Source organism: Cydia fagiglandana, chromosome 17 (assembly GCF_963556715.1).
Source record: "Cydia fagiglandana chromosome 17, ilCydFagi1.1, whole genome shotgun sequence".
Taxonomy (NCBI): Eukaryota; Metazoa; Arthropoda; class Insecta; order Lepidoptera; family Tortricidae; genus Cydia; species Cydia fagiglandana.
In genome coordinates, this window is record NC_085948.1 from 507943 (window position 1) to 580031 (window position 72089).

Consider the following 72089-nt stretch of genomic DNA (forward strand, 5'->3'; position numbering starts at 1 on the left):
GGTGACCGTATTTTTTTTTGCTTTTTTTTTGTTTTTTTTTGCATTATGGTACGGAACCCTTCGTGCGTGAATCCGACTCGCACTTGCCCGGTTTTTACTTCGAGCAACGGCTAACAGCAATATATGCCATATTATAAGTTCTCATATCAGCTTCCGCATGACTGAAATTGGCGCCGTTTACATTTTCAAGTGTTCGAGTGACTTATAGTTACCTATGTGGTTTACCTATATATCTGTTAATAATTTGTTTTAAAGAATTATACTTAACTTACCAATAATAAACCTACATTTCTCGTGTTTAACTTTCCTCGTAGTCGAAATGAAAAGTAGAGTGTTTAACTCGGGTAAAAGTAACCATCTCACCCTCGAACTATTGGCGCTCTCTCTTCGTTCGAGCGCCAAAATATCTCGGATGAAATGGTTCACTTTCCACCCTTGGTTAACAATCTACTATTGCTACCATGGAATTTATATGTAACACTAGCATGTGACGTCACAATCAAATGACCTACTCTTCATAGTTTTATGCGGGTTTAAAAATTGAAATTTAGTATAAAATTAACTGCTGTCCACGTTTTACTATTAATCTTCTGATGCTTTATTTCATGCATGGTGTATAATAATTTATTATAAATACAGTCTAATATCCTATTGCTTGAATTCGGAGACCTATGCTCTTCGAAACATGTCGCGCGTGTGACTAAAAATACTTGATTTTAATACTTAGTTAATTAGCTTAATTATGAGTACCTCTTGTTCTTATGGTGTTTAATTTTTACTCCATTTTGCAAATCCCAAGTCGTACATATTTAATTATTAATTAAAAAGCACTTCCAAAACTGTTAACATTAAGATCGCACGCGTAAGCGAAATATGGGCGGTAAACACTCACCCCCTTATTCATAAACGTTTACTAAAGTTGACAAGCCGATAATAATCGTTTGTCCCTTTCTATCATACCAATACGTCGGAAAGGGACAAACGATTATTATCGGCTTCTCAACTTTAGTAAACGTTTATGAATAAGGGGGTCAGTAAACAGGCGGTAAACAGGGCAGTAAACATGTTTATGGTAAACAAGATCGGCATCTTATATTTGCGATTGGGAATAGGTAGCTGGAAGATGATATAGATATTTATAATATCTACATTACTGTTTGGAACTGTACCTACTGTAAGTTGTAGCCTGGAGTTCTAGGTTTCAACACAATGTCTTTTTCCTCAATTCAGGTCAATCATTTAGTGATCGTGCGTCTCACTCGCGCCAATACATGTACGGACAAGTACGTACATGAAAGGCGAAATGCATGAAAAATTAAATGCCATCACTTAGATATAATTTTGATGTCAGTGTCAGAGAGTGTATAAGGGAGAAGTAGAAGCGGGAGTTGGAAGAGATAGCCCTTGGCGGACTTTCTCTGATCAGATCGGGGAAATCCTGAGGAAAAGCCAGGTCAAGAGCACCCTAAACCGGCGAGCGTGTATGAGAAATGTTATAAAAGTGCAGGAAGCGAAAAAGGTATGTCAGGATCGTAGCAAGTGGGAATCTGTTGTCTCTGCCTACCCCTCAGGGGAATAGGCGTAATTATATGCATGTATATGTAGATGTATGTACGTAATGGCCTCATAAATTGTTACGTAAATGTATTGACATATACATATATGTAGTCCTGTAAACAATTTAAAATGAGAGCGAAACCTCGATTGTATGGCGGCGGCATCGGCAGCTAGGTTCGTCTGACGGAGGACCGGGCATTTATTTAATATTAGTATGACCCACGATATTTTATTTGTATTTGTATTCGATACTATAATTCGAATAGAAGAATTATTTATACAGCGTGGACTTGAATAACCCGACAATTACTAATGTAGAGCTGTGTATAATTTCTTTTTCCCTTTTACCTTTCGTCAGTAGGGTGGGAAACAGGGCACAAAGAAGCACGTGGGCCCTTGAGCCTCTGACCCTCTAAACCGATACAATGAAGGATTGTTTAGAGCCGGTAATCAACGGGGCACAAAGAAACAAGTTTTGTGTGAGTCCGATTGAGTAAGTCGAATTGTGATAGGGGTGTACTGAGCTGGTTAAATTTTCTTTTTTTACTTTTACACTGTTAGTTTTTATTTTTGAATTGTGCCAGTCAGACAGCCACAGGGAAGTATAGAGTTCGAGTAGTTAGACCAAAAAAAGACTGCAATGATTTTTATAGCATACGCAGTGCAAGTGTTACTAATATATACGTCATAATTTCATAGAAGTTTGACGATTAAAATAACACTTGCACTATGTGTGCCATTAAAATCATTGCAGACTTTTCTTGGTCTGATTTTATCTGCAGAAATTTTGATTTGCGTTGGTATTTGTTGGCATTCTATTTTTCTACAGAAATATCAGATAGGATAAGAAAGTTGAAAAAAAAAGAAAATTTGGATCAATTACTGAAAGTTAATAAATCTAGGTAATAGGTAACGTGACAAAACAATTAAGATGATTTAAATTTAAATTAACAAACTCTTTTGCGTATATTCTGTAAATTATTTGTTGTTTCTGTTACAGGCCCACCATGTATAATACACAGTGTACAGAACTCTAAAAATGGCGTCATCTACTTCTAAAGTGATTAGATAATTTCAAGTTTTGACAGCATTCCGTGGGAACACTATAATAAAAGTAATTCAAGTCGCAATTGTTTAAGACTTTTAAGGTAATTTCGTAGCTTTCTATAATCTAACTTTGACATTTTGACAGGTCATTGTGAGGTAGAGGTACATATTAATTACGATGACCGTTAGGATTCTACTTAAATATTATACGCAACATTTTTTTGACGATTTTAGTTTAGCTATAAAATTCATATACTTATATCTACTTTTTCCATAAAAAGTGGTATTTCTTTGTTTCTAGCTCTTAAACCATACATTTTTTGTACAAACAATGTTAAGGTGAATTATAATAAATTTAATAACCTTTCATTACATGTAACACATATTTATGTGTGACTCATAGTATAGCTATAATTTACATTTTACGAAATTCGGCAGTGATTATTTGTATGACGTCATTATTCGTGACTGGGGGACAATAAAGATGGTCTCCGGGCAGTTTTTGAACCCAGGTCATATTGCTAATAATATACGAGTACTAGCCAATGCCATGCCCAACACATACTAAAAGTTGGTAGCGGTTTCTAGATCTGAACTATATTCCCATAAGGCAGTGCACTAATCCATCCATTTCCACAGAACCAAATTTGACAGTGGGGTTCTTCGATTAAAAGTGAATACCCATGCTGATTTTATCTTTTTAAACGTATTTTTTCCTTCTAACCTAGATTTTAAGCACTAATTTCTGTCATCTCAGAGACTTACCTAATTAAAAGAAAGAGAGAAGAAATTATAGAATTGTTATACACTAATAAAACGATAACTTTATTTATTATGTCACCTGCCCTTTACTTGATGATTATTATTGTTATTCAATCCTAAACTAAAATAAACCTAAGAATATGTGTGAGTGATATGTCATAACTTATGTGTACAGTTCTAATAATCTATTACATTGTTAAAGAACATAAACAATTCATAATATACTCGTATTCATAAATTGTTACAATGTATACAAAGTTGTCTATTGCGTTACTTTACATAATTTATTTTATTTTATATTTCCTGAGGCAATTCTGTACCTACTAGAAAAGAAAGCTCGTGAAGCTGATGTTTCAATCTTAAAATCCTTCGCTTACTCAGCTTTCCTTTCCTTTTCGCATAACAGCACTCCTGCAACTAACTAACTCGTGCAAATAACTATGCAGACTTTACTACGTTATATATTAAATAATTTATAATTATATACTGTTGTAAATCTAAATAAATTAAGCTTTATATCTACAATTTATTACGAAAACTAATTAATAATAGTACCCTCACTAAATACACTCTTTAAATCACTACACCTTAGAAAACAAAGTCCCCCGCCGCTTCTGTCTGTTTGTATGTTCGTGATAAACTCAAAAACTACTGAACGAATTGTCGTGCCGTTTACCTATCAATAGAGTGATTCTTGAGAAAGGTTTAGGTGTATAATTTGTTAAGGTTTTGTGTAACTCGTGCGAATCTGGGAAAGGTCGCTAGTTCTCATATATATAAGCCAAAAATACAGATAAGATAATATCGCACTTCCAATGGTTTACCCTTTTAGAATTTCCAGAGATAATCCCAATAAAAAGCTCAGCCCCCAGTTCTCCGTCGCAAATACAAAGTGTCATAAAATCGACAAAATCTTATCGACTCTCCCTCCAATCAATTGTCATCGCTTATCTCATTTACAATATGGTTCTTATACCATTGATATAGAGTTTAAAATCATTTGTTCAACGCTAAATATAGTTTAGGGCTTGAATTTAGCAATTCAAAAAACCTTATCAAACGAAACTGTAATCAAACCACTATATTTCTGATCCTTGCACTTATACTGGCTTGAAAGACAGCGATTAAATTATATTGGACAAAGGCATTGACGGATAGGGCATTCTATTTGAATAGGTACGGTTATCTTCAACCCTCGGGCCTCGGCAATCATCGGCTATCGTCGGCTTTCGCCCTATCATAGAGATGCACTTCTGTTCTGACGAACAATTTATGTGACATTTACGGTGGCCGAATAGGTAGCAATGGTAGCATTTTACGACCCCCCTGTACAACAGCGAGCTAGTATATGGGGAATTCTGACGTTTTATTGACGATGTAAATTGCACTCCTTTGTTATTAGGATTAATGTTGTTAATCTGCTTTTACTGTGCGCTTTTATTAAAAATTCTTCACTGTAGTACTACGCTTTATTGATGATAAAAGTCAGAATGAAAGGAGAATGAGTTTCAACCGTTGACAATTACTTTATTCATCAATCGTAAAGAATAAACGGCCTTTTTGTGTTCTACAAACGGATTATGTAGACACGCCTTTAGACAGAAAAAACAAATTCAGTACCAGAAATGGCTCAGCGAGAAATGTGCTTAGCCAAGATGACAATCGTGCATCGACAAATGCCAAACGAAAAGAAAAAGAAGCTACGAAGTCACGTGATTATTTCCGTACATTATTTAAGTTTCAATGTACTCAGTGTTAATATTTATTTGCAACAATCCCGACACCTGTTCACATACTAAACCCCACTGCCAAAGCACCGTGCCTAGGGTTTGCAATCCGGATCCGAAGTGTATGAAATTATCCGGATCTGGATCCGGATCCGCGGATCTTCCAATATATTTCGGATCCGTCATGCAAACTCTAACCGTGCCTATAGCTCTTTCAAAAACAATTCAATGCACAAGTTGTTTCACTAGATGCTATATTAGTTTACAACTCGATGTAAAACTCAAAACGTGTACAAAATACCTCTCTAACAACGCTTTTTTTATCAGATCCACATCACTACACACCCGATATAAAACCAAGATAATATGCGTTTTTTTATCATCACGAAAATCCAACGGGTCAAACTATCAGGCCATAACATTTCACTTCACACTCACTTCACACAACTCCCACGCAGAACATCAGTTCCTCTCTTTCATTCCCTTAAAGAAAAAGCGGGACGGGTATATGAGGCTGTCTATTGTTTTAGATTCAAAAAAGCTGCGTAAGCGCACAGCGGCCATATTGTTCTAAAGACAATGGCGCATGTTTGTTAGATTTTTGTTTTTCCGCGCTGCTGGTTATTATAAATTTCTTTATTGTGTTTTTAATGTATAGTTCCATTGTTTTTTTTAGCGTAGCAACAGTACGGTAATGGGTATAATTAGTGTAGATATAAGTATTATAGTTGCCTCCAGAAACTCGCGAACTAAATTGACATGAGTTTGACAAATAAAATGATACCAGGAATAGCAAAGAAAAAATAGTCAGGGGTATATGTCGATAAAATGATATCGATAAGTAAGATGCACTTACTACCCATGTGATAATTATAAAGGGGTCACAAACGATTTCGATTTGTATGAATGTGACGCGGAAAGTGGTTGAATCAATTGTAAGATTGTGACGTTACCAATCAAATCAGGAGGTGCGGATGTGAAACTGACAAGTTTCAATGCTAAAACGAAACAGGATCTGAGTTTTAAATATTTTAGTTAAATATACCCATCTCGCTAACGGAAGCGGCTCCTAAAACTAATGCGATAAGGACAAGGCGAAAATTATCTGTGCCGGACCGTTTTGCTTTTTTGGCTAATTGATATCAGTTTTGAATACTACGCCTCTCATTGCGGCATAATCAATGAGGCCATTTTGGCCATTTTTGAAAGGCTCTAGCGCCTTAAAAAACAATTATATCAACAAAAGCAAAACGGTCCGACACAGATATTGACAATATAAATCTGTGTTGAAAAAATCATTGCTCTAGCATCAAAACCCACGGAGGAAACAGTCGAGTACGTTTGTATGGAGATATGACCACTCCTGTTGGCTCTTAAGAGGGCGTCGAGGAGGGTAAATTTTCAGATTCTGTCAAATTACCCCATTTCACACACAAACGCAGCTCACACACACTAGCTCAATTTACTGGGACAGGTCAGTGACCCCTAATGTTTTTTTAAAGGTGCTGTTTCGAGTTTAGTGTTAACTACGGACCTTCTTTGAGGAATTTAAACTGTCAAAGCTTTCCTTTGTGAGAAGACAGAGAAAAATCACTTTTTATATATAGCTTTCCTTGTTTGTTCATGTCATGTCATAGGTATGTGACGTATTAGGTATAATTATTTTCGTTGTTGACTTTTATTTGTATTAAGATAGGTACAAACGGCGATGCTCTTAACTGTCCATCGGTGGACCTTATGCCTTTTGTAATAAGGTTTACGAACTGTCAGTTAACAGTGTGGTCATGGGCGACGGTATGCGGTTTGTAAACATAGTCCGAATTTACTCGAAAAAAGTGGACTATATCTAAAATGATCCCCTCATTAGTTATAGGGCTTGTAATGTAAAAAAATATTACAAGCCCTATAACTAATACGCTTATTATATTTCACTTATAACTTAATTGATAATAAGGCTTTAAAAACCTCTAATAAAATTCAGGTACTACATATGTACTACATTTATACTTTTGTAAGTCAGTAAGTGATGCTTATCGGGAAATCAAAGAACTCATAATTACCTATATAAAAATAATTAAATTTACTATTTCATCTCACGTTCAATAAGGCCCGGGGCCGGGCCTTGTCACCCGCACAGACAGAGGGCCTTTTTAGCTCAAGTACAAGTTCAAGAATAACAGAGAATATAGTAAGTATAATTTAGTTTATTTATCTCAATTATACAATTTTCACACAGGTAAAATGTACATACATTTCAGCTTGTAGGTACTTATCATATAACGATCGTTTTTGTTATAAAAAAATATTTATTTATTACACTGTGCTAAACATGAGAACAATATGTTATAATCTAGTTCCTTTTTATCCTATTCAGTTCACATACATTGTTCGTGGGTAATAAGGCCTACAAAATTTCCCTTTAGGCCTTATTATCCTTTATCTGGAATTAATTACGCCTTAAATTTAAAATGGTATACAGGGTGGAAAGATAAGTCGGGCCCTGGAGGGAGCCTTAAATCCTTAAGCTGGCTCATTTTACTTAAAGGAGACATTCCTTTATTTTTAATAAGAAACAAAACTGCATTAAAAGTATTTTTCTTTTTTTATTCAATTTGGCTTGTCAAACGAAATCTTAAGTACTAAATATTAGATTTTATGGATATTTTGTACGACAGACGAGTGTAAGACCTAATGTTTCTTGGAGAAATGTTATCATTAACATTAACTGTATCGACTAGTAGAATAAACTTGCGAGTTTTTATTTTTTGGAATTTTTAGTCGGTTCGAGTCCCGGGCGAAGCAAACAAGTTTTAGAAAATCTTTGAATGCAGTTTTGTTTCTTTTTAAAAATAAGGTATAATTAAGGTAATTTCCCTCCAGGGCCCGACTTATCTTTCCACCCTGTATAGTAAATTAAGGCCTAGATTCATTTGATTGTTGGCATTTTGTTTTATAGTTTCATGTGATCCACGATGACGCGCTGATTTGGTAAATCTAACCTTTAATAACATGTCAATATAAGTCAAGGCACGCGTTTTCGTGAATGACACGATCTATACTTTGCATTTGTAATAGGTACAAGATTGTAATATAGAGTGTTTGTTACCTAACTTACTAAAACAATCGATTCCAGGTATAAGACAATTTATTCTCAGAAGAATATACATACCCATACAAACTTCACTTTTAGAATTGATTTAAATTGTACTACATTGCAAAAGCTTAGTTTGAGTTTCGTAACGATAATTGTGTTAATACCTTACCTACCTTACGATGCTCCGCAAACTCCTGCATCTTTTAATACCACTGCCTTTTGTTATCGTTGTAACTTTTGAAAATGTACAGTCTCCCACGAAAACGACCTGATAAACATTTTTAATGTTATAAACCTACAGAGTTGGGATGGCAGTAAGGCTGTCGTTCATACTACTTTATACGGGCCCGACACTATCATGAATGACAAGACTTATCATAACATTCCAACGTTTGGTCCAGTTCGGTCATGACATTACAAAATCTCCTCAGTGAGGAGGCCTCAAACACTTATCAGTATTTTACAGTACTGCTTACAGCTATTTAATTGTTATTTTAACTACTATTCTTGAATGCTGGGCCTTGTTACCCGTCGGGCCTTATATTCCTCACCTAACTTTAACCTTAAATTTCTCTGTTGCCTTTAATAGGAAAAATAGGAAAAGCCTGATTCGTTGTAGTCCAGTTATCTGGCTTTCGAAATCACTCGGTTTTATAGCTTGAGCATCGATTTTTTTATATAAATTTTACTAAACGCTGACACTCGTTCATCTCATTTTAGGTACAACTTTGCATAAGTGTATTTATTATATTGTAAAAGATTTCAGATTTTCAAGGGTGATTCGTTGTAAACACACTCTTTGGGATAATAATGACATTTATTATATTTTTTTTATCAAGAGATGTGAACGCTAGCGACTAAACGGTGACTGCCTTTTCCGCTGATTTTGCTCGACACAAACGATTTATAAACGGCAACTAAGCCACTAGTATTGGGTTGCCTATAATCATTTTTCCGTGAATGTACTCGTAAACCTCTATCCGTTAGTATGCGATTCATTAATGGACGCACCATCGGGACACGGTTCTTTAACACGTAATGTTAATAATCAGTGAACATCTTTAATTACGCTCAAATGCTTAAGTTTCAGTACAGGTAAAAGTACATATGAGCTGTAATTTTAATTGTTAGTACAATCGGCATCAAATAGATAGTGACGGCCAAAGTGACCAAATATAGCTATAGGATCTAAATGTGGACGAATAAGGTCAGGTGAAGCATATAAGGCCCACCTTTATTTTAACTGAAATAGTTCTATTAATCAGGTTATTATTAACAAATCAATTCAATATAGATTTCTCATTTGTTCATGTTTCTTCATATACCAAAATAGTTATATAAATATTCCAGCGCTTTTGAAAAATACACGTTTTATAAAAAAAACCGGGCAAGTGCGAGTCGGACTCGCGCACGAAGGGTTCCGTACCATAATGCAAAAAAAAAACAAAAAAAAACGGTCACCCATCCAAGTACTGACCACTCCCGAAGTTGCATAACTTTGGTCTAAAATCACGTTTGTTGTATGGGAGCCCCATTTAAATCTTTATTTTATTCTGTTTTTAGTATTTGTTGTTATAGCGGCAACAGAAATATATCATCTGTGAAAATTTCAACTGTCTAGCTATCACGGTTCGTGAGATACAGCCTGGTGACAGATAGACGGACGGACGGACGGACGGACAGCGAAGTCTTAGTAATAGGGTCCCGTTTTACCCTTTGGGTACGGAACCCTAAAAACCATACCATGTTGGTTCGGAACCGGGCCTTGTTACTTGCACTGACAGTTGAACACTGACTTGAACAGAAGTTCAAGAATAACAGAAAATATTACCTTATTAGCTTTTATCATGAATTAATTTCATCTTCAATTTAAAATGGTCTATAGTAAAATACGGCCTACATGAGTCATGGAAAAACAAATTGTATTTTATTTAGAAAGTACTTATATGTTGTTCATAATCTTCAGTAAGCTGACTTCTAAGAGTATATCTATTAATTATAATTAAAGCGGGTCACAGACCATCAGTTTTAACTGCACAGTTTTAACTGTTCAGTCAAACTGTTCAGTTAAAACTTTATCTAATGAAATTTCGATTCGATCGTCAGTTCAACTGCACAGTTCAAGATTTGCCTACACACGTACGTTTTAACTGAACAGTTTGACTGAACAGTTAAAACTGTGCAGTTAAAACTGATGGTCTGTGGCCCGCTTAATGTAGATTGACAGTTTACTTAGCAAATTGTACTTTTACCTTTAGGTTTTATGTCGGAAGTATTTCAGCCAATTTGTACTGAAACAAGCATTTGAGCGTAATTAATGATGTTTACTGATTGTTAATCTTAAATATACCTATTATGTAGGGCACTAAAATTATTTTATCGGACCGAGCGGATATGTATGTTTGTAGACCACTTATTTATTTAAATAATTAAATTGTAATTCATTCAAAAAAAGGTTATTAAATGAGGGATATAGATACCTCACCTACCTTATTACAAAGCATTACAAAAATGTCCAAAGGCCAAAGCCACGCTGATAAGACATAAGACCTCATAAATACCTATAAATAAAGGTTCACTGAAAAAACTTTAAGGCATTTCTGATAAGTAATTATTTTTCGTTACCGAGTTATCGTTTTGCACCGAATATCAATGAAATAAAAGCACGTTGTTATTTGATAGATACATTTATATAAACATCGTCACATGAAACCAATATAGGTACTCGTAAACCATACCACTGCGATGGAAATATCGTTCTTTCAACTGATAATATCGCCGTGTGCCTGCTACACTGCCACATCTCAAAAAACCGTTTTTTCGAGAAATCGCGGCTCAAAGTTGTGAGAGTATAGTTCAGGGTGTTTAATAGGATCTTACTCCTTTCGTTTTAGGTCTATGAACTTAAAATTTAGCTTTTTTTACTCGGAATGATATAACCCTCCTTATGACCATGTCACTTTTTAAAAGAAATGTATATTTCTTAAGACACAAGGCCCGAAAGACAGGTATTTAGAGTTGTGGCCGTATTGCAGAAACGTTTTTTAAAGATTTTGAGATGCGGCCAAATTTAAACACAAAATTATTGGATAAAGGTTACCATGCAAAAATAAATAAAAACACCAAAATAGTTAAAATCCCTTTATTTTTACCCGACTACGGCAACGCAAAAGGAGGGTTATGATTTTGACCGGTATGTATGTGGGTATGTATGTATGTTCATTTGTTCCCTCATAACTTCTAAAGTACACATTATAATTTGACAAACGATATGTCATTCGAATTATCTTAATCGTCCGCTGGTTATAGGCTATATGAAGTCACAAAAAAAATAAACAAGGCGTCCTCTAGAGGTCTTAAAGTCACGAACGAAAAAAATAAAAATAAGTAATGATTACGTGATGTATATCATTTGAAAGAGCTCAATTAGCACATTTCAAATATATTAATATTGTTAGCTTTTGCACCCGGCTTTGCTTGCATGCACCCGATGAAACATTAATTTATCGGGTAGGTAATTCGAACTACGAATCTACAAGCGCTCTGGATTCTATCCGCGTATTACGCGACTACGGCGATACAAGAAGGTATTTGCAAAATAAATTTGTTTGGCCGCTATAAACATAGTGTTTTTTTAATGACCTGCATTTTATAACGTGAATAGGTATAGAAGTCCAGATCAGCCAAAATGTATGAAACAGCCGTACAAGAGACGTACGAAGCTCGCTGTACGCGTTCCAAAGCCGGGCGCCTTCGGTGCCCTCATACTAGAAGAGTCGGGCGTAGCCCGACGTACGTGGCGCGCTGCAAGCAGTCCAAAGCCAGGCGACTTCGAGTTTCTCATACTAAAAGTGTCGACATACGTGACACGCTGGATGCTTACCAAATCCAGGCAAATGCATGAAACAGCCGTACAAAAGACGTACGGGCACGCTGTACGTGTTCCAAAGCCGGGCGCCTTCGGCGCCCCCATGCTCAACGCGTCGGGCGTAGCCCGTAGTCGTACGAGGCGCACTGTATGCGTTCAAAGCCTATACTTTATACTAAAAGAGTCGGGCATAGCCCGACGTACGAAGCTCGCTGTACGCGTTCCAAAGCCGGGCGCCGAAGGCGCCCTCATACTAAAAGAGTCGGGCGTAGCCCGACGTACGAAGCTCGCTCTACGCGTTCCAAAGCCGGGCGCCTTTGGCGCCCTCATACTAAAAGAGTCAGGCGTAGCCCGACGTACAAGACACGCTCTACGCGTTCTAAAGCAGGGCGCCTTCGGCGCTCTCATAGTAATAGAGTCGGGCGTAGCCCGACGTAGGAGGCGCACTGTACACGTTCCAAAGCTGGGCGCCGAAAGCGCCTCCATGCCAAAGGATGGCGCAGCCCGATATATGTGGCGCTCTGCGTGCATTTCTGTACTGGGGATGCCCTCGAAAAAGTAATATAAAGTGACTTCGAATAGTTAGTAACGAAGTCATGACCCCAAAATTAATTAAATAAAAAATAAGTTGAAAAATTAAAACCCGACTACTGCAAATCGCGCTCTAAAAGTATGAAATAAGAAATAAGATAGAATTCTTATCTGAAGTTATCAAACAGGAAATATTATAAATGTTATAATTTTTTTAATAAAAAAAATACAACGTAATATGTATAATTTACTACATTATTTATATTTTTACAGAGATTCAGAGGATAGCTGCTGTGGTCGTATGCCACTTTACCTTAAAGTTTATAATCGTGGCATACGACCGCACGCATGCACGGCGATCCTTTGAATATCTCTGTATAATTGAGTCATTCTATGTAATCAATGTATGGGAAAATGAAACAAATTAATATAGTTTTCAAACCTGTGTGACGTGATACATCTAGGTGTACTGTTTAAAATTCACCACTCTCCCCCCCCCTCCACCTGACGCTCGACCCCCCCTCACCTTGAAATGTGTCCCCGTTGGTAGTTTTTTGGCATTCTCACGAAAACTATAATAGATATCAAAAAAGTGTCAAGGACAGAATTAATCCTCATTAAATTTAGAACAAAAATGGTCTTATGTGTTTTATTATAAGTTGGACGGTATTCAAGCTATAAGTACTTGTATAACCTTAAAATAACAAAATAACCATACTAGTATGACGAAATGCAGAATATCTTCAAAACGGCTAGACCGATTTTAATAAAATATACCTAAAAAATCACCGCAGTGAAGCCAGCTATCAAACAAAAGAAACTACATCAAAATCGGTTCATCCGTTTCGGCGTTACGAAGTCACAGGTAAACACAGAAATACAAATTTTTTTCAACTGCACCCAATAATTTTGTAAACCGATTAATTTTGACCAATTATTTTAATGAGATCATGTCCCTTGAAGTTTTAGCTTTACGAAAAGTTAAAAAACATGGAAAACGGCCCAGTATTTTTAAATTATCGGCATTTTCCCAATTTGTGAGTGGTTTCGTGTTATCACGCGCACGAGTTGCCCTTGACCCCTATAAAACGGGGGGTAGGGGAGGGGTTGTTATCAGTCACTTATCAGAAGTTGACCGGTACACATATCCGCATATTTTCCCGTAAAGAAGACCTTTGAAAAATGGAAACCACTGAAGCTGAAGTCCGCCAAGTCGTCCAGCTCAGCTCCTGCAAGAGGGGCGTAGCCAACGTTCAGTAGCTGCCACGCTGAATTTAAGTCAATCTACAGTTTGCAGAGTTTACCAGAGGTTCCAACGGACTGGATCCTTTACTTCAAGACCAAGAAGCGGCCGCAAAAAGTGTACATCAGAGAGGGACGACCGCTTCATTGTCACAACATCTCTCCGAGATCGACACCTGACAAGCGTTGCCATCCAGCAGCGTCTGCGTGAGATACGAGGAGTGGCTGCCAGTGAGTGGACAATAAGAAGAAGACTTAAGAAAGCGAACTTGACATCCAGGAGGCCTGCAACGGGGCCCAGATTGCTGGCGCGACACCGTACAGCCCGAAGAGAGTTTGCAGAAAATCATATGAACTGGACCATTGAGCAATGGACCGCAGTTCTCTTCTCGGACGTGTGCAGAATATGCTTGAATGGATGTGACCGAAGAGGAAGAGTCTACAGAAGGCCAGAAGAACGGTTCGCCCAATGTTGCTACTCCGAAAGGGTCGCCTATGGCGGTGGATCCGTGATGTTCTGGGACGACGTTTCCTACGACGCGCGAACAGAGCTGGTTTTCGTGCCTGGCGTGGCGCGACTTTCGGAGAAGCAACATTGGGCGAACCGTTCTTCTGGCCTTCTGTAGACTCTTCCTCTTCGGTCACATCCATTCAAGCATATTCTGCACACGTCCGAGAAGAGAACTGCGGTCCATTGCTCAATGGTCCAGTCCATATGATTTTCTGCAAACTCTCTTCGGGCTGTACGGTGTCGCGCCAGCAATCTGGGCCCCGTTGCAGGCCTCCTGGATGTCAAGTTCGCTTTCTTAAGTCTTCTTCTTATTGTCCACTCACTGGCAGCCACTCCTCGTATCTCACGCAGACGCTGCTGGATGGCAACGCTTGTCAGGTGTCGATCTCGGAGAGATGTTGTGACAATGAAGCGGTCGTCCCTCTCTGATGTACACTTTTTGCGGCCGCTTCTTGGTCTTGAAGTAAAGGATCCAGTCCGTTGGAACCTCTGGTAAACTCTGCAAACTGTAGATTGACTTAAATTCAGCGTGGCAGCTACTGAACGTTGGCTACGCCCCTCTTGCAGGAGCTGAGCTGGACGACTTGGCGGACTTCAGCTTCAGTGGTTTCCATTTTTCACAGGTCTTCTTTACGGGAAAATATGCGGATATGTGTACCGGTCAACTTCTGATAAGTGACTGATAACAACCCCTCCCCTACCCCCCGTTTTATAGGGGTCAAGGGCAACTCGTGCGCGTGATAACACGAAACCACTCACAAATTGGGAAAATGCCGATAATTTAAAAATACTGGGCCGTTTTCCATGTTTTTTAACTTTTCGTAAAGCTAAAACTTCAAGGGACATGATCTCATTAAAATAATTGGTCAAAATTAATCGGTTTACAAAATTATTGGGTGCAGTTGAAAAAAATTTGTATTTCTGTGTTTACCTGTGACTTCGTAACGCCGAAACGGATAAACCGATTTTGATGTAGTTTCTTTTGTTTGATAGCTGGCTTCACTGCGGTGATTTTTTAGGTATATTTTATTAAAATCGGTCTAGCCGTTTTGAAGATATTCTGCATTTCGTCATACTAGTATGGTTATTTTGTTATTTTAAGGTTATACAAGTACTTATAGCTTGAATACCGTCCAACTTATAATAAAACACATAAGACCATTTTTGTTCTAAATTTAATGAGGATTAATTCTGTCTTTGACACTTTTTTGATATCTATTATAGTTCTCGTGAGAATGCCAAAAAACTACCAACGGGGACACATTTTAAGGTGGGGGGGGGGGGTCGAGCGTCAGGTGGAGGGGGGGGGAGAGTGGTGCATTTTAAACAGTACACCTAGACGTATCACGTCACACAGGTTTGAAAACTATATTAATTTGTTTGTCTCAAAACATATAATGACTGTATTAGTAAATATATCAAAAATGTAGTAAATTTTATTACGTTGTATTTTTTTATTAAAAAAATTATAACATTTATAATATTTCCTGTTTGATAAATTCAGATAAGAATTCTATCTTGTTTCATACTTTTTAGAGCGCGATTTGCAGTAGTCGGGTTTTAGTTTTTGAACTTATATCAACTTTGATAGGAACAAGATCACTGTACGCGATAATAGTAATATGTGTAACTCAGCTAATTATTATTTTCTAGGACGCAACTCAAAAGCGTCATTTAAAACGTGTGCTATATAGCCACAACTCAAAAGTGGCTGTATTGCAGGGAATTGTCTGACAATTTATGGTCAAATCCATAAGGCCACTTGTGAGAAAAAGGCTCTTAAAGACCTTTTTTGCTATGGCTCTCGAAATAAGGTCGTAAATTGAACAATTTTGAATACGAATCTGCAATAATCCAGAAAATCAAAAATTTTGAATTGTGGCCGTATAGCAGGCACACGGCGATATAGCCACAAAAACGCTGAGACTGCAGGTCGAGTCTTGGTTTCAATTTCTTGATGATATATCATTGAATTAACTTTCAAAGCACGTGATAGCTCTCAGAATAGCAACAAAACTGGTTGAAACTAAAAATTTTATTGCTGATATTATGTGAACAACATTGCTTCGTCTTCATAAATAAAATTTTAATAATTTATATTGTTTACGTTAAAATGTGAAGAAATTTGTTGATAAATTGTCTATCTAATATATTGACATTATGTCATATATGTTTTTAAAATGACGTAATATGAATGCCAGCACAATGAAAATTTATTCCAATAAGATAAAACAAATCTTCAAACTTTTTTAATTTTTAGTGAATTAGGAAGAAACTAATTACGCTGATTTGGTTGTGTTCGTATATATTTTAAATAATTTGTTATATTTTTAAAGTATTATGACTTATGAATAAAAACAAATCAAAATTTTAATGACTCTGGATCTCCGTGTGACATTATTCATTTACCCTATTTATTTTGAACACAGTTTTTCACTGGTATCATCATTCGTATACGGACATGAATTTCTGTCAATATATATGCCAAATTGAACTGTCAATTTGGAAAAATCATGTACGCGTCCGCTTCCAACGGCCCACAGCGGGCATCTGAGGAGAAGGAGAATTTGACAGATATGGCGGATGTATGGAAATTTTACGAAAGTTTACGTTTATGATTGAATTTCTCTGTAGCCTTTAAGAGGAAAAATAGGAAAAGCCTGATTCGTTGTAGTCTAGTTATCTGGCTTTCGAAATCACTCGATTTTGTAGCATGAGCATCGATTTTTTTATACAAATTTTACTAAACGCTGACACTCGTTCATCACGTTTTAGGTACAACTTTGCATGAGTGTATTTATTATACCGTAAAAGATATCAAATTTTCAAGGGTGATTCGTTGTAGACACACTCTTTGGGATAATAATGATATTTATTATAATTTTTTTTATCAAGCGATGTGGACGCTAGCGACTAAACGGTGACTGCCTTTTTCGCTGATTTTGCACGACGCAGTCTTAATATGCAGGTTTGGGGGCAAGTTGTTTATATCAAGAGCTCGCGGTTGTCGCCATAAATCTAAAATTAGTGATTTAATTTTATACAATGTGACCGGTAGATGAGATTGATCGATAATTAAAGTTAGACCAAGAAAAGTCTGCAGCGATTTTGATGGCCCACTCAGTGAACCTGTTATTTAATACGTCAAAATATGAAAAAATATGAATGTCCAGTTTACTGGTCTTCTTTACAATCGAAGCAAATAGGGATCACCGAGACGATTTAATTTTTACGTCCACACAACACAAAATAAATGAGAAATCTTATCTTATTTCCCTGTCTGGGTCGGCCTTATTTGTATTTAGAGCCAAAATCACTGTTTCTATGTTATCACCTACAACTAGCTGTAAGTTTTCCTAACAAATAAAATAAAATAAATATAAGAAAATATTTATTTAATTACCTACAATATGTTTATCCAATATTCTTGTATCTATTACTATAAAAATGCACAATTTTCGAAATACCAATTAACATTTGTAAAATAATTTAAATGACTTAAAGATACATTTTAACTGACCGCGCAACAGTAGCGCCGCTAGCGGTGAATTCTCGCGATATTCTCTAATTCAAACTTTTTAGAAAATATCGATATAAACAGCACTGGCCAAACTGTGGTATCATTTGTGCACATTGACCTGTCAATTTAGTTCGCGAAATTCTGGAGGCAACCTTAGTTATGCAAATCAAGTGAAATGACAAGCTGTGAATTTAAATTTGAATAGTGTACGTTACCTTTATATATAATAAGTGATAGTATCTTTTTAATGTGATATCCGGCACGAAAAATATCTACAGTAAGTACGTATATTTTATTTTTAACTAAGTAGGTACTTATATATCTCTAAATTCGAACAAATAATATTAACCGAGCGAAACGGAGTCTCCATTTTAGCTTGGACAAAAATAAGTGTTCGACCTAGGGGCTGTCCATAAATTACGTCATCGATTTTTGACCGCCCCCCCTAAAATCATCCAAAAATCACGCTTCGAATGACCCCGTTTCCTTCTACGTCATGCTACCATCATTCGATGTCCAGACCCCCCCCCCCCCTAATTTGAAATGACGTAATTTATGAATAGCACCTAAGTTTACGCCCAAAGGTTCGGTTTCGGCCGAATGTAAAACAAAATCGAATCTAGTTTAGATGGACACTAATAGCAAATCTTATTTCGTATGTCTGTCTGTCCAACTAGTTAGCTTTTTAGTTTTAACTTAGCGTATCCCATAATCTCTCAAAATCCTCCATATACTATACCTGAAGCAAAGCGCAACCATTACTACTTTAGCAATACTAAAAGTCCTAGGATCATTCTTAACTATATCCCATACGACATTTTAAATATGTAATTCTAAAAAATATTCTTTCTCATAAAAGCTTCTATGACACATACGTCCTTTTTGTATTACACAGTACGAGCTATAGGGGAGATCGAGAATCCTTAAAAAGGCATTTCATCATACAAGCCCCTACGACACATACGTCCTTTTTGCATTAAGTACAATTCTTAGGGGTGGCACACAACGAAACTAATTCGCGATATTGCATATCGCCGCTTTACGACTTAGGGTGAAATCTTGATAAAACGACATAAGTACTTGTTTATTCTATGGCGGATAGTCCGTTTTTATTGGAAACGTGTGTACGAAAACAACAGGATGTTTATATGTGTACTGAAATGGGTTTTGGCGTGAGTACTTAATGAAATTGAGTGCAACCGGCGTTTGGCGTCAACAAGCTTAACTCATAAATAAGATGGTTATATTGGTAACATAACCCTGAATGTGTATTGCTTATACTTAATTCTTTTACCTAGGTACTCCTACAAATATAGGTCCTATTCTTCTAGACCGTGATTCGATAAAATTTAAATGTACATATTTAGTCGAATTAAAACAGTTGTGAGACATACTAATATTATAACGCTGCTCGCAGTGTTAGTGCTTGAGAAAGGAGACGTAGGCTCTACGAAACATGACGCGCGAGTGACATAAAATAAGTGAGTCAAAACCGTTAAATTATTCAATTCAAAGTACATATTTAGGTATCCTAAATATATAACCTATCTACAATTATGTCTTTTTAACTTGGTATAGGTATTACCTAATTTGACCAACTTAAGCCACTGAACCTATTTATTTAAATGAGTATGAAGATAGTTTATGGGTCAATGGACAAAGGATGGTTGTTAACAATCATCATCATCCCACCCAGACCAAGTCGCTGCATGGCAGACTATAGTATCAAAATACGGACAAACAATCAAATCAATGAACTTATTTTTTATTCTTTACTAAAAACTGTTTATCTTCTATATCGTGTGTCCTTGAGTTAGTCGTTTTAAGAAATCAACAAAATATAAAGTACAGCCTGCAGAAAAAGACTGACCTCAGATGAAATAGATTACCTATGAATAAATAATAAATATTTTTATTGGGTACAATATCGCGAAAAATAATTAGGCTGGCAATGCATTTTGGCTAATCCATGTTCTGTGGGAGGGTAAATTTTTTTCGCGATTTGGGGTTGGTCCCATTGTAAAAGTTGCTTAGTATAAACCCAAAACTCCCTGGCAACGGGAATGCAGATGTTTTTTAGCCACCCTGTACTAGCGACCCGCCCTGGCTTCGCGCGGGTTAACAAATTATACACGTAAACCTTCCTCAAGAATCACTCTATTGATAGGTGAAAACCGCATAAAAATCCGTTCTGTAGTTTTTGAATTTATCGCGAACAAACACACAAACAGGCAGACGCGGCGGGGGACTTTGTTTTATAAGGTGTAGTGATAGTGAGAATTATGTACGAAGCATTGTTAATACCATAGTTAAAAAAAACATGGTCTGCTCTTCCCAGAGTGACACAAGCCTACGTCACAATAACATGGCCGCTATATATAGCGCTATCGCATATTATCATATAGCGCTGTCGCACGATGACGTAGGCTTGTGTCAGTCACGTGACCACGAAAAGACGGGAAGAGAGTACGTATATTATTATACCATGATTATTACGCTGCTCTGCCGACGGTACATATAATTTACAAATGGCGGCCTAGCAACAGTCACGTGTCTTGCCCATTGTTCGTGTAATTTGCATGTGTTCGCATTGCCGAAACGATCCACTGCTCCCTTTCATATGGAAACGGAGCGTAGTACATTCATAATATCTGACACTAGATTCTGCCTGCGACTTTACCTGCAGTTCGTAAGATAGGCCTACATTAAAAAAGTACGTATTAATTTGACTTTGACTTTGATAACTCGAAACTTGTAGATACAGTTTGACTTTGATAACTCGAAACTTGCAGATACAGTTTGACTTTGATAACTCGAAACTTGTAGATACAGTTGACCATAACACAAAATTTCGACTTTGTGCCAACCCCCCCTCCCCTTGTCACACTTTTTCATACGAAAAAGTCTTTAATACGTACTCTCACACTTGGCATGACCCCCAGCCCTTGCGACGTAATATGTGGATGAACCCTGAACCAATTAAATTATTATCTTCAAATATTTTGATTTGTGTTTTTAAAGTAGTCTCAACACTATATATTACATTTAGATTATTTGTTTTTAGATGTCCAATAAAGATCACGACTTGATTTATTCATTTTATTATAGTTAAATGTTAGTACTTTAAAATGCATTTCGACAAGACTATCAAGAATTGTAAAAAGATTTCAAAAATGATTTCACATGACAGTAACAAATTATTTGTTTATGTTCTTAGTAGTTATTTAAGTGGTTATAGTCATATTGAGTGATTTATTTTGGTAGTTTTATTATTATTTTGATCTTGGTGTAACCTACGTGTCGAGATTGTATATCTGCTCATTTATTACAAACCAGCGAATATGAATCATTAATAAATGTTCCAGAAGACATATTGCAACATTAATTTTCCTGTTACGTTTACTTTTCCGTTTGCGTGACATTAATTTATTGTTTTGCAACTAGAGAGCAAAATTGGTTTTTGATTTCTGAACAAGAGAAAGATTGAATAATGGAATCAAGAGCGTAGTAATTTCTACTGTTGTTTACCTCCGAGTTGCTGTATTTTCTGAGTTACCTATTTTCTTGTATCCATTGAGATTTTTTGTATGATATCGCAGGCAAACTAACATACGAAATAGCCCTGATGGTAACAACAGGGGTTGCAAGTGTGTTTCCGGTATTTAAGATAGGTGTAAAGTACAATTAAATCTTAAAGGTTTGAAGGTCGTATCGGTCCGGATATACCTACCATGACTACCGTAAGCGACAGTTCAACAGTTTATGGCTCCTCTACACGATGGGCCAGCGCCGGCCACTCCAAGGGACGCAGCCATGCGGTAGAATGAGATAGCAATATAACTTGCTCCCTCTAACGCATAAATGCGCCCGTTGGAGTGGCCGGCGCTGGGCCATCGTGTAGAGGAGCCATTAGATTTGTGCAGGAGGTTTCTTGAGAAACACACGGTTGAGTTCTGGCCAACCATCTAAGTGGTACTAATGAAGTATTGGAACAAAAAAAATATTTTCAGAAAATATTTTAATTTGTTTTTATCAAGTAGAAACACTACCATATAAATTATAAACTGAAATAAATGTCATATACTAAGAAAAAGTGACCAAGGCCTCCAGTCTCAGTCAGTCAGCCTGGGGCACTGGAGGCCTTGGTCACTTTTTCTTAGTATATGACATTTATTTCAGTTCATCTAAGTGGTATCTTCTTTTTCCTCGTGTTATCCAGGTATTTTGCCACGGCTCATGGGAGCTTGGGGTCCGCTTGACAACTAATCCCAATAAATGACGTAGGCACTAGTTTTTACGAAAGCGACGCCCATCTTTATCTGACCTACCCCTTTGGGTAAAGGGGAAATTAGGTCTTATTGGGATTAGTCTGGTTTCCTCACGATGTTATTCTTCACCAAAAAGCAACTGGTAAATATCAAATGATATTTCTTACATAAGTTCCGAAAAACTCATTGGTACGAGCCGGGGTTTTAACCCGCGACCTGTGGATTGAAAGTCGCACGCTCTCACCGCTAGGCCACTACAAGTGATATCTTCTATGGGCAATAGGTAGGTACATATATGTAATGACCATTCCATATATGGTAATTCGTATAAGTTGAAATATAAGTATTGAAACCCCTTCTGGACTGGCTCATCCAATTAGAGAGGGGCTTCGAGCCAAATGCACTCGTACCTTCAACGCTGACCGATCGTAAATCTTATTACAATAGACGTAAGGTCGAATAGTGGTGAGTTAATTGTGCTACGGCTAAGACATCATTAATTTACGTAAGGCTTGCATGACTTAGCAGCTTAAGACATTACATAGTTATAAAAGGTAGCAATTTATTGTCAGCGGAACACACTTCAGGCATTGAAGAAATCAACTGGATTTGAATCTACATCGATACGCCTCACAACCGTATTCGAACAATGAGATACGTCAAATACTAGATATGGATTAGATATGTCAGCGTCAAACAAGTGTCAAAATTGACATTTCTTCAAACAAAAACGTCACTTTTGACATAAGTATCTAATCTATATCGTTTCAATATCTAGTATTTGACGTACCTATCTCATAGTTCGAATATGGCTGTTATATAGATACCGTAAAATCAGGTCATTATAGTTCTTAAGTACAACTGTAACGACCTTGTGCATGAGCGTTTTATAATTAGGTGGGTCACAAACAGCGAGAAAATGCTGCCAGCATCTGCGGCACTATTCCGCAGGGGAATAGCTCGTAGTTATGTATGTATTTATTTTAAGATTATAGTTTTATTTATTTTTAGATTTAGTTTTTTAGTTTAGTTTATAGGTTAGTTATTTAATTATGTTTTATTTTATAGACATGCATTACATTATATGTTACTCTCGAAGGTCGCAAAAGTATGTGACACGCTCTTATGGCTCTACAAATAAGACCGCGTCAGATATTTTTACTGCCTGCATTCTGTAACATATTATTGCAGGTGACTGTACATACGTAATGATGCGTCACGTTATTTTGCTTATATGTATCATTTATTATTGCGGTCAAAGCAGCTATATTTACATGTATATAATAGTTATCAAATAACATGTTATTATGAATAATGTAGGATAACTCACTACTTACATAATTATTAACACGTTTATGTTATTTATATACCTATATGTACTTCCTTCCTTGGATGATTTTATTATTTAATCAAAGTGTAGGTATATCTGTATTTATCATGCTCTAATAGTTAGTTATAATAGTCAATATAATAGTTATACCTATACACACACTTTTGGACATCAGCTTTTAGGATGACTTGCGCTAGGCCGGTCCGGGCCCGGGCCGGAGCGTCCGACATGTCATTTTGTATGACGGCTGATCACGTGGTGCTTTCCATAGAAAACGAAGCCCTGGCCCGGTCTAGCGTGGAGTCATCCTTTAAGAGTCCGCAGCAAGCTCAATCTCCATACAAACGTAGTTACGCTCTCATTTTAAAACGACTAAAAGTGACATTCCATTTCCAACTGCAGCTGCAATACTGTTCATTTTCTATGGAAATTGACAATGACAGCGACGCGTTTCCATAGTAAAATGAACAGTATTGCAGCTGCAGTTGGAAATGAAATGTCACTCTAAGATAGATTGCTTTGAAACTTTGTACTTACAATGGGATAAGGTAAATCTAGTCCTGTAATTAGTTTGCTTCAGATACCATATATATAATTAAAAACATAAAGCGAATTTAAGTTTCTCATACAAAACTTATTTTGGCTCTATTTCATTTATTTTATAAACTGGAGCTGGAGCTATATAATATAATTACAGGACTAGATATACCTCATGTCATTGTATGTGCAAAGTTTCATTTCAATCCAACGCGTTGTTTTAAAATGAGAACGAACTCCGTTCGTATGGGAAGATGAAATCCGGCCGAGATTGCTGGGGACTCGCTTGACCCTCAAATACCTCGTTCTATAATAATTAAAAAAAAAAAACATTTTAACAAATATTACGTATAATTGTATAATTTCAACACACCACCATGCCTGGAAAAACTAGGCATTATGAATGAATAAGGTAACACCCATTCATAGAATTATACATTCAATAAGGATAACCGTTGGTTACTGAAGTTCCGTCATTTCGTCACGGAATTAAGGGTTTTATCATATTATTGTAATTTTATGACAAATGCTTTTATGCATCGCGATCTACAACAAATCTCCGGAAAGTGTCGCTAAGTATGAACATGAAAGAAATCTAGAGACCAGCAAATTGAAGCAATTTTGATCAATCTAATGAAAGACCTTCGCTTTGCTCGGTCTACACAAGTGACTAGGTAATAATTGTCTTAAATATTTAATACATTAATCACCTGACAAGTTAAAATATAGTACATTTCATCATCATCATACTGACGCAACCCCAACTTTCTCACCCGCTTCCATACAATATTGCATCAGTCATACATCCTTCAGAGTGAATCACTAATAAGTTAACTACAAAGTAATGCAGCAATAATATGTGAACAATGTACGAAGAATCCTACTTGATTGGTAAGAATGTTGGCTATTAAAGATATAATGACTTGCCTAGTTGGGAAATTCTCATTTTTTTAACCGTTTGAACACTACGCCATAGTGCGCGGCGCGTCATTGTGAACCTTGCTGGAATGGATTAAGGTTGATATTGGGATCTCGCCAAAGGTGATCAAAGGATTAGCATAAAATATAATTCATATTTTAGTCAACTTTTATCGATAAAATGCTATAAAATACTAACAACTCGTACTTTCCATGTTGATGATAAGAGGTCATATACTCATAAACTGGAACTGCTGAAAAACCCAATATTACTCAGGTAAAGTCGGCAATCGGCATTAAAAGTAGCGGATCACGAGTCAAAAGTATCTACTATTCTCTTACCAGAAAGAGATATGTCTGTATATGTCCGTTATTTCATCGTTATTTGGTGCGTTTTTTCATCCTTTACATACAGCAGTGCAGACTGTACCTATTTGGTTAATGATGAAAGGTATTTTTTTGCTTTTAGTTGAAAATGAAAGGACAAGAAGAAGAGGAGCGGAAGATATCAAAATAATCAAGAAAGATCTAAATATTTGAAATCGATAGCGCCGGTGTTCGATATGTGTAGGTATTTTACATATTACGTACCTTCAAGTATTACCGTGTTTTGCATGTTTTTAATTTTATTTTATACTTTACTTTTCTGTCTTATCTTAGTTGTCTAACTAAATAACAAAAAGTATAAGCAGTAAAGAAAGGCACCATATTGCCACTAATTATTGTCGAAATAGCAAAAAATACTAACTTATTTGACAGACGCAAAAAAAGTCCCACATTTTAACAAAACCTTTTTGACAACAAAGGACTCGAACCCGGGCCTCTCCATTCGGCTGACGCAACCCATCGCTCATCTGTCACGAGGACAGACAAACAGACACGTCCCATGGTTTGCATAGTGACGCTAATGATTTAAGGTGTTTGTGTTCGTAATTAAGACAAGAGATGATTTAGTTTGTGTATGAATCATTTACTAGAAAGTTCGATTACGAGTTATATCAACAGATCGAGCCCATTAATAAAGATTTTTGAGTGATTAATACTGTACTGTTCAGGAAAATTTAAAAAGGGAATTATTTCAACAGAATATCCATTTCAATGGTTTTCCATCTCCACAGTTTTCCGACTTACCATGCTCAGCTAAGGAAACTTTTGACTATAAAGAACTTTAATTATACTCAATTATGGATTAAAATTGTCGCATTGCCTAAATCCTTTATGAAGAAACTAACTTTATACCGAGAAAAAAACTATGTATAGTTAAAAAATCCTGATTACAAATTTACAATGTTATACTAACTACTTATTCAGACATTTTAGTTTTGTGGACTCTTGTGAACAAAATGCAAATTTCTCATCAGTTTTTCAGAATAAACAGAGCCTTTACCGTTTTTCATTTGTACAGCTTTCTGGACAGCTCTACTGTGTTTTGTGCTGCCGGACTTTCAAAACCGAATTTGGATTTGCAAGTCATGCTCGCGCCCATGCGCGTACTCGTAATAGTTAAGTAAACCCCTTTCAATAATAAGTAACGCTCGTAATAAATAAAAAAAAAACTTGTCAGGATGTCGCCGTCGACGGATACGTCCGGGAGGACATCATCATCTTTTGTATAAGTAAGTATATTTCATATATGTACATACATAACTGCAATATTATGCCTTTATAATTATAAATTAACTGTATAAACATATTTTGGGCAAACATATCTATTTCAGTATGTTATCCTTACCCAAAATATTTGGCATTGAGAATGTGAAAAACAAGTTTTCAATAAGTTTGTTTATTTTGATCTGCCCGAGCCAGACATGTGTCAAAACAGAACACAGTTCTTTAATCTCAAAATAATCCAACTATAGTCGGTAGTATTATGTAGTATTTAGATATCTTTGATTTATTTAATTTTAGTTTGGAACTGGCTGGATTTAATAAATCTTCTCATCTAAGAATGAAATATGTCGACTGTTTTGTGGTATTTTCGATTCAATTTGAATTAAATTTGGTGTTGTTTATAATAATATAATACTAAAACACAACTAAGGTACAGCGGAACAATTTCGACTGAGGGTTAATTTCAACTAATCCAAATATCTTCCACGTTTTACCATGTTGGCACCAGATGATTTGTGCATGGAAATTCGAGACCCGTTATCTTTGCACCACAGTGTATTGCTCTCTGCCAGTTCATTTTAAATAAAAACAACTTCGTGTAAAACACTTCACAAGATTCAAGAGTAAATATTTTTGCAACATCTCAAACATGATCCATCAATGTCTTTACAAAAAACAGTGCTATAAAATTGCGTGTACGCTTCTTAATTCAAAAGTCTTAAGTACAAAATTTAGTCATTACATTTTCAATCTTATTATTAGTAAGTTAAAGTATGAATTTCAATAAGCTTGCGCTTGGCTATAGGTTTTTCTGTTTCATTATTTCAAAACGCATTTAGTACATTAATGACACATTACAATTTAAATCTTATTACTAGGTGATTAAAGTTGTGATTTCACTGATCTTGCGTTATTTTTTGTGTCTTTCTAGTTATAGTTTTTGGTGAATCAGTGATTTTAGCCTGTGTGGCGTTGAGATAAGACCTAGTTCTAGGTAATAGTTCAAGATCAAGGTCGTATGATAATGAAATCATGTTTAATGCCCATTAAAAAGCCACGCGAGATTATTTTTAGCAAATTACAGCATTTTATGATTCTGTTATGCTGAAGTTATGTAAGAAAGGAAATGCTTTTATTGCTATTCTCGTTATACCTAAAAAAACTTTAACTGTGGAAACAGCTATAGGTAGGTACTTACCTACTAATATGGAATGAATTGTCATTGTCACCCACCATATTTCTGGACCAAATCTTCATATATACCTTCAAGAAAAGAGCATAATTTCGTCTAAAAGGTCGGCAACGTACTTGCAACTCTGTTGCAGGTGACCATGGGCGATGGTATTGCTTACCATCAGGCGATTCGTCTGGTCGTTTGCCTCCCGCGTCTTTAGCTATCTGGGCTAACGCTTTGAACCCCTAAGCACCTAGTCTCGACGGAATCAGTACCAGAGTAGAGTAGGTACATTATAATGATATGCCATCTTAGAACCACCCAGTCTCGACGGAATCAGTACCAGAGTAGAGTAGGTACATTATAATGATATGCCATCTTAGAAAGACTAGGTGTCTGATCAACTCCAGTATTCATATTAGAATGTCATCTTAATATTGGGTGACGATTACCAAAAGTAGCGGTCAGGATGTGACGTCACGCCGTCACGCCCCTGAGAATGCCGGAGTGTTGTGAAAACTGTCGCCAAACAAACGCCGGATGCGCACACGCACATAAAACAAGATGGCGGCGGCCTTGAAGATTGATTCTTTTAATTCTTTAATATTCATGAGTTTACAAATTAATCCTGCCTTTTTGGAGCGTTAGAAAAGGAGCGTTAAAAAAGTGGAAGGGAATTGCAAAACACAGGGTGCGCTAGCGCCAATCTACCGCGAACACCGAAGTTCGCAAATTGCGGGCATTTTTTTCTTTTACTCCAATTAAGACGTAATTAGAGTGACAGAGAAAGATGTGCCCGCAATTTGTGAACTTCGCCGTAGGCCCTCAGAGCCGGAGTGGGTAAGTAAGAAAAGTGTGGCTTACCGAACGCCACTGTTTCGTTTTTTAAGAATTCTGCGTGGACAGTTTTGGTTTATTCATACCTTCTATTTTTTTCTAGCTAAACCATGGAATATCGTCAGACTAAATAGGAACTGATAAAACAACGCAACCTATTTGGTATTTGGGTTTATTACAATGGTCTAGATGAGTATGTATTAGTCGCCCTTTGAAAGAAAAGTACCTACAGTAAATAAAAAGCGCTGGTGGCCTAGCGGTGAGAGCGTGCGACTTGCAATCTGGAGGTCGCGGGTTCAAACCCCGGCTCGTACCAATGAGTTTTTCTGAACTTATGTACGAAATATCATTTGATATTTACCAGTCGCTTTTCGGTGAAGGAAAACATCGTGAGGAAACCGGACTAATCCCAATAAGGCCTAGTTTACCCTCTGGCTTGGAAGGTCAGATGGCAGTCGCTTTCGTAAAAACTAGTGCCTACGTCAAATCATGGGATTAGTTGTCAAGCGGACCCCAGGCTCTCATGAGCCGTGGCGAAATGCCGGGATAACGCGAGGAAGAAGAGAGTAAATAAAAAGCTTGTCAAACAAGTTTTTGACAAAAAACTTATTTCAATATTCGACTAGAAGTGGTACCCATTTGAATAGTTATAGGTAAACTTAAAAACCGCATTTTTCATATACCTATGGTACTAGACTCATTCCATGGTACTAGGACCAAGAAAATTCTGCAGCGGACTTGATAGCCCACGCAGTACACGTGTTATTTTAAACGTCAAACTTCTATGAAATCATGACGTATAAATGGCACTTGCACAACGTGGGCTATCAAATCCGCTGCAGACTTTTCTTGGTCCGACTCTATGTGTGTATGTATAAGTATGAAATGGAGCATTACCTACACACAGTGAATCATATTGGTGAAAACTGACGCAACTTTCACGCCTGTCTGACGCAACTGCACCTCGCAATCCGTAAGTTAATGGCTGAACTAGGCTATAACCGCGAAAATCGAAGTTCGCAAATTGCGGGCATCTTTCTCTGTCACTCTGATTACGCCTTCATTGGAGTAAAAGAGAAAGATCCCCGCAATTTGCGAATTTCGGTTTTCGCGGTAGCCCCTCTGAAACGCATGTTGGTTGGTGAAGATATGTCATCATCCTAGGGTGCATCCTTGTCGGTGATAATATCTATTACGGCTTACATGCATTACTAATAAATTATGATTGTTTCTATATTTTAAGAAACTTTCAAGATTAGAAAACTATAAGATGGAAGATATAACATTCGGGACCGGGATAAAAAGCGGATTACCGCTCGAATACGAATTTTACGTAAAGTATGATGGTATCCCAAGCAAAAATTTAACTTACATAGAGAAAATTTAGTACAATACCTACAATTTCTCTGATAAAAGTGTACGTGAATTGTCTCACGTTTTTAGATATTTCTTTAACAAAGAACGGACTCTGAATCATCGAATGATTCCTCCCGCCCTGATAACTGCATATATTCTATAAGGATTCTGGTGGTTCAAGACCGCTCGGGAAAACAGGCGTCTTTTCTACGTTTAATCATAAATTAAATATGTAGCCTTTAAGAAGTACAATACAATACAATACAAATACTCTTTATTGCACACCTCAATAAAAGAAGACAATACAAAAGAAAACAGAAAAGCCCTAAAGAAAGTACCTAGAAGTACTTACCTAGGTTTTGGACATGCCTATAAGGATCCGGCAAGAAAATTAGGCTTTAAAGTCGTTTTTGTTTTATGATATCCACAAGTAAGACGGAAAACTTTAAAGCATACTCAAAGTTACTCACCCAAATACCTCTCTTCTCTCTCAAGTTATATAACTTGATACGACTGAAAATTTAAATTTTGCAAGAAACACACAAACGGTAAGTTAGTATTTTATAGTCGTTATTCTCCTTTTCAGAAGGCAGCCAGATAACCTAGAGAAACTGGTTGTTGTTGGAAAAGTGGATGGCAAGAGGCCGAGAGGACGGTCACCCACCCGTTGGTCCGATCAAGTACTTAAGGAACATAACAGGACTTACTGTCACTACTGCCCTTAGACAAGCCGAAGACAGCGTGAAATGGAAGCAGCTCGTCGAGCCCTCGGTGAAGGCATTTCAAGACAGGCACGACCTTCAGTAATGAAGCACACAAAGAAGGGAATATCTCCTATTCACGTATTAATTTCTAGATTTCTTAAAAATGTCTTCAGAATTGCCCATTAAGGACAACACACAAATAAACACCAGCATTAATTAATCTAAAAATAAGCTATATAAAGTCGTATCGTATGATAAAGGTGCGTTAGCCGGGCGTTCGGATACCGGTTCAAACCGCTTCGGTTGTACCACTTGTACGGCTTGTACCATGCGCGTGAGTCGGTTCGATGATAACGATACTTTATTGTTTGTATTATCGTATATTTAGTCTATATTATAACAGGTTTTTGGGTCAACGGATTTACTTATTATATTATACTAGCCTTTGCTTGAGTTGTGATTGTGCATCGGTCCATCTAACTATAGTACTTATGAATGAAAAAAAAGCGAACATTCACTATGGAGCAGGTCAAAACCTGCATAATGCGCACCTGAAAAACCGAAACGTAGGTATAGTTCCGCCGGCCGAATATTCGGCGGCCGGATACCGGATATCCGGCCAAACAACTAACAGTCTTAGGGCCCGATTCGGATTTTGAAATAGACATCTATTAGATATCTTATAGACATCACCAAGATACGATAACGATATGTTTAAGATCTAACCTGTCAAATTTGACATTTGCGCGATTCTGGAGATACTCTTGAACGATTTCCACAGGATATGACTTAGAGATCCAATTCACATCTAATAGAATCTTACTCTATCTATCTAACGTAAAAGTGACATTGGTTGCCCGAATTGCGCTGCAAAAGAGAACTAGTTGATATCTAAACTATAACGTATCTAGTACGTGTCGTCTCTTGTGAATATCTTGAAGTTCGAATACGGCAGTTATTGTTATTCATCATGTCTCGAGCTTTTTTATATATTTTTACTAGTAATTTATTTGTAGAAATAAATTCGACATCACATCTCTTTTTATAAAGTTATTGGAGACTAATTACTACTTATATATACCTACTTTTGACGCGTAGTAGTGCCGCTACTTTTGATATCATATTTTCAATTCAACAATCCATTCACAAAATCGCCGGTGCAAACTTAGATATCTATACAGGTACCTAACTATAAGCTTTATCGATTCTAGTCTCTAAACTCAAGGTCAAGCCCAAAACATTACCATTATAATAAGACCTGCTCCTTCATATAAATCCTTCAAAAACCGAGCTCTGTGAGCCGCTAGCATTAACCAAAATATCTTGAGCTGGATGCTGTCTGGGTTATGGGTATGTACATCTCTAAGTTAAAACCAGAGGGCGTACCGCGAACATCGAAGTTCTCAAATTGCGGGCATCTTTCTCTGTCACTCTAATTACGCATTAGTTGGAGTAAAAGAGAAAGATGCCCACAATTTGGTAACTTCGGAGTGCGCGGTAGACCCTTAGGTCATTTTATACTAGTTTCATCCCATTGGGGGATGAATGAGAGGGTGGGGGAGGATCGAAGGGTGGAATGTAATGAAATTCTTATTTTAGAATTCTACCGGATTGGGAAATGTATTTATTTCAGTGTTGAGTTTCACAAGAGTTTTGGCTTGAATTACTTACTCTTGAAATAATAGTGCTTCGTTTTAAAATAGATTGTTTGGGTTTTTGTTCTTTTGCTTTCTATAGATTTCTTAGAATAAATATGAAAGTCTTTGTCTTCTATAAGTTAGATACCAATACTTATATAAACACATTTACAGTGCTTTATAATATTTACAGGAATTAGGAGTTAGATACCAGTAAAAAATACTGATTAACGAGACAAATCTAGCGACAAAAAATATATTAACTTGTATATCATCATAACACCGTGCGTCATCTCACATAATTATTATTAAATTAATATATGCGTAAGTTTTTATACTTACTTGGAAGTTTGGATCTTTGATTTTCAAAAACGTCTAAACGGATCTATAGATGAAATTTAGCTTAGTGCATGCATTATATAACCAGGACATTAATTTGACTAACTATATGCTCTCACATTTCTCGCAATAAAATTTGACGAGAATTGGTTGAGAAATCCGGACATACAAGCATTTCTGTCCAAGACACGGAGACCTTCGCTGACGCTCGGTCAACTAGGTGCATAATAAGTGGTTACTAAGTAGAAATTTCTAATATGTGACGTTCCACGGTAAAAGGTACCTAATGGCGGCTGGCGCTTACGTCACATAGCGCCGCAATAATATTGGAGCGGCGTTAATAATAGCGTAAGTGCCAACCGCCGTAAGGTACCTTTACCCGTGGGACGTCATGGCAAAATTTCAATAAAAATTCATCACTATGCCAATAGCACATAAAATTCCGAATAACTAATTACCTGCTTTATAAGAATATGAAAACTCTCTTAAGGTTGCGTTTACACCAGAGATGTGCGAGAATGCGTAGCGAGAGCGAGGGATGTGTTTGTTAAAAACCAATAGATTCACTTCATTTGTTTTAATTGCTATGCGTGTCTATTGGTCCTTATAAAACACCCCTCGCAACGCATACCCGCACATCTTTGGTGGAAAAGCAGCCGTATACTGTTAAAATCTTACGAACAAATGCCCAGCGAGCGAGCGGCAACGGAACGAAACAAATTCATTCACCCACGTCACCGAACGAACGAGCTTCGCCGAGCGCGCCCGAACGCCCGAACCTCGCGCCGGCCCGCCAGTCGCACCGAGCCAGCCCGCAGCGAACACGAACGTTCGCGCGTTTCGAATTTAGAATTCTATCAACCTTGAAAACAATTGTTTCGTTAAACAAGTGTGATCCGTGATCGCGGACGCCATATTTGTTCGTTGTCAGAACATGACAGAAATGGAGTGGACAAATCGTCTAGTCATAAGGCTAATGCAAGAATATGCGAAAAGACCTGAACTCTGGGATACTACAAACGAGCTATACAGAGTTCAGACAGCGAGATACGAAGCGTGGTCGGACTTGGCGGGGCTATTCGAGTGCGATATAGCGGAGTTGCGGAAGAAATTGAATTCGATTTTCGCGTCGCATCGGAGGGAGAAGGCGAAAGTTCGACTCGGGGGCAAGTCGACGTGGTTTTTGTATCCATATATGAATTTTTTGCCGACGCATCTGCAGAATAGTACTAATGATAGTGTTGTTGAGGTAATTTCTTTTTTTTACATACTTAGTTATACCTACGTTTTTATGTTTTTATCTTCTCATATCAATCAATCTTCGAATGATTCGATATAGAGGGCATTACGCTTGTGATACCGTAGCGTAGCAAGCGTAGTTATGCTACGGTATGCGCTTACTTAAAAATGTAGGTAGGAATATTAATAGAGAGAATTTTGTGTTTGTGACATTCATTATCCGGTGAGAAGATGCATTTTATCCACAAAATAATAAGATGCAAATTTTGATTTGGTTCCTCAAGTTTGTGGTTAACGGTAGCAAATTATGTTTAACCCTCGTGCCTAGAAACCCTCGCAACGCTCAAGATTTCACTTTTAGAACCATTCGCTATGCTCAATTTCAATTCAATTAGGTATGAAATAATTACAATTGCTCGAGTTTCAATATTAGCACAGTTAAACAATAACTTTTGCCCTCTTGTAAAATAAATAACAATTTTATATCTGGAATATGAGTAGGTAGGTATAAAAAAGAGTTCAATCATTACCTTATCGAAGCAGACACGTTCCAACCGGTTAGTAAACAGCGCATTAAACCACTATCGGCCTGCAAATTTATCACCACATGACGCACTTTCGCGCAATCGGTTAAACGAAATGATTTACTGTTCTGTATATTAGCTATGGACGTATAGACGTTGATAACAATGTTTGTTGAAAGTCTAGCTTTGTATGTAAAAAATTCTCGTTCTCATTTCTTTGTGTTGTGATTTATATTTTCTATAGTTCGTTTCTTTTAGCATTAGAAATAAGGTAAACAATCTTGATTTGTCTTTTGATTGAAAAACACATTTTGAAAATAAGTTACGGCAAATATGTAACAATTATGAATCTAATACGATCATTTATACGCTTTTGCTTTCATAAGTATTAAAGCGTCTTTCAATTAAAAGATATGTCAAGATCGCTTACTTTCTTTAAACTTCTTTCTAATGCTAAAAAAAACGAACTATAGCAACGAAAATTAGAACTTATCCAAAGTGTTACTCTATGGAACTTACTAACTATGTACCTAAACAAATTATTAAACAAAACTGTCAAAAATTATGAATTTACTCGGGACTTTTGTTTACGTAGTAGTGAGCAAGTTCCATAGAATGACATTTTAATATAAGATACATGTGGCTTTCCATCAGAGAAGGATCCTTATGCTAGTTATGCTTAATGTACAATAAGGACCAATGGAACCAATTTCTGTTGGAATTTCAGACGAAAATCTCCTTATTGATATACTTATTTATGTGACCTAGTTGAATATCTGTGTCTTTCATGTTATTTCAGAATGGCGTTTTAAAATTAGGTGATTGTACTTATATGTATGGTGGCAGCTACCTTCATGAGACTCTTAAACGATATAATATACCTATCGGGAGTATTGGGTTATCTATTAGCTAATATGTATGTACATCGATAATACAATGTTTGTTAAAGTCTAGGCTCTGGGATGAATATTCTATACCTGTTTGCGAACTGAGCGCTTTTGGACCCTGCCTTCGTTGTTTTTAACCGACTACGGAAAAGGAAATAGATTTACATTTTACTAGTCTATGGCGGTACAAAGTTTACTTATTGTATGTGACAGATTGAGTTTGTAAAACCGTTCTACAGTACCGTAGAAACTATAAGTACATATCTGTGGCCCTAGTGAAAAATGGTACAAGTCTCACGCAGCTTAGGAGTAAAAGGGCACAGGTGTTACTTGGAACTTATACCCATTTACAACTGCGCTGCTCGAGACTTATACCTTTTTTCACTAGGGACACAGATATATTTTTCACCAATCGCTAAAAAATATAACGTTTTTACAAAACCAATCCCTAGTCCGTTCGCCAACATTGTTCGAAATCTTCTGATGTGTATGTAACCTAAATTGTATTTATTTACAGACTTCAATCCACCAAGAGACCGAAGAGCCTGAACAACAATCTTCAGACGAAGACAACAACGCCAACGAAGAACAAGACGAAGTCGTTCACGAAGAAATTATCATCAAGTCAGAACCACAAACTGTAGAGTACGCCAGACCAAGAAAACGGTTCAGATACACTCACGCCACCCATAAACCGAGACTGACTAAGTTTGCCAGGAAAGTTGTCAAAGATAATACTAACAATAATTCTAATCTTGACAGTAAAGTATTAGAAACACTAAGTTTGCTAAGGAGATCAGATTTGACAAGGAAGAAAGATGAGTGTGACAGTTTTGGTGAATATATAGCTATATCTTTAAGGAAACATGATGAAAGGACGCAATCGATGATAAAACAAGCTATAAATAACATATTGTTTGAGCAGGAGATGAAGAAATATAGCGTGGGGCAATATGCTGTAGTCATTTCAGGGGTTGATGAGAATCCTCTTATTTTGAGTGATGATAAGTAATCTTTAGGTTTAAATAAAAATTCAAATAATAATTAGAGTCCTTCTAAGCTAACTTTGCACTGACTTGAAAAGAACAAAGTGGTGGAGTGTCGTTATTTTAAAAGATATTTGACATTAAGAATGACATATCAAACTTTGTCATTGCAAATGCCATGTAACGGGCGTTTTGTTGGCTTTATCCACGTGACAAAATAATAGTCACTTTTTAACACCGCGGGATAGAAAGTGACGGATACCGTTTTATCACGCTTTCCGACAAAAACGAACATCATATCCGTACAGAGCTAGCTTCGTCTGCCATTATTTCATAAATACTATTGTTTATTATTAGGCCAAGCAATAAGAAGTTATAGAGGGAAATGCTAGGAACACAATTTTTGACTCCGTAACTTTGTTTGGGCTAGTTAGGAGGTTAACATATCAAAAGTCCCCGGCCGTAGCCCCGGTGCTGGGGGGTAGAGGGGGGTAAGAAGGTCTCATTTTTCGGTTTTTCACTTATATCTTGGAAACTTTGCGTCTTAGCGACATGACTACTAAGACAAACCAAAAGCTGATAAAATTTGTTACAAGTTTTATTCAGTCAAGTTTTTCAATATCTTGAATAGTTTTTGAGATATCCGCTCTTGAAAGTTTATTTAGGGCTTTCAATTTTATCTTGATATCTACATTAGTGACGCTGCTAGACCGTGTTTGGTATCATTTTCGTGTAAATCGGGGGTGCTGAATTCAGTTTTGGTATCACATTGACACCATTCCTAAGAAAAAACATATAAACTTTAAACAAATACCTTTTTTTTTAATTCCTCTTCACGCTTAAACCGCTCAACCGATTTAATTGAAATTTGGTATACAGATATTTCGAGTCCCAAGACAGGACATAAGATACTGTTTATCTCAATAATCATCCTTTAAAGTTGTGAAATGGAGTATGGGGGGAATTCAACTTCGTCGACGAAACTGAATTCCTGAGGTTAATACTGCTCAAGGTAAGGTTTGAAGTCATGTTTGGTATCATTTTTATCTAAATCACAGATGTATTCCGTCCTAAATTTCATCTAAACCGGTTCAGCGGTTATTGACTCCCCATACAAACTTCCACCCCACTTTTCACACCCTCAAAATATGCTTTTGGTTATTAAAACTATCCTATGTTCTGTGTCGAGACTGAAACTATTTCTATACCAAATTTTAACGAAATTGGTTCAGCAGTTTAAGCGTGAAGAAGGATTTAAAAAAATATATTTTTTTAAATTTTGGTTTTACTTCGGAATAGTGTCAATGTGATACCATAAATGAATTCAGCACCCCCGATTTATACGAAAATGATACCAAACATGGCCTAACAGCTTCACTGACGTAGATATCAAGATAAAATTAAAATCCCTAAATAAACTTTCAAGAGCGGGTATCTCAAAAACTATTCATGATATCGAAAAACTTGACTGGATAAAACTTGTAACTAATTTTATCAGCTTTCGGTTCGTCTTAGTAGTCATGTCGCTAAGACGCAAAGTTTCCAAGATATCAATGAAAAACCAAAAAATTCGACCTTCTTACCCCCCCTACCCCCCAGCACCGGGGCTACAGCCGGGGACTTTTGATATGTTCACCTCCTAACTAGTTCAAACAAATTTACGGAGTCAAAAATTGTGTTCCTAGCATTTCCCTCTACAACGTTTTTTGAGCATTCATTTCTTGACCTATATAACTGTATTCCAGTTTACAAGTAGCCAGGGGTTGGCTATTTAATTTACATTTTAATTCATTAAAAAACAATTTACAATTCCTTACCCTGGGCCCTGGGTAAGCACGCAGATGTGCGCTAATATTTTCCTGTTACATTTAAATCAAAAATTACATTTTAAACCATTCTAAATAAGCACAATTTCATTGCCCTTTAATTGAAAAGATTAATAAAACAGAAACATTAATTAAACGACTGTTAAGAGGAGAAATCATTAATGTGAAGATCATTTCCTTTAAGTGATGAGTAAAGTACGTACCTACTTGTAAAAACTGTTGTATATTCTAAGCATTTTTTAAATAAATACCTAATTCCAGTACATAAGTATTTTCTTTTCTTAGCAACAAAAAGAAACATGATTCTTGTAATAATTGATGCAAGACTAGAAATTAAAAGCACATTAGAGCAATACCGAATAATTGCTGATGCATATAAAACAGCAATGTTTTACAGTACAAAAGATTATATAGTTACATGAAGCATAAACATAGATTTGTATCTCCCAGAGCTCCTGGCAACAGTTCTTCAAAGTTATCGATACATTCGCGAATCAATGCCAGTCACGCATCAACCAATTCATTCCATATTTTTTTCTATCGCTCGGAAATCTAGTTCCACTTGCCTACGTGTTTCGAGGCACGGTGTATCGCTTCTACCGATATCATCAGCACCCTATACAATAGCGATAATTTCATTTATTTCGTCATCCATTGCTGCCAGTTTTTCCTCATCTAAATCTACTTTAACATTCAAGTTGCCGTGTATAACGCTGATTCTAATTTTTCCATTTATAATTTGATAGTTGCAGCACAATTTTATTCCGAAACTTCTTTACTTTCTATTCTTCCTAGAAGTTTCGTTTCGATTGCGGTATTTAAAGCAAGAGCTAGTATAGACTTTTCTCTGACAGCAGCAATGGATGCATCATTAATAGTTAGAACAGGTAATTCATCAAGCATGTTATTTACGCTATTAGCGGCTAAGTGGTGCATTAGAGCAGACATCACGCCACCTCACGTCATTAAACTGGACAGCGACTAGTGCACTTTTTGCTGCAATCTACAGTCAATTTGTATGCATTTAATTCTGCCTGGCCCGGTAAAGAATTTTCCTCGTTTTTACTTTTGCAAATATCCGTTATAATTGGATATTCTTTATGTTTACTTCGTGGGAAAATTGTGGATTTCACGGTTTGTGAAGAAGGGGGCGGAATGTTTGATGGGAAAACTATAGGCCCTACAATCATGGTTTGTGTGATTCTGATGGAATACTATATGATTGAGGATAGAATGAAGCCATCACCGGCGACAAGTAAACGATAATTTTCTGCTTCGATGAACTCCCATAATAGACAATTTGGTAACTTCAATCAAGCCCTAATCAAGAAATTGTCTTACGCGTTGGAAATAAAGTATAAATTGCTTTATCTATTTAACAAAGATGTCTCATAAGAAATTTCAGACTATAATGAGGGAGCCTGTCTCCATGTTATTTGCTGATTACAGTTTTAATTCTGCTTCCCTTTAAATTACCTTGAGGGGAATGACATTACGGCACAAAATGAAGAGCTTCTTCATGTCAATAGTCAATTTATTAGCACGCTGTAAAAGACCCTTCATTTGGATAAATTATTTTGGCAAATACCTAAGTAAAATATGAAATGTCTCTTGGAATTGGAACGTAGGTATTTCATGATTCATATTACAGCTGATTTTGTTTCTATCAGTTCTTTTTACACTTTAAGTTATTTAATTGAAGGTTCTTTTGAGCTAAACAGGATATCAAGCGGTGATTTCGACACAATTATTACCTAACTCTTGATATTTTCTTAGGTAATAGTGGATAAAGTGTTCAAAATAGTTTCTGTCCGCGATTTTTTCTACTTGGAATGATGATGATTGTTGAAAACTAACCTATGTTCTTCCCGTAACAATAAAACAGACAGACTAACTTTGGCATTTATAATTTTAGTACGGATATAGCGTGCCCAGTTCATTTTGAAATTTACTCACTTGGAAATATTTGCTTCCAAGTGTACATAGAAAACTAGTGCACCTCTAATAGAAGGTCAACAGAAAACATATCAGATTTTCCTCATACAAAATATTCCACTTCCATTCATCACATGGAAACCGCAATTGCAGGCTGATGCAATCCATCCATGCAATTATAGCTGTAGCTATGCACTGTCCGACAAACTTAGCTTTACCGGTCGAAAAATCTAGAAACAAACGCTACATACAACATTTATCCACTCAAATAGTCTTAAGTCACGTCTTGTTTCAATCAATTTTGAATCATAAGTGTTACGCGTTTGAGTATACATTTTATCATCAATCGACTGCTTTGATGCAGTTTCGTTTCGCACGCATATAGCTCGACGGAATCGCTCAGTACTAAAATGACTTAGGATCATGAAAAGCTTGAGGAACATAAGACTTTTAGTGTTAAAAATGGTATGGCTTCAGTAGTTGCTCAACTGAAAGCCGAAGTTGGTGTTCTGCACAGACTGGTTGACGGCAATGACTCAGTTTCAAGGGCAGAATCAGCAGAAGTTTGTGGGCAAGGCCACTCCCACATGGATGTGAAGAAAACGACTGTTGCTAATTACGTTTATTACCCACAGTCAAGATCAAGGTCGAAATGGAAGTGATTTTTTGAACAAAACTTTACTGTACACTTTTTAAAAGATTAAATTAATTTTTGGACCTGGACTCATTTTGTGGCGGCTGGCGGAAGCATGCACACAGCCGTGACGAGTGGCGAAAGACAGGGGAGGCCTTTGCCCAGCAGTGGGACACAATATAGGCTATTTAAAAAAATAATAATAATTTTTGCCTGACTGCTAAAGGAGGGTTTATATATTTCAAAGGCATGTATTTATATAAATCTTTGAATTAGCTCGGCCCACATCCTACACCGTCTGATGGATTACAAATTGTTATTAGATTCATCTCAGTTGTGGGAGTGACTTAGGGTACATAAATAGCCTAAACTCAGTCAGGTTTTTAATTAATTTGACTTTTTCGAATTCACATTTAAAGAGTACATTATTTTTCGAAAATTTAGATTTTATATGATAGTTACTTGTACAATCTGTAATTAAATAACTTTTTATACTTATTTTTTTTGTCACGGTGTTAACGTAGGTACCAAAATTTTTAAATCGTTGCATACTTTAAAAACGCGATTAGGTGTGAGCAACAAAAGTTACTAAGCGGGCCGTGTGTTCAAAATTTGACGCGAGTTTATTGTTAAGAGAATAAGAGCGTGTCAAGGTAATTTTGAACACCTCGCCCGCTAAGCAACTTCTGCTGCTGACGTACTACTCAAAATGTTACTATAGTGACTAGGACTAGACATGTTCTTTCCCTGTAGGTTAGGTACCTAACCTTAATATCACCAACCAAAAGTTAAGTACATAACTCCGAAAATGCATTGTTAGGTTTATAAAGAGAAACTGCAGTCTCATGAATATACTAATATGAGTCAAGTAGTTATAGGTAGGTATGCCTAACAATAAAGACCACAATAACACCAGGTGGGGTAATCAGAGCGGATCGACCTTCTTGGCATCAAATTACCTACTCATTTAGTGCATGTATATTCGAAAGGAATCACTAAGTATACTTAGTGTAATTTTTTGCATTTGTTGCAATTATTTGGTTTTTGCAAGTTTTTGGTATGTATACTATTAATGTAACTTGCCTTTAGGGCCAATCCTTATTTTGTTGTCGTTACATTTGGATTTAAATTGTTTTGTTTGAAATCAAAACTTGTTCCGTACAAAACTGTATGTGCCTATGTAATTTTCCGTTGAGTTCGGAAAATATCATAACTCAGAATCAGCATTTATATTTATGTAATTCTCTGTCTGTATCCATCAAACTGATAAAAACCTGATTAAAAATAATTCGACAGCAAAATGAAACTCGGCCCTTAAAGGCTTTTCTAACTCAGCAAAACATCTACTTTTCCATTAGACCAGTTTCTAATCAGGATTTTATTGCAACCAGGAAAATATTTCCACCTGCACAAAGGAAGACGGAAAGTTTCAGTTCTACGGAAGTATTGAATAACACCATTGTTCATGTCATTAAGTTATTCAGCCATGTGTCATTATTATTTCCCTGTATCGTAAGTGATAAGGAAAATGCAATTGCATCATGTTTACATGACCTGACCTGGGCTGATCCGGAGATGGTGCAAAAGTGTAGCGAAAGTCGTCATGTAGGATGATTAGACTGATTAGACAATAGACACAACAATAATAGATAAATGTTACCTACTTCTTATTACTATCGATACTAGACGGACAGTCATGATTAACCTTTTATGTGGGTGTGCCAAAAACCTCAGATCAAAGGAACTAAAGAGTTTTAGCCTCAGCTGTGCTGAAAAGAGCAGAAAATTCGTTCTCGAAAAATAAATGCCAAAAGGATGACTAAAAATTCGGTCAGGATCATTTGCGGACAATATGTTGAATAAGTAGATTGTGACAGTTGATATATGAATGAGGAGGAATAAAATGTAAATCTAAAGAAAAATGTTTCGTGTTATCAACAACGTATTGGTTATGACTTAAAAAAATAGAGGTAGGTTTACTGAACTTACTGGTACACTTACATTAAATAGTTGTATGTTTTGAACTAAACTGCAACATAAGAGTGATGGGTGTGTTTGACCTCAGTGAACTCAGTCTGTGCTAATGATAGATAGCAGGGTTGAAGGTGCAGCACGTTTACTATTAGATTAGGTACTCTGCTTTTCTTTAAAAATGTCAAGGTCAAAAGTAAGAAATACTTTTGCTAATAAGAAAATGTTGTATGAAAGAAAACCGATGTATAAATAAATAAATAATAATCGTTCCATGATAAAAGCTATTTTCAGTATCAAGCTAATCGGAAGACAGTCCACTGTGAGGAGAAGAAAGAGAAGTTACAAAAAAAATGTTGACAAGCTGATTTTATTTTGTTATGATAACATGGACGTCACGACTGTCACGAGTATGTATCAGATAGTGAAACTGTGTAAGCAGAGTAAAATTGTAAACACAATATCAATCAGTCATTTTATCAAAGGTGCAGAAGATTTGTTTTCCCAGCTAAGAGTTATGGTTCCCTAGTTAATTGGCAGTAAAAAATGTCATAAATTTCTAGGAGAAGATTAGACAAGATTACCTATTCAATTCATCTTCATTACTATGTTTTGTTTTACCTGACTATCGTTTGTTTGAGTAAAACGTTGCTTTTCTAGCATTTTGATCCAAAACATAAAAGTTTACCAGCAAATTCATAAAATTACATTGTCTCGTTAAGCAACAAAACCTACCTGTGATTTTCCCTACCTAAGTAGTCATTTCAGTTACCTTGACAAGTCTTGTTTAGCTAAATACCTACTCCTTTGTGCAGTAACAATAGGTCTCGGATCGCGCGGGCCAGGCAGACTTGCTGTCGCCTGCTATATATAGCCCTTGCGTAAGCGTTCATATATTATAACACACGATATCACACCTTCAAATCCTAAACGAAGGAAGTGACTACACCATCCATTGAAATATACACTTTAAGACTTGTATAGTGAGTCTAAATTTGCTTGTCCAATGCTGAGTCACGATGTTCTTTTGTTTTTGCACGGTGACATTTACAAACAGCAACAACATAAATTTACAGCTCACAACGTTTTTATTAGCTTAGATATATGATCGATATTGGTTTGTATTAGCTGTATGTGTATAGCATCGTGCGATTCACGAGTATTTCAGAAGCTCACGCGTCGAGTTTTAGTTATCAGGCCCCTGTTTCACCAACGTGACAGGTGCGACGAATTGTAAAATCACTGTTGCTGACGTCACAGGCATCCATGAACTACGGTTACCGCTTACCGTCGGGCGGGCCGTATTCCTGTTTGCCACCATCATTGTATTATTAAAAAAAACTTTATGATATCGGAAAAAAACAGATATTTCTCTTGCTAAGTTAATGACAACTTACTGACTGCTTTTGGCATGAGATCGCTATGTTTATGCCAAATTTCTTTCGGTCTTCAGATCTTGGAATTACATTGATGACCTTACGACAGTATGACGTAAAATAACAAAATGATTACCATCAATCTTATACACAATTTTTGAATCGCTAACTGAATCTACTTTTTATTAAAAACGTTCAAGTAAAACCTGTTTACAACAAGCTAATCCGTAAAGTTTAGAACACCTATATGTGTTCTTAGTCACGTAATTCATGAATAGTCAACATGTTTACAATAAATTCAATTCACCTTCAAAAAGTCTCGATAAAGGGGCATAAACATGTTTATGCCAGTAATTCTAAGCAAATAATCTATAATAATGGCCACCGATATCGGACATTAAGAGTCTGATGCAATAAATTTCTTTTTTTCGTGGCCTCTCTTAATTGTTGTTTCAAAAGTATTTTAAAACGAATCCAATTGCTACATTACATTTATCAAACTGCCATTTTAAATGTTTGTATCGTTTCCATTATTTAAGAACCTTCGTTTAAGATTAACTCTTTATTTTTTCTCAGGATAGTCTGAGAAAACTATATATTCAGCAAATGCACGAAATAAATTCGTTTCATTATCACGAATCATACCTCCCTAGCCAATTGGGGAAAACTGGCCAAGAGCATCATTTGGGAACCCTCAGGTGGCTGACGTAGCAGGTTTTGCAGTAAATGTGAGGCTATTTTCTGCAGACATCTACGCCAAGTTGGATTAACACTACTGAGATATAGTTTTGGATAGAAAGAAAATATTATAGAGGACAATAAGTTACAATGAAACTTAAATTAGAAAATACTGAAAATATAATTATACTACTTTTGAAAGAGTCAAAGTATTAAGTGCTTGAGAAAAATATTTCTTTTATAAAAGTAATAAATCACTAAAGAAGTTAAAATAAAATACATATGTATGATGTAGATCAAAAGAAAATAGAAATACATATTAAAAAGGAAGCTTTCAATGAAACTAGCACTAGTAAAGACTAAAAGTGTTTTTATGATTTCAGAGTTTTAGGTGCCTAAGAAAAACATTTCTATTAGGTTTTAAGAAATTATATATAAATCGGTGAACAGTTAAAATCCACCGTCTACTGACTCAGTCGACCTTACCTTAGTAATCCGTTAATATATCACAAAAGATATGTAATTTATTGAAAATATTCCTACCGTTATCATCAGGAAACACTGTTTTCCAGTACCTACATACGTGACACATTCAAACCCGCCATTGTTTACTGACTTCAACCTTGATTCTTATTTTTCACATTATGACATTTGGCGGAACGACCAAAATCACTTTACCTCTCTTTGCAATTGGTCTCTATCATGTCAAAAGTCATAATATTCTGGGCACGATAATCACATTATGCGATAATAGATATGGCTGGAGAAGTATGAAAACAACATTTTCCGTTCGTTAGATTTTGCATTATTTTATGAATTGGCGATAATGAATCAAATATACCTAGTGTATTGTTTTTGCAGTTTTCCTTCCTATTTAAACTTTATATCTACAAATATTTGCAACTCGCTTAAATTATCATAAATTACCTCTTTTACCCTGTTTTTTTTACACTTTTAACGTTTTTGTTAATTTAACATCATACTAACTTTATATTTTCATTACTCCAAATATTTCATTCGACTTTGTTTATTTTAAACTGTAAATTTGTGATATTAACAATTAAATCCTCGTTATATTCATCATTCATCATCATCATTTCAGCCATAAGACGTCCACTGCTGAACATAGGCCTCCCCCTTTTTTGGGGGGTGAATTAATATAGATTACTCGTTATATTAATATAGATTAATTATCAACAATACCAAATCCAGCATTCAAATGAGCTACATTGGTTAGCCATATTTCTATCAACTCCTTTACTAGATAGATAACAAATGACCAAGTTATGCTAATCACCAACCCATTTGCGGATGATGTCACGACACGAACACACAATAATATAATATATAATGTTCTATTTACTTGAATTAGTAGACAAAAGCCCATTAACATAACAGGCTGTAATAGATAAGGCAGTTTGCGGTTTGACTAATAAACCTAGATTTGTGGAGTTGTCAAGTCAAGAACCACAGAGTTAATTTAAATTCTCATTGGGATTTTACTAAGATGAGAAGATGTCTATTGTAAATTGTCTTCTTAATGTTAACAAATTGGACGTAATTAAGGAAAAGATCCAATTTACAAATTCTAATATAATTGGATTTTATGACAAAATGGAAAAGTCATTTGTTTAAAAGACAAATTTTTGAGGGTGGATCCTTTTTACTAAACTACGTCCTATTTAGCAAAGCTTTGGGGTAATGGGGTAGATCATTATACTATGGTCTATATTTTTAAAATAGAGCTAAGAGTGCTAAAACTATTACCGAGAATTATAATAGTAAACTTCACTAATTAGATTTATACTTGAAAAGAAACAACTTTTACAACAATTACAGAAACCAATTTTAAAACCTTTTGAAAAAGGTCTTGACTTTGACTTCACATTTCAACTAAAATCCACACTCACTAAAAACTCTTCCAAAAAACCTGGAAAAAAGGTCAACAAAACCACAAACAACGCCATCTAGCCAAAATAAACTCTAAATCATTTCCATAAGATCGTTACCGAAGATATATGTAACGTGGTTTTGATTTACTAAAGAGTTTGCGTGTCAGGACCTTTGTCAGAAATTTCTTTATGGCTCGGTCAGTGCATTATGAATTTTAAAGCATTCTACTTAGGTTGAAATTTGGCCGAAGTGTGGTGCCTACGTGCAGAGAAACATGCAATCGTGGATGTATTATTATCAGGATATTTTAAGAGATGACGCTACGCGAAAGTTCTTTGTTATCTCGTATCCTTGTATTGTATTGCAATGTTTGTTTGTGCTTAAGCCACTTAAGCTATTTATTGCCGTTTTTACTGTATTGGGAAGCTGTTTATTGGAGATGGAGATTTGGAGATATAGGCAGGACAATGGGAAGTGGCGCCATGGTTATTTCATATCTGTTAAAATTGTCGTTAGCCAATTAATCTTCAGTAAAACGTCACATTTGTGCAATTAATTATATAAGTAGTCAAATACTGTTGTTGCAAAATAAACAACATAACTTCTGGAAGAGTTAAGATCAGATTTCTGTCTATTCCTTAGTTTGTCTGGAAATCTTTGAATAATTTTATTAAGAAAACACCTAATATCAAAAATATACCGACACTGTATAAGATGGGAAAATTAACAAGAATGAGGGTCATAAAACTGAAATATGGTAATATTATATTGATAATGATTATCTATCTTAATAGAGATAATAATTTATCTCTCGTTTATTTAGCACACGTGTTTTCTGTAAAAGAAACTAGGCGATATACTTACTTACTGATAAGTTATCAGTTATAACATTGAAGTAAGTAATTAGTGAACTCATTAGGACTAATGCCACGCGTAGATAAGAAATTGTACAAAATGTAGCTATTAAAGTTTTAGGGCAAATTAGTTAAGAAACTTATACAAATATTTAGTTATGATTGTCAGCTATTGATGTGATAAACCTAATTTTGTTAATTTTGTATGTAGAATATAAATGAGACGTGTAAAGTATATAATATAAAACACATATTTTACAACTGTTGTACAACTCGAAATTCTCATATTAGCTTAATTTTTAATGAGAATCGTTACTAACATTGTTAAAACTTTACAGAAATGTATGCATTATTTTATTTGATCACACACAACTGACATAAATAAATCTCAGTGTGCATATCTAAAAAAAAAACTTTATATCTTAACTTTATATCGTAAAAACCGCAAATATTGTCGTTAAGACGAAACTAACTCATAATAATGCCGAAGGCAAAACCTATCTAAATAAATCAATACGCATAGCTATTACCTAATAACGCATATACCTGCCAGCATTCCTATCGTATTAAGAGTCGAACCACAAACTCTCCATCATAATTTCGCTTTGTATCCACACATATTTGTTCCGCTCAAGATCATACTTACTCTGGTCAGCTTCAACACTCGCCTCGCAACACCTCGGGAATAATCGGCCTGCATCACGCCACTCGGTCCTTCACCTCATCTGTTCTGCTCACCCACACTATAATGAATATAGTTCCTTCTCACTCATCGCCCGAGGCAAGCGGCACGTAGGCAGATTTTGGCTCGGGCTTTGTCTACGGTTTTTTGTAAGTTGCAGGGGAGGGTAAAAACTAGTGGGAACAAAAGATAATTTTATACGTTGATTAGGAGAGTACAGAATGTGTTTTTACGGTTCAGGATTCAATTTGAATAGTCTTGTAACTTGTAATAAATGCAATGTCAATAAGGTTTAACAACTGAAGAACTGTGTAGATTTTTTTTATTGATGTATTTCAATCAATGAGAAAGCATTACGAGGCGATTTAGAAGTGACTGTAAAAAGCAAAATTCAATAATTATAGATTATGAAAATGGTTTCCCAACCATAGGAAATTTTAAGCACTCTAATTTATGTGAAAGGTTTTGTAAAACTTTAAAGTAGACTACAGAATTGCTCGCAATTTCCCCCGACCAGACCATTAGGGAATTTAATAAAAGATGTATTTTATTAAACACTATATTTTATTCGAAAACTACATAAAAGAACACCTTATCGTTCAGTGAGAAAACATTTTCAACATCAAGTTAACTTACCTTACTTAATCAACCTCGGTCCTCGATTGCCGAAGGCACATTTAATCGGCCACGCTTGGAACTGATAACATTTAAGACCAGAATATAACATGGAGACAATGCAATCTTAAAAGCTTGTTATCTTGGGTTGGTGAACTGATAAGAGTGCATCCCTTGAGGTACACCCACTATTATGATTTCCAATTTCAGCATATGTACATATTTCAATTATTAAAAGTAAATTATTTATTATAAAAGAAATCTTATAATCTACGGATTATTTACAAAGGGTAAAAGCTTATACAATTGGCTTATATTCCATCGCAATTTAGACTCGTTAAAAACAAAATTAGAAGGAAGCATACAACTTCTGTCACCATTCCTATCCCTTACATCCATAACGTCCTAAACCCTACAAAGGCCTTTGACTCATCAAGCATTTCAGAATTATCGCAACTCTGGACAAACAACTTTGCCCCAATTCTGTTATTCTATTCCTGTAGCTTACTAAATACATATCTTAAATAACCAGTTGAAGTTTGCCTCTGAAAGTCTGTAAATTAGTTTAAAGACAGTTCTTTTTATACTGGGTACCTCAAGGGTCAGTACTCGGTAAATGAGAGGAACAATTTTGTTCGCTGGTGTACGTGATCTGGCGCTCGAAGGCGATAACAAAAAGACCATTTCCTGGCTTTTCTAATGGGTACTTAGCTTAACCTAACGATTATTTAAGCTAGTTAAGTTAGGCTTAACGCAGATTTATTCAGCTATAGGATTAAGTTAACGTTTCGGTTTTAAAGCAGTGTATCGGAATTATGACTACGTGCCCTTTCCATTTAATTACTGTATTTCGCAGTCGATGTCTTTAATGGTTCTTTAAAATAACATTTTGTGGCTTTTGATGACTGATGTATTAATTTTATGAATAACCACAGAATGGGTTTAGTTTGCCTCTGCAATCTCATACCTACCTTTTATGTTGATAACTATACTATTTTCTATTTAGCCTAAGAAAGGACATCTTACAACTACCAATGCATGAAGATGTTTATAGGGTACTTTATAGCTTTATACTACATAGCAATGAAATAATATCAACTAGAGCATTTATCGTTCGTCATTTACCTAATATTTTACTTTAGTATAACTCGGTGTGTATGCAAAGTTCTTTGTAGTCTTAACAACGAGCTATTATGTAATATGGTGTAAGAAATACGTTTTGATTTGATTTGTTGTTTGTGTCTTAAGTTAGTGACTTTAATTTATCCTTCCGTTATTTTAAATATTTATTTTTAAAATTACTGCACTCGAGAAAAAATATAAACGTTTAATGCTAAAAGGCAATCTCTACGAGTTCTGTTTGACCAGACCCAAGCGGTGCAGTTTTAGTAAGCTTTTACTAAACTTTTAAACTAACCATCCATAACCACGACAATAAATTCAACAAACTCCGGGACTCGAACCTACGTAGGTACATCATTCAACAGCAGGTTAACGTCTATATTTAATATGGCACCCGCCCAGATGTCATTCTCCTCAACCACATCTTATAAACCAGCATTCATGTGATCTCCAAATACATAAACTTGTTACAGATCTACGGTTTCCTTTATACTGGTTATTGACGATGTTAGCGATGTATTGAGCACAGCTCATGACCTAAGCTAACACAAATATAACACTTGAAACGTGCTAATTTGTTAGCCGACGTCTTCACTCATTAATAGAACATGTATGTGGACATGTTTATTAAAATAGGCAATTTTTCATCGTCGTGATCGTGACCATGGATAAAATAATAATATTTTAGTCGGTGTGGTGGATGGTCGGGATTGTCACTGACCAAGACAAATTAAATCGAGTTGTGTCGTGCGTGTTCAACACGGATCTTCAAATTATTTTTTTCCGAGTGCTAAAAGTGTATCATAATTTATGAATCTCTAATTCTTTGACACGGCCTACAATGTCGAATTAAAATGTGGTGTCATTACATACGTCTCACTCAGCACTTTCAGTTGTGGGAGTGACATAATATGGTAAATACCAATATATTATGTAGTACTTGAAGTTGCTTGCGAAGCCAAACCGCAGTCAGGTTTAGATTATTGCTTTTAATTTCTTTCTATGATTATTTGGTTGGTATTTGGTATACAAATTTAAACGTTTTCAAGAATGTCACCCAGAAATTTTTCAAAGATGGTTAGCAGTTCATGATACAGTCTATATTTCAATAACTGTTAAACTAGATTTATGGAAGACTGTACCTATATTATCTGCAACGCAGCAATACCTAGACTATATTGGAAAAAAAATATGTGTCTTACACCTAATCCTGATGATGAGTAATTGCACAAAAGATCCAGATGGTTCGAAGTGTATCCGTAAGGGCTACCGAAAATCATAAGATAAAATAAGATGATGAGTAAATTTGCACTGTGAGCTGTAGTGTGGGTACATTCAAGTTTTCAAAAAACCTGAGTAGACAAAAAATCTGTGTAATGAATTGTCCAACCTGATCACCAATTTACCGACAATAGTTTGACACTTCCAAACCCTACTTTTGCGCCGTATATCTCGAACAAAGAGGGAAATAGGTACCTGGCGAATTAATGTGTTAAGAATTACCTATAGAGAACAACCAGACAACTGAAACTGCGGCACTTAGTGTACTCGTAGCTCGGTCAACTAACCTTTGGTAAATTATTTTATTAAAGATGGGTAGGTATTCCTACTAATACTAGAATTAGAAACAAAACCCGGTGATCCCGTTCCCTCTTGACCGCTTTGGCCGCCAGTGTTCAGTGGTTTTTATTCGCCACTTAATTTAAATACATCAGTTCATTAAAAGATGCAAATGTAGGTTTTGACAGTACCGTGTTAATATTCATGCGCCAGCTCGACCTCGCTTCAACTGGCTTCAAGTAGGTAACAAACAGCGGGCCATAAACGTGTACAAACGTCTACAATGTTAACTTGCATTTCCTAGACCTTATTACAAAGGTAGAAGGTTCATCGATGGTCAGTAAAAAGTGTCGCTGGTACTAAGTTTGTCTGCGTCTGCAAGTTAATCCATTCAAACCTTGACTCCTCATTTAATTTAGAATTCTTCAATTTTGATTTTGCTTTTTTGAGGATAAACAATTGGTATCTAGATTTTGTATTTACCTACATTCTTCTAGTGGTTTTAACGCCCAATGTGGTTCCTAAGGGTGGTATTCCATCTGTCCAATGTCATTGCGTCTCACTTTCTCATTAAGCAAAATGTGAGACAAAGTATACATTGGACAAATAAATTGGACAGATGTATTCCTTCCTCATCCGCATTTCTGTTGCGATTAAAACATTCAATCCGTCGCTCATTTTATCAAGGAAATTGACAGTGACAAAATCAAAATCAAAATCAAAATATACTTTATTCATGTAGGCCTAGCAACAAGCTCTTATGAATCGTAATTAATCTTCTGACATTAAAATGTTAGGTAAGTAGTATGTTACAAAACAACATTTTTTCCTACTTTTCCGTGTAAAATTTAACTTGGATTTTCACATGTCTTATGTGTCATGTCATACATATTTAACATTGAATAAGGTCACGGTCGAAAGTGTCAAAACCTGTGTATTTCCAAAACGAGACGCTTTTTAGCAAAACAACAACAAAAAAACCGGCCCGGTTCGAGTCGGGCTCGCGGCGTACCAAGGGTTCCATAAATTAAGTCCGACTCACGCTTGACTGAACATTTCTAATAGGTTTTCCTGTAATCTATAGGTAAAGAACTATTTTGTGTACTTTTTTAATAATTTTAGACTTAGTAGTTTCGGATATAAGGTGGGTAATTTTTTGGCTATTTTCCTAAATAACTTCTAACCTATGTATTTTAAAATTATAAAAAATATATATTTGGAATTCTCAAGATGAGTTCTTTTTTATGATAACATAACACGATATAGTTTGAAAAACTTTATTTTTTAACTTTCTCGTTTACCCCCCAAAAGTGGCCCCCATTTTAATAACAAAACTTCCGTGAGACACAGACATATTAACCCGAGTGACCCGTTCTTAATATATTTAATAGTGGCCCCCATGTTTAAAATTAATTTACGTTACATGTCCGTCTTTATTGGGTCACCAATTTACATATGTGTACCAAATTTCAACTTAAATGGTCCAGTAGTTTCTAAGAAAACAGGCTGTGGCAGACGGACACACAGGCGCACGCGCACGTGTGATCCTATTATCCGTTTTTTCCCTTTGAGGTACGGAACCCTAAAAATAGCAAATTCCAATTGACATTGATTGAGTTTTCGACAGAGGCCGTAGTTTATTTTGTTTTAATTATGCTGTTTGACAGATGTCTCAAGCCTATAAATACACCTATGAAAATGGTATGTTCAAACATTTTCAGTAGATTAACATCATGCAATAGTGACAATTTGACAAATAGTAAAGTACTTACTTACCTACATTAAGTAGTACTAAGTTAAGTAAATAATACGAGTAGGTACTAGGTACCTACTAAGTACTTGCTTGGTATTGCTTGTTAACTCTTATCTTGTATCCACTCTCTGTAAAGTGGCAAAAATACCGTACGCTAGGCAAAAAAACATCTTACAACACACAAAAAACAACTTGGGTAATTTCTACCTAAAAGTCTACGTAACTAGATTGAATATCAAATGTTGTTATCGTCAACTGATCATTCGTGCCTCAGGGGCCTATTTTAGATTTAAGCTAGTTATAATTTCGTTTAGTTGTACCACTGTATATATATTGTATGTAAATAAATGATTAAAGAATCATTCGTTATATGAAAGGACAGATTTTCATATGTAAAACCCAGTCGCTTAGATCGCTTAGTCCAGTGATATTCGACGCTGCGACGAAAGAGTTATGTGTTCATTTCGGCCAAACTGTCTGCACTTTGAACATAATGTTATTATTTGTTGGCACATTTATTACTAATAATGTAATTTTAAATTGTTATGGCCGTTAGGTCGAAATTGAAGTGCTAAAATACTTGGGAAGTTAATAATGTAAATTAGAAAGAATAAGTTAAAAATATGTGTCCACACGGAGCTCTCCTTTTATTGCTCCCAGTGTGTTTGCCGCTAAACTATGACTAAGTTACTAATTTTGACGTTATCTATATCTAAAAAGGGACCTTATTGTCGATGGCGCTTACGCCATTATTGACAATGCTCCGATATAAATACAATGCCGCGAGACGCTGTGCGGAGTAAGCGCCATCGACGATAAGGTCCCTTTTCATAGACAATGTCCCAATTAAACACATTAGTCTTCTTTCCTTTAAGAATTGACAAGCGTGGTAATTTTAACTACATAATTATTATAACACATGCAAATTAAAACAACAAGGTTTATTCTTATCTTTATTGGAATGAAATGAGAAAATAATTGGACAAATAAAAACTAAATACGAGTATCAGACTGACTCACTGAACCGTCTCCTAACCCAGACCCGGACACTATCAGACTTATCACTTTAGGCTGTAGCAACATCGCCTTTTCCTTCGGCATACTTCTTAACAACGACGCTATATACTTCCCGAAAGAATCATAATAATCTTCCTTCCTTTCGTTGGTTAACTCTTGTATTTTCGCTTCCAAGTCTTTCACAGTCTTAGCAAGATCGGTCTGGACAAAAGACTGTGATACGTCTCTCATTCTAGAAGAAGAGGAAGAATATCTCAAAGCGCGTCGTTTCATTGGTGGTTCATCGTCAGAATGGACGCTGTCATCTACATCTAGTTCCACGATAGGGAAGGAGTTCACGCTATCTTCCTTTATGCAGTAATCTTCGCTGGTTTGATTCGAGTCACTGTCAGCTCCCGCTTCGCTCTTCACTTGCTCATTCTCCGACACGTGCTAGAAAGAGAAAAAAAAAGGGTTATAGTAGTAGTAGTAAACTCTTTATTGTACAAAAAGACATATAAAAATAGTTATATAGTAGGTATATATAGTTTTCCGGTTTCATATTTAATCGTGGACGTCCACGGCCACACGGCACGTTTTACCGTCGTTTCCATGGGTGTCCATGGGCGGCGGTAATCGCTTACCATCAGGCACCCGTCTGCTCATTTGCCTCCTATATCATAAAAAAGACGCTTTTAGTTTCCCGTGGATACTTGGTCAGTAACGGAATATCGTGGATTTCAATGTCCACGGTAAATTAAAAGCGACTGTAAACACAATCTCCTGCTGTGAAACGTGTCATGCCGTAGTTTTACTAGATGCCAAAGAAATTTGAAACTTATAAACAGTAGTTAGATTTCATATTTATGTAAATCAGGTTAGGTACACTCGGCACCCGCTTGAATCCTCGCGATATCGGCTCTCATCGGTTCCGTTCGGCTACTGTCGTCGGCTCCTATAGTTTTACCTACATCTAAAATATCTATGGATTTCAAGGTTACTTACCGACGACGACAATGACTGGCCTCTCGCTGGCTGAAGATGAGGCCGCAAAAACGAGTCCATCTTCGAAAACCAGAAAACCCTCGGCCTGTACTGCTCGTCCTCGCTCAAGCCCATGCTGATACTCGACGCTATCTTCTTCAGCTCCTGGCAATATGAGTTCCTCAAATTCTTAAACTTGATCACAACATGGCGGGCTTCAAAGTGTTTAATATCGAGTTTCCGAGCGATTCTCTCAGTCGCTTTCTGTCTCTTCTCTCTGCATTTGTACTCTGGAATGTGTGTGTTCCAAAGGCACTGTTCTTGTTCGTAAAGCTCTATGAGTTGGAGAGTTTTTTCATCGCTGATGCGGAGGATGGAGTTTTGCGTTTGCGTGAATTCTGCCATGGCGGCGATACGTCCGTGCGCGAGCGTGGCCACGGCTGACTGCCGGCGGGGTAGCGTAGCGACACTAGCGACGCTCGCGGCGTGTGCGCATGCCACGCCCTTTTTCCGCCATCTTTGATGCCAGTTCACGCGCAGTTTTTGCACGTTATTCTAAGCTTTTGTTAGTCGATACGGAGGCAAATTCGAAATTTGGTCTAAATGGTGTTATTTAGTTATAATCGCGCGTGTGTTTCACTTGTATTTGTACGTACATTTATTGGTGTGAGTGAATGATACTGATACGCACGAGAGAATGATACTTAAGTACTTAGATATCAAAATGTACGTTCGAATTGGCCCCACAGGCAACGTGACTGCCTTATCACATTGTTTTAATAATTATTTTGTCCACATGTCGTTAATAAATTACATTATACTCTTAAATTACATGTTATCCAGAGTACTTATCTATTAATGAGCTATTATTTATTTTGCTATGCGTGTTATATCAAATAGGTACCTACCTGCTAATTAATACGTAGTATTTTATTAAAGTTACCTATTAAATAAGTAGGTACTGAAACGTGACCCTACAAAGACTTCTTGTTGTTTCAGAGTACTTACATAACTTCAAAGTACACGTTCTACAGTTAATAACACAAAGACAATATATTTACCTTGGTACTTTAAAAAAATACCTAGGTAAGTACTTACTTATTGTAATTAAAAAAAAACTTACCTAAATCCATCTCAAAATATTAATAAAGATAAACAAAATCAATTCGCAGTAGACCCGCTAAAAGTATGGTTTCATAAGTGGAGGTATACTTACTTACATCGGTATTATAAACAAAATATTAGAGACATTGTCAATAAAGATAATTGTATTTGTATTGTATTTTTTGTGTTTCGATTTCAGCGTGGTAATTTTCTGTACATAGGCCCCGTGCTGTGGGCAACATAATGAGACATGTTTTTTGCAAATAATTCGCAAACGGTACGTAACATTTTATGGTAAGAATATAAACCTTTTCTACCTGTATTAATGTTAATATGTACTTAACTGTAATATATAATAAAACCTAGCAGTTTTGATTTTGGGTGGAATAAATGATATTTTATTTAGATATAGGTTTCTATTCTGTCTAACTAAATCTAAAGTTTGAAAACTACTGTACAAGCCAAAAAATACTGTAAATAATATATGTATGTATAATATGTTCCTAAGGAGTCTTGGTAAATATTATTATATTTATTAACAAGTAGGTACTAGGGAGTGCTCCCGGTACTGGTTTTCTATTCAAATACGGTACCGGAACCGGGAATTCCCGGTTCTCGCCGTACATACTCAGAACCGGGAGCATTCCCTAGCTAGGTACATACCCACAGAACTATCTTAGTCACAGTCTCATAGGAACTAATTTCATTGATGGATATGTGCTCGTGGTTGTTTTTCACGTATTTAATTCAATAATAAAAAATATTAATAAGGTCCACACATATCAAACATACACCCCTCTGCACGCGGGTTTTTCCCTGGCGTAGGGCCACAAGGGACCTAACAATAGTACAAATAGCGACACTCCTAACTGTACATCGGTGGACCTTATTACAAAAGGCATAAGGTCCACCGATGTACAGTTAACAGTGTGGGTGATGGTACTTCAACAATGCCACTCGCCGGTCAGTACTTTACTTTGAACTCTAGTGTTTATGTAATAAGGGTGTTGTTATGGTTATTTATAAACTAGAATTACCCAGCTTGTAGTAATTATTGGTTTGACAGCAGCGATGCTCTGTTGGGTACATTATGAAATGTGTACTCCTATAGGTGCCTACTTAGTTTACATGCGGCTAAGTGAAAAAAAACAGACTAAACTGGAAATGTCTAAAATACAAAATTCTATCGTAAACAAGGGCTCATTGCAAATTCAATAAATATTTGTAATTGGAACCTTATCGTAAAGAAGTAAGGTTTAAAATCGTATGTTAAAGTTGTCGTTCACAAGTAATTATAGCGAACCCCCTAACCAAAACGGTGCCGAAAGAAGAGTAATGTGTTAATTCCACTTATTTGCACTGACAATTATAATGTTTGCATTTCCAATTATCAGAAGACTCCTGAACGAATGGCGTGAAAAAATATTAGTTAAGTGCGTTTTGATATTTTACTGAGGGTTCGGATCAAATAAAGGTAACTCGACAGGCATTTATTTAGACGATGCGAGAACTCGCATGCGAGTTTCATTACATTGCGGGTTTTGATTGGTCGGTTGAATTGGACGTAACCAACAGTCCGCAATGTAACTAAAATTGCATGCGAGTTCACGCGCCATCTAAATCAGCCCTAAGTCTAAATAAAAATTGATTAAACTGTACAGCGCAGTCTAGAGCATTAAAGTCATAGGTGCATGATAAATCCTTTGCCGACAACCGCATTTAAAGTGGTTCATGCCTTTTGTAGCTACGATATGAATGATATGATCCCACAAACAAATAGAAATTGATACACATGTTAGAGGTTATTAGAAATAGAACAGAATTAATTAATGTAGTTAGAGTCAATCAAATCAGACTCATAATAAAAATTAAATATTTTGTAATCAACAAATGCTCCAAAAAGGGTCTTCGTATTTAACAACTTTCCAGGAATACATTTTAAATAAATATTAATTATACTTACCTAGTTTTTGGTTATTTTTATTGTGTAAGTAATTCTTCTTTTTAGGTAGATGCTACAGATATTCGGTAAAATGGCCAAATAGGCAGACTACCGAATAGTTGCCGAATATTCGTGACATCTCTAGTTATTATTTACGTTTTCGTCAGGGATTAGGATACAAATAATTGTATTCTGTTTGCTATCGTATTTTTGTTACCAAGTTAATAAAATTCTGATACTTAGTCACATTTTTTTGAAACGGTTGTATCATCATAAAGAAAAGAAGGATCCCTAAAATTTCGAACACTTGTTTTTCAGACAGAAACCGTTGCACTTATTTGCCAACCCAAATACGTAAATGTTTTGTAATGTAACACAGAGTAAAGAAAAAACATGTTACGTAGGCGAATCTTCAACGAAATGAATTATAAATCTCAAATCAAATTATTTTTGGACCTTTGTGTTCTGTTATTTTGATATTTCTAATTGTGATGTTTGTGAAATAAAAATGATTATATGTAGATGGAATGAGTGACATTGAATGATAATCACGAATCGCGATTGACAGTTCGCTGGCCCAATATTACAGGGTTCTATGTTTCACTTTTATCGAACTGAAATTTGAACATTGTCATGACATGAAGTCGAATTTCAAGTATCTTGAAAATGTAACATAGAACCCTGTAATATTGAGCCAGCGAGTTTACAACCGCGTCTGGTGTACCTACTACCTACATAATTTTATTGTCTAAAGCTAAAGTAGTTATGGGACTGAAAACAATGATAAATCTGATTGATAAGTATTTCATTTACTTATATATTATTATTTTAAATCACATGTCATCTTCTTAATAACATAGACAAAAAATACAATTTTCACAAGTGAAGAAACTTAGGTACGAACTTATAAGGAATATTTTTGAAATTATTCATTCTCATAGGTACATTTTAAAAATGTAATTTTATCATCAATAGATATTTGAGATAACGGACTCTTAGTCAGTAAACACACGTTATTTTTTATCTAAAATATTAATAATCTCATTCTGCATCCTTTTCCTTTCAAAGTGAAACAGCCGAGAAAGCTTCAATCCTACCAACCTGAGAAACTTTAGCAAATCAGGATCAGGATTCTCTAGCAATACCTGACTCTTCAATATCGTCAGGATCTCTTGCTGTGAGCTTAACACAGACCTCATGAAATCCACAGGAAAAATCTCCTTTTCTCTCGGGTTAATTTTCATATCTACTGTCAATAACTCTTTAAGTTTTGATCCTGAAGGCATATCGGGTAATTTTTTAGGCTTAATAGGTATAAAAGTAAGTTTCTGCGTGGCTTCTGTTATTGGCATTTCAGGTTGTGAAGTTTCCATTTCATTTTCGTTCATTTGTGAAGTAAAACCCCCTGTTTTCTGCATTTCTTCTATCATCTCACTAAATATTGATTTTGGAGAATCATCTAAAAAAAGTACGTCGGAGTCTGGATTTTCTTCTTTAATTTTCTTGCTGGATTCACCTAAAGGATCAGACTCGTTCTGTCGTTTTCTGTTTTCCAGGGTTTCCAGTATATCGTCTTCGTGTTCTGAGAAATAGTCTTCTATTTCTTGCTTGATTTCTACTTCTTCTGCAGGAGATTGGATACCGGCAACGTTCTGTGACAAAAATTTTGATGTACATCTCAAAAAGAAAGCAAGCTTGATTTAAAGAGATGACCTAAAAAGAGAGGGGGGGTTTCCAAGATATGTTTATTTCTAGTGCAAATTTATATAAGTACACTAAGTCATAACGAGTGATGAAAAACAGGGAAGAACACCGTAAAAAATATAGTTGAATGTGAAAAAAATATAGTTGAAAATATAGTCAGGGAGGGTACATCACACACAATGCACCCTCCCACGAGGTGTGGGAGGGCACGCACAATGTAACATTAGCAATAAGGTTTTCTCAATAAATTATTCTTATTCTTACCTATTCTTATTGCATAAGGAGTTAGTATTTAGCCTTTCATATGCTGCCTTGTCCCGTATACTACCACACAATTTGGACTGTAACATATAATTTATTTATTACTTAATTCAGTAGCAATTTTTTGACAAAGGCATAGGAAGGGTTAATACGGCACTATTAAAATTTGCTAAAATAATTATGATTACCCTCTTAAAAGTAGTAGTAGTAGTAGTAATCACTTTATTGTACACAACACAGGTTTACAAAAATAAATTACAGTAATGTGATTTAAAAGTAATGTGATATATTGCTTAACAATTTTTTAAGCTTGTAAACTGTATTATTGCCGTATTCGAATAATGAGATACGTCAAATACTAGATATTGAAACGATATGGATTAGATATGTCAGTGTCAAACAAGTGTCAAAATTGACATTTCTTCAAACGAAAACGTCACTTTTGACACTTGTCTGACACTGACATATCCCACGTATATTGACGTATCTCATTGTTCGAATACGGCTGTTAGACTTACAGCAGGCAGCTTCAAGGTCGGCAGAACATCCTTCTTCAGCAGCCTCCTGGTGGCCTTGACCAAGATGTCTTCCGGCTTGAAATGCTCCTCGCACACGCGGTGGTAGCGATAGCTGGTCAGGTCCATTCGGCATATTACTTGTAGCCAGCGTACACGACTGAAAATAATTAAGAACATCTGGCTAAGTACTCTCTTCCTAAAATTCTTATTCGCATGAGTAGGTAAAAATATGGGTGTACAAATCATTTCAAAAATATGTCCCATAACTCTATGTCAGTGAATTAAGAACTATGGGACATATTTTTGAGTAAGTTGTCTAACTACACCCATATTTTTACCGTTGACTATACGTAATAACTGTAGGTAAGTCATGTCGCAAATTTTACCTAAATCAATTTTATAATAAGTTTTATTCTAAAATACTGACCTAAATAAATAAACTCATTTGCCCTATTATTCAAATACTTTTGAGTAGTTGAAGAGGTATATTTATTGCGACAACGTAAAGACACTTACATTTCTTCTTCACGAGGTATCGAAAAGAATGAATAATCCGGATTCTTGATATTGTTACTAAGGCAGCCATAGACTGCGCAATAAGTACGATTTATCTTCGGCATTTTAATGTCTCCAACTAACAACAGTTTAGCAAAACAAAATAGCGTCGGCGCGGTAGCTTTCACACGTTTTCAAAATGGCGGCTACGCGGCGTGCGGAACGGAGGCGCGGCCCTGACTGACGCTCGCCTTGCTCGCTTCGTACACTTGCGCGAGTGAGTAGCACGCAAGCAAGGTTAACAAAGATGGCCGCCGCGCGGTGTATAGTCAGCATCCATAGTTACGCGTGAGACTACGCGTCAAAAGTATCTATCCTTCTCTAATAGGTAGCTTAGCTTTACAAAAAAAAGTGTTGTCTTTATTATTACTATATTAAATGTGGAAGTAACTTATCACTGTACCTATTTCTAAAGTGACGTTGAGATGGCAATTGCAGCTACATTACAGCTGCGGCATCGACGCCAGCGATGTCACTGACAATTTCCTTGATAAAATAACGATAAAATGACGTTCGCTCCCGCATCTTATTTAGGAAATGAGCTAGATTGTTCTAGCGCGAAGGAGGCAACGCTAGTGACTTACTTCCGATTTTTAGTTTATTGATACCTACGAGTATCAATAAACTAAACTAGTACAAAGGCCACATTTAAATAGAATAGACTAAAATATCGCAAGGAAGTCACTAGCATTGCCTCCTCGTTTGTGCTAGAAAAATCTCTGTCTAGAAATGACAAACAGTGTCAGCGCTCGCGTCAACGTCGAACCGTAATGGCGCAACAGTAATACAGTTGCAGTTGCTATCGGAATGTCACCTTTACTTGCTCATTCTCATCGTATTAGTCTTGAGATTCACTGTGGCCATACCTAAATGTTTTAATGGCGTAATAAAATGTAACTTTTTGTGGTAAAACTTTATCAGTTCATAAACTCAGGTGTGAATAATCATATCGAAGACAATTTTCACTTAGTCACCAAGTCCAAGAACCGCACTAAGTATTCTATGTACCGGTTATCGGCTGAGCATCGGATGATGTTTGCCCGATTATATTCCATTGTCATAGATAAGATAGTTTTAATGGTGATTAAAAGACAGTTATGTAGGTAAAGAAAGGATTATAAAATAATAATTAAGCTTTCAGCTGAAAAATACATGTTCAGTCGAAATTTCATTCGTGTAGGTACTATTCGTATATAATTATTGAATAAAATTGGCTATGACAAATCTAGACAAAAAAAATCAGACACACGGATGGACAGACAGACAGATAAACATGATAAAATAGAAGGGTTCCGTTTTTGGAACTCAAAAATATCCTGTATCAATCTGAGACTTGAATTTGTCGAAATTCAAATATTGAAAACAAGATATTTGAATTTCGAATGTGTTTTCAATTCTCAGATTCGGTTGTCAAACCCTAAATAGCCGAAAGGGATATGCCATATACATATTAGAAAAGGGACAGCATGATTCGTCCCTGAATTGCTGTCAAACTTCGGTTTTGTTGTAAGTTTCTTTTCTGTGCGGTAGTATAGTCAGCCAAGAGAGTGGTTTACCACTTTTCGACTCTATCATCTGATTGATAGAGTCGAAAAGTGGTAAACCACTTTCTTGGCTGACTGTACCTACTACTACTTATTCTTCTTCTCCCAGGGAGACAAGGTCTCCCGAAACCAAGTAAGTCAGGGCATGCCAACTCACTTAGGACACAAACGAATAACAAAACCTCCCACAGTTCCACTCCAATAAGCATCCTACACCAAAACATAAATAGGCTCGCGAATAAGACCTATAAAATGGAAGCGGAACTCCAGGAACGCGAGCAAGTGGACGTACTTTGCCTAACGGAACACTGGTTACAATCCAACCAAATACTGGCTACCAACATTCTGAACTACCAACTGCGTGCTCATTGCTGCCGATTGTCCAGGACGGGTGGAGGAAGCTGTATTTATGTGAGACCGGAAATCCCATGCATAGAACGGAAGGAAATAACGGACCTCTCTGTGGAATCTCAGTTCGAGGTATGCGCAATTGAGTGTATAGGACTAGAGTTAGTTATCGTGTGTATATACAGACCGCCGAGTGGTGATGTATCGTTGTACCTGACTATGTTAAACAATTTACTAAATTTAAATGTAATCCAAAATTGTAATGTAATAATAATCGGTGACATTAATATTGACCTTATGACTAAATGTAATAATTCTAAATATTTATTAAACACATTAAAACAGTTTGGCTTCAGACAGTTAGTTAATGAACCTACTAGAATAACGAATAACAGTAAGACTTGTATTGATCATGCATATTCAAATATAATCAAATCAAATGTAAAATCTATATCCTGTTACGACATGCATTTGTCTGATCATCTATGTATAAATATTATTGTTGACATTCAAAATAAATCCTTGCCACAAAATTGTCATATTTTAAAAAGAACATTTACTGAACAACGGAAGTCTAATTTCTCGAAATGTCTAGATTTATATCAATGGGAAGAAACACTTAAAAAAACATCATGTCCAAGTAAAGGTATTGAATTGGTTATGAATGTGATCAAACATTATTTTGAACTGTATTTTCCCTTAAGGAAACAACTAGTTAAAAAACCTGTAAGTAAGTGGGTCAACGATTCCATAAGGAAATTACGTAATAATATAATAAAAACCAAACGTAACCTAATGTCTCATAGCGACAGCATCGAGTCTCGCGCTGACCTGCAACGTCTGGAAACTGACTACTGGGCGAAGTTACGGCAAGTACGTAGCAATTTTATTAACGGTCGCATATCTAACGCTAGGGACGATATGAGTAGGAGTATATGGCGCGTTATTTCCGCAGAAACATGTAAAAATAAAAGGGGAAATGCTATCGATGTACTTGTTAGCAAATCGGCGGGCGACTGCACCAGCGCTCGCGCCGCTGCCACCGCCGCGCTGTTAAACCGGTATTACATTGATACTAATATAAACAATGCCACCCTGTGCACCCGGACCGCGCTAGTATATCTCTCACAATACCTATCCGCTGGATGTCCGACCTTTACATTTGAACCGTTTAGACTAGATGAGATGAAGGTCGCATGCAAAAAAATCAAACGCAAGGAATCCAAGGACATTAACGACATGTCGACCCGCATTATTGACTATTTGCCTCCGACCGTCATCTCCCTGCTCTTAATGTTGTTTAATAAATGTGTATTCTATGGAACCTACCCAGATGTTTTTAAACACATAAAAGTACAACCTGTATACAAAGGGAAAGGTGAAATGCACGTACCTAAGCATTACCGTCCTATCTCACTTATACCGGTAATGTCAAAAATATTTGAATATTTATTAAGTAACAGATTAATGAAACACATTACATCTAACGACCTCCTAAACCGTCAGCAATACGCGTACCAGCCTGGTCGATCCGCCTCGGACGCGGCGCGCGACGTCGTGACGCGAGTGATGACGCACCTCGAGGGCGGGCGGCAGGTCGCCGCCATCTTCTGCGATCTGTCGCGCGCCTTCGAAATGATTGACCACAAACTTCTCCTCGCCAAGCTATCTATATATGGCTTCTCCGGTGGCTTTCATGACGTTATCGCCTCGTTCCTGAGTGACCGCAGACAGAGCACCTACGTGCTTAATACTAAGTCTAACCTTGAACAAATAGGAAGCTGCGCAGTGCCCCAGGGATCGGTAATGGGAAACAATCTATTTTTATTATTGGTTAACGACATTACTGCCGCGTGTGGCGACCCCGAGTGTGTAATGTTCGCGGATGACACATGCCTTATAGTAAACGCTGATGACATAGACGGATTAAGGCTTAAGCTAGGGCATGTAATGTGCCAAATGACTAAATGGTTTTCGGCAAACGGAATGTTACTTAATGTAGAAAAAACGAATATAATACATTTTAAGTTAAGAAAAAGTAACATTCCACTGAATATAGTGACAAACAATACTCCCGTTCCACAAGTTGACGCCACCAAGTACCTGGGCTTCCTTATCGACTCCGGGCTGACATGGTCTCCGCACATCGACTATGCGTGTGACAGGCTGTCCTCGGCGTGCTATGCCCTCTCGAGACTGGCACCAACGTTAACGAGTGAAAACTTAAAAAAAGCCTATTTTGGCTATTTTCACTCCATTCTAATACATGGTGTTGATCTCTGGGCGGCATCTGCTAGCCGGGATAGACTGTTCAAACTGCAAAAAAGAGCATTGCGCATCATTGACCGAAAGCCTACTGATCACCCGGCTCAGGACCTTTTTAGGAAACACAGAATCCTGACTTTGCCCTGCGTCTTTGTCCTAACTGCCTGTAAATATGTTCGGTGCAACCTACAAAATTATAAAACTTACGGTGACAGAAATAAAAGGCTGTCACGCAGGCAACACCTTCTAGTGGCACCCCGGCGACGACTAGCGAAGGCCCGCGCGATGCTCGAGGTTGTCGGACCTAACTTGTACAACCGTGTCCCTGTGGACATTCAAAATTCGCCTAGCGATGCCATATTCACCAAAAAACTTAAAAACATGCTCATTGAATTAGCATGCTATAGTATAAACGAGTTTCTTCAAAGGGATCGTTGCACTCACTTATAAACTATCTACATACATATAATATGCCTACTCCATGTATAGTGTAAATAGTCATAAATTATATTGTATAAAATAGTTTTCTAGTTTTTAAGATAATTGACGTGTAAACTTTACTTTGTGTTTATAAATAAATCATCTGAATCTGAATCTGAATCTTTGACGTTACCTGTATACACCTGATATACATACAACTTATACATGTAAATTTACCTATCTATCTAAATATGTTTTCTCATAATATTTACACTATGTCCTTCCCAACTGTCGACCTACATATAAACCCAGACATAATTCACTTTCTTACACGTGGTGACAAGCAATATAAGCCGATATATCACTTTTGCACCCTTCTTTAATACGCGCACAGGTGCTTCGGATCTAAAATAAGAAAACCTAAACAATGCCAAAATGACGTGATTTAGTATAGAATTATTGGCGCTTAAGACCTATTGATTTGATAGGGTAGTTATTGTTTCACGGCAGCCATTTTGTGACGTCATCACAGTTTTATGCTGTAGGATTTATTGGGCAATGTGTGATAGGTAAAAACGAAGTGTGCGTTGTTTTAACGTAGTTTTATACTTAGGTACTGAACTGATGGAATTTACATAATAAAATTATATATTCAATTACGAAACGATTAGTGTACAATAATTTAGATTACAATAAAATAAAATAATTTATAATATGTACTCGTATTGTTAAGTGTTAGGGTTTTATTTTTTTGCAGTAAAATGAAAACTTTGCAGTTTTATGGTGGAGGTTGTGGGATGTGGGATTCACATATTATCTTTAATTAATTAATTAAAAGCTTTATTGCACAAAATAATAACTTATTGTACAAAAGGAGAACTTAATTCCATGAGGCATTCTTTACCAGTCAACCAGTCAGTTTATGTAAAATACAAATAAATAATTTTTAATACAGTTGCTCAAAAAGTGCTACTTTACGTAGCTGTTTAGCGTGCGGAAAGTTGGTTATCTCGAACTAGTGCTTTTTACTTTTCCAATTTTTTTAAATTTATATTTGTTCCAATTCACGACTACTTATTGATGAGTGTTAATATTATTTTCCTTTAAACGTCGTAATCAGCATAAAAACCTACCGTTAATGTAAGAATACGAAAAATATTACATATTTCATATTTAATTACTTACCTCTTCGTCATTATAACACGTTTATTTTTTAATATTCAATATTGAAAATTCCGTTCTTAATAAGTTGACTGAATGGAACGGAATAGCTGTCAAACGCCCATAGATATAATATACTTAAAGACGACGTCTAACCGAGCTGTCACTGTTACCACTTTTGTTTAGTGTACGATTAACAATGTTTTTCTTATTTTTTCGCAACTGTATTAAAAAACGTCGTTCGATACACGTGCGGAAATGTCATTCTTCACTCGTCCCGAGTCTTGCCACTCGCCTGCGGCTCGTGGCAAGATATCTCGGTACTCGTGAAGTAATGACATACCTTCCGCACTAGCATCGAAATGTACTATTGTGGTGCAGGTCAGTTCAAAAAAAGAATATGCAATGATCCGGATCATATTAGTGTATTAAGCTACTTTCTGAGGTTTTTCTTGATAGACCATAATATCCAAAAATGTGAAGTAGGTATAGGTTTTTAAAAACTAACTGCTTTAAGGGTCGGTTGCACCAAACTGTTCGTATCGTTAAAGAGTTCGCAAAATTTTTATATATGGAAAGTTTCATAGTAAAGCGCCGGGGCGCGCCGGCTGACGTTGATCAGTCTGTCAAATGTGGTTGGTGCAACTGGGCCTAATAGTTATAAAACCTTGTATGACGAACGGTAACAAAGGAGTCACCTTAATCTAATTAGTCACTGAATCGATCGAGGCCACGGCGCGGCTTTAAACAATACGTTTGATCATCGTATATGTAATTCAATCATTATTTTAAATGACCTTGTTTAATTAAAGAGTATTAATTAATTAATTATTAACTTTATTTCAGGCAACTAGGGGCCTATAGATAGCTTAAAACGAGCATACATTTTATCAAAACCGGGCAAGTGCGAGTCGGACTCGCGCACGAAGGGTTCCGTACCATAATGCAAAAAAAAAGAAACAAAAAAAAGCAAAAAGAAAACGGTCACCCATCCAAGTACTGACCCCTCCCGACGTTGCTTAACTTTGGTCAAAAATCACGTTTGTTGTATGGGAGCCCCATTTAAATCATTATTTTATTCCGTTTTTAGTATTTGTTGTTATAGCGGCAACAGAAATACATCATCTGTGAAAATTTCAACTGTCTAGCTATCACGGTTCGTGAGATACAGCCTGGTGACAGACGGACGGACGGACGGACGGACGGACGGACGGACGGACGGACGGACAGCGAAGTCTTAGTAATAGGGTCCCGTTTTACCCTTTGGGTACGGAACCCTAATGAATCTCGTCTCAGTCGAGCAGGTTCCTTTAGAGGGTCATATGTCTACGAGTATATGGGACCCATTGCATTAGACCAAACTAAAGTCAAAATTGACAGTCAAAGGATGTCAATTTTACTCTACGCGCGAAATGCAGTAGGTAATCCCTTCTAAACGATCTCGATCGTGACGTCACCACCAAGTTGAAGCCGTCTTGAAGTACTTACTTATGAGAAACAAGACAATTGTGATTTGACGGTGAAATATTGCGTTTTTGTGTATAGTCGCTATAAAAAAATATTTCTAATAAAAGTAATAAAATATAAAAAATCTAATGGTAATACCTTTCTCATACTTACTGGAAGTTAAAAAAATTAATCTCTTGTTTTTTTTATCATTTTCATTTTTTTTTCATCAAAATTGTAATCAATTGCTCATTTTCTACATATGTATTTAACGGGGTTTTTGTTTTGTTTGGATGGTGTCATCTTTATTTTAATACCTACAGACTAAAACTATGTACTTAGGTATAAAATGTACCTACTTGTATCTTTATAACTTGACTATTCTAGGTATATGTTTACATAATAATTCTTGAATTATTTTCTACCCACACAGGGAAACGTAACTATAGCATATAAACAGGAAATTATTAGTAGCCAATAAGCAATCAGAGATACAGCGGCGTTACGCAGCAATTTGTTAGGAAAGTGCAAATATAATATGTGATCGCTTCCTGATTCGAACCATGGACGCCGCTCGCCAGGCGAAAGTGTTTTGATTGGTTACATTTCTGTGCCTCCAGTGTAAAAGGGTTAAACTCAAAAAATGTAATTTTTCAGTATGGCCGAAAAACGTTTCAAACCGTGTTTTCTCTGCATTGTTTCTAAAAAAATTAGGTTTTTGTTTTTAGTTTAGATAGTTTAAGTCATGAATTATAACTTGTCATTTAAATTAACCTGACTTATGTGAAAGTAACGGAAATATTGGCTTTCAAAAACAACTTATATCCCTTTTCACAAAAATAATGAATGTGTGAAAAGGTTAAACTGCAGTTTCTCTAGTGTTGCTAAAATCTTTTTGAACTTTTGTGTTGTGTAAAGAAACCATTTTGGGAACTAAATATTGCATTTTTTTTAGATTGATGGTACAAAAAACAAACCAAAGAGAATAATATCAATGTAATAGAATAGAATAATAAGAGTGACTTAATATATTTAATTACTCTGTTGAAATTGTGAATGGTTACTGAACAGAGTAATGTTGTACTGTTGTACTGTAGTAGTGTTGTACTAACAACAGGGCAGTTGTACTTGTTTGTCTTACTTCCCCATCTTTGTTTTTTTATTTTTTGTTTTTGTTGCACAATTATTTCATAATCAGCCTTTAAGATGTATTTTCTTCTACAGGACTTTCTTTTTGATATTTGACTTCCACCGTTTTGCACAACATTGACCAACAAAAAAAAAATTATATGGAAAGGAATCTAAGTGAACATTAACCATAATCATTAACTCAATTTAGCGAAACTAGATGGTGAAAAACGGTCAAAGTAAATTATTTATACCCCTTTACACATCATGACGTCTTAAAAAATGTTTGTGAATAATAAAAAAACTTAAATTTTACCGTCATTCACGAACTAGACTCGGTAGTTGAAATAGATCTAAGTGAATTTTGATTTCTTTACACCGAATGTTTCTTGAAATGTAGTTTATTCATTAAGATTAAACTTTACTTTAACTATCGTTCGTAACACGATTCTTAAGTACCAATTTTTTAAACGAGATTATATAAAAATAAATCGTTTTGTACATAATGGTTAAGATTTTTGGCATACTTAAACCCTTTTGCACAATCGATATCTCAGCAATTAGAAGTCGTAGGGCCGTGGGTGCCAGCACAAAAGATGTAGTTTCATGTAATAAACCTTGTACTGGCAAAATTTGTAATTTGGACAAACTCGAGTTTAACCCTTTTACACTGGAGGCACAGATTTGTAAACCACGGATTTATGAAGTGGAATGAAATAACTGTCAACTACATTACCGAAATACTAAAACCATGGACATATATATTACTTCGTAAGGACGCGGCTAACGAGCACTAAAAAGGGGGCCGCTACATGGGTGTGATATTTGCATTTATCACACCCCGGCGCTCAGTCGTGTGGCGAATTGCGCAGTAGAAAGTTGTCACGCAGCATAACACAAAAATGCCTTATTGCGTTGTAAAAGGGTGCAAAAACCATTATAGGAAGTATAAGAAAAAAAATGGGACCTCATATCATCGGTAAGTAATTTCCAATTAGGTTTATTTATTGCTTAAAACCAATTTTAAACGATAATTTTATTTCATTCTCACGCGCAACTGATGTTCGCTCGTACGTCATAGCGCTAATGCATTAACCTTGTAAGGACGTCATTTCTCTTTGGAAGTTATTATGAAGTAGAAATGCATAATGCGTGATTTGTATAGGTAAATTTACTTAAATATGATTAGTTGATTACCTACCGGATATAATTACCGAAATTAAAGTACCTATTGTCTGACTCTGAGTTTGTTCCCGTTTCTTTTACATAATTATTAAAAACATTCAAAATAACAAGATCAAGTATTTGTTATTGTTTTATTCGTTGACTTAGGTACCTAGTATATTAATTCTTGTCAGGTATAAGTTTTTAATTAACTGTAGGTAAAACTCAAAAAAATTTAACAGGTGAGCGCTAGGAACAAAGCGCGCATTTCCAAACACCGATTAATTCACATCGCTGTATTTATTACTTTCCATTACCTACTTATATTTTTGCATCATGTTTGTGGACAGGTGGCACGCTCTCGTTTCGGAGGCCAAGATTCTCTTTGGATCACTGAGCCAAAATAGTTAGTTAGTTTGTATTGCTGTATAGATTCCTTCTTTTTTACTCTACCTGTTTTGCAAACAAGAAACTGACAGAAATAGTTGTTCGCCGCATTTTACCCGCGAAAGCTCGGGAGGTACTTATCGAACTGTACTGCTGTAGCTAGTAGCTCGGCCAACTTGTCGACCTTGACAGAGCCGGCTTAAGGCTCCTCTTCACGTTGGACCAACGCCAACGCCAACGAGGGACGCAGCCATGCGGTAGAATGAGATAGCAATATCACTTGCTCCTTCTAACGCATAAATGCGTCTCTCGTTGGCGTTGGCGTTGGCCCAACGTGAAGAGGAGCCTTTACACAGGGCGGCACACCGCACGGCGCGAATGTTTAAAATATTGCATTGCCGCCTGAGACGATAATGACATCACGAAATAACGTAGAAGAACGGAAACTTAGAAGGATAAGTTCGCCCATTTTAATACAATAAATATCGTTTTGATTAACCATAAACTTATTCGACGCTCCTCTGATATAAACCGCGAATAAACTTAACAAGCCTTGTACGCCCGTACAAAGTTATCGCGAGAGTCGAGCTCACGTAGTTGTACGCAGTGTGTAACAGATGGCGCTTTTTTGCTGACATGAAGCTCGCAACAGGCAATTCGTATGCATGCGCTCATCCATAGTTTATATCTATGACTAAAACTCATTTATTTCTCTGCTGGCGTTTAATCTAATGCAATTTAACTGAAATTAGTTACAAGTTACAACTCACTTGCTTGATATTTTAAATATTTGAACATCAAACGTGGATTTACAAAGAGCCAGTGATAAATTGCAGTCATTGTGATTAAATATGCGTAAATATAACGTAAAGTTGACATTTTCATCCGGTTGTGACTCAGGCACATCTTCAGTATATTTTATTGAAATTAAATTATTACAAATGCAAGGACTACGTAATAGCTATGTTTACGTACGTGGGTAGGTACGTAGGTAAGTAGCTTACGTGTATTTCTTAACTTATAACAATTGTTAGGTACTTGAGTTACTCTGGCTACC

The 72089-nt window shown here is 36.2% G+C and overlaps 3 protein-coding genes across 3 annotated transcripts; 1 reads left to right on the plus strand and 2 right to left on the minus strand.

Annotated features, from left to right (window-relative positions):
- The first annotated feature begins 33385 nt into the window (after positions 1–33385).
- Positions 33386–36632, plus strand: LOC134672722 (uncharacterized). Its single transcript, XM_063530669.1, has 2 exons — positions 33386–33819; positions 35738–36632. The coding sequence occupies exons 1-2, from the start codon at positions 33505–33507 to the stop codon at positions 36230–36232; spliced, it is 810 nt and encodes a 269-aa protein (XP_063386739.1). The 5' UTR covers positions 33386–33504; the 3' UTR covers positions 36233–36632.
- Positions 36633–54094: 17462 nt separating this feature from the next.
- Positions 54095–55518, minus strand: LOC134672667 (uncharacterized). The gene is made up of 2 exons (XM_063530623.1): positions 55107–55518; positions 54095–54554 (listed from the first exon to the last, which is right to left on the minus strand). Exons 1-2 carry the CDS (start codon positions 55488–55490, stop codon positions 54099–54101), a joined length of 840 nt encoding a protein of 279 aa, XP_063386693.1. The 5' UTR covers positions 55491–55518; the 3' UTR covers positions 54095–54098.
- Positions 55519–59024: 3506 nt separating this feature from the next.
- LOC134672668 (uncharacterized) lies at positions 59025–61274 on the minus strand. The gene is made up of 3 exons (XM_063530624.1): positions 61131–61274; positions 60615–60771; positions 59025–59783 (listed from the first exon to the last, which is right to left on the minus strand). The coding sequence occupies exons 1-3, from the start codon at positions 61232–61234 to the stop codon at positions 59145–59147; spliced, it is 900 nt and encodes a 299-aa protein (XP_063386694.1). The 5' UTR covers positions 61235–61274; the 3' UTR covers positions 59025–59144.
- Between the last annotated feature and the right edge of the window lie 10815 nt (positions 61275–72089).

Bases quoted from the DNA above. Each gene is read 5' to 3' on its own strand.
- LOC134672722 (XM_063530669.1), top strand. From the start codon at position 33,505: ATGACAGAAATGGAGTGGACAAATCGTCTAGTCATAAGGCTAATGCAA. The intron at 33,820-35,737 runs GTAATTTCTTTT...ATTTATTTACAG, and splicing joins CTAATGATAGTGTTGTTGAG to ACTTCAATCCACCAAGAGAC.
- LOC134672667 (XM_063530623.1), bottom strand. From the start codon at position 55,490: ATGGCAGAATTCACGCAAACGCAAAACTCCATCCTCCGCATCAGCGAT. The intron at 54,555-55,106 runs GTAAGTAACCTT...TTCTCTTTCTAG, and splicing joins GCCAGTCATTGTCGTCGTCG to CACGTGTCGGAGAATGAGCA.
- LOC134672668 (XM_063530624.1), bottom strand. From the start codon at position 61,234: ATGCCGAAGATAAATCGTACTTATTGCGCAGTCTATGGCTGCCTTAGT. The intron at 60,772-61,130 runs GTAAGTGTCTTT...AATTATTTTCAG, and splicing joins ATACCTCGTGAAGAAGAAAT to TCGTGTACGCTGGCTACAAG. The intron at 59,784-60,614 runs GTAAGTCTAACA...TTTTTGTCACAG, and splicing joins CGACCTTGAAGCTGCCTGCT to AACGTTGCCGGTATCCAATC.